Source organism: Condylura cristata, unplaced genomic scaffold (genome assembly GCF_000260355.1).
Source record: "Condylura cristata isolate star-nosed mole 26May11 unplaced genomic scaffold, ConCri1.0 scaffold00007, whole genome shotgun sequence".
Taxonomy (NCBI): Eukaryota; Metazoa; Chordata; class Mammalia; order Eulipotyphla; family Talpidae; genus Condylura; species Condylura cristata.
The window spans coordinates 44506901-44578989 of NW_004567108.1; the positions used below are offsets into that span (position 1 = coordinate 44506901).

Genomic DNA, 72089 nt, shown 5'->3' on the forward strand with positions numbered 1-72089 from the left:
GCACACAAATACACATCAAGCCTTATCATGACCAAACTGTTCAAAACCAAAGGGGAATAAAAGAACATTTAAAGGAAGCTAGAAAAAAAGACGACATAACCTGTAGATGGACAGAAAATAAGAATCACGATAGACTTCTTGTCAGAAATCACAGAAAACAAAACTTCATGGAGTGACAACAGCACTGAAAGGAAATAAAAATCAAAATACATGTCAACTCAGAATTCCACCCGTGGGGGCAAGAAAACCTTTTAAAAATGAAGGATAAATGGAGAATTTATCTGACAAACAAGAACATAGTTTTCATTGCCATCATTTCTATTGTGCAGAATATGCTTTTGAAAGGTCTCAAGGGAGAAGGAATATGATATACAAACATGTGGATCTATGCAAAAGTTAAGAACTATGATATAAATCCATATTCTAACTTTTAACTTCTCCTAGAGATAATAGAGCACCAATGGGAAAAAATTATTAGTTTTCAAATGAGTGCATTATTTTCTGAGAACATTCATTATTAAAACCTCTCCACAAACTTAGAAACTCTCCTGAAAAGGTAAAAGTTAATGAAATTCATTATGCAAATATACACACACACACATATACACACACATGTATATTAAGGTAATATATATTTATATGTATATATACACATACATATACGCATATATTACCTTGATTCAAACCTCACACATTTTATAAAACTTAAGGTAGATCACAGACTTACAGAGATAATGTAAATCTATAGTCCCAGCTACTAGAAAGTCAAAGAAGTCTATGCCAAATTATCCTTAGTAAATAATGGTTACATTATGTAATCTTTAAATTCCTCTCTTATTCTGGGGTTCTTAATATCTCTCAGCCCTCTCTGAATACCAACTCTGAGAATGAGAAGTCCAAGGGCAGATCCTGGCACATAGTAGGTCCCCAAAAGATACTGGTCCCCATAAGTGTTTGTCTAACAGATCCCTTCTATTGTCCAGCTTCTCCTCTAACTCTCTCTAGCACTACCTCGCTATAAAGTTTCATTCTACTCATTATGATGAAAAGGTATAAAATCATCTAAAAAAATTTTTTTTTCAGTTGGTCCTTGCTTCTATACAAAGTCCCCCTTTCTTTTCAGACACCTTTGTGTCAGTTTCTGGCTGATCAGTGTTCAGACCACATCTTGATTTAGTATAACCTGCAATTTTCATGAACACAGAGAGATTCATTCCCTCTTCCAATTTAATGATGAAGGCATTAAATAAGACCATTCCCAACAGCCATCTCTGTACCTTCCTACAATCCCATACTTTGCAATTTATCAATAACTTTCTTTGTGATCTTGTAGCTAATTTTGCAAATAAAATTTCCTGTGACATATCAAATTTTTACCAATGTAAGATATATTACATCTCTTGCATTTCTCCTTTATCTATTCATAACTCTGTCATAAAAAGCTCTTGTGCTGGTATGATTTGTTTCTTTGAAGTCTAAGCCACTTATTGTTCCTGATACCATCACTCTCCTGCTACTTATACACACACACACACACACACACACACACACACACACACAATTATTATGGCTAGAAGTGATGTTTACAGAACGATAATTGCTAGTATCTTTCTTTTCTTCTTTCTTGCTGTGAAGTCTAGGCTATGTTCATATTCACATAGGTCCATTCATCTTGTGATTTTCCTGATTCTACACCAAGTGCTCAGTCTGATTTTCACTGATTACTATGTGAACCTTATCAAGGGGCCCATCCTCTGGATCATGAACTACATCCTGGGTAATACAAGTCAGTGTCAAGGAGGACCCTCTCTTGCTACTATGTCAGAGAATACTTTTCAAAAAAGAAGAATAAAAATGCTAGCTTCTGTCATCACTGAAAATTTATTTTTTTATGGCATTCCAGTGGGGATACAGTGTTTTTAGAAAATAAGAATTACATAAAGCATTTAAGAATACAAGTCCTGTCTCATTTCCATGCGGCCTAAAATAAATAAGGAAACTTGGCCATCTTAATCTCCTAAATATTTAACTTCTTTTGGTGTCTGTCTTTTAAGAAAGGACACAGGTCCACTGACAGCCTGCAGTCAAAGCTCTCATTCCATGCACACAACCCTTAATAATCTATTTTGCTGTCTCTGCTTTACAGACAGCACTGTAGAGGCTGTGGTCACAAGGCTACAGTTTCGGCCACAGGGCAAAGAACAGGTCTGGGACTCATGCAGTTTGTGTAACTTCGGAGACCTGTTCCTTTGCACAATCCACAGTGTTCTTTATTTTGCAAAAAAAAATCACCTTGGGACAGTAGGTGTCTTCACTGCTCAGAGCCAGTGTCCTCACTGATGAGATAGAAAGGTTGGAAAAGCTCACTCTAATTTCTCTGCCTGGCCCAACACCCTCAGAAGCTTAAAGAATTTGACTCAGAATAAGAACTGAATCTATTTCTAATAGGGAAATATTTATTTTACAAAGAGGAAGATGTATATTCATGACATCAATGATAAAGATGCCCATGAGACTCGATCCCTAAGGCAAGGGAAATAAAAGCAAAACAAATCATTGGGATTGCCTCAGATTAAAGGGCTTTTTACATAACATAAGAAAATGTAAGTAGATTAAATGACATCTTCCTAATGGGAAGCCACGTCCACACATTACACAACAGACAAGGGATTAATACCCACAATACACTAAAAACTTACTCAGTTTAACAATAAAAAATCCAAACAACCCAATTAATAAATGGGAGACAGATCAGAACAGACAGCTCACCACAGAGGGTGTCCAGAAGGCCAAGAAATACATGAGTGTTCAACATCACTTTTTATAAGGGACATGTGGGTCAAAACCATCACAAGATCATTTCACACTTGTGAATGTGGCACACATTAAAAAGACACCCAACATATGTGCTCTGTGGGTGCAGGGAAATGGACCCCTAACACATTGCTAATCGAAATGTAACTGTTGCAGCTATTTTGGAAAGTGACCTGGATCTACCTTAAAAAACTAAAAATGGAAATCCATATGAACCAGCAACCAACCCCACTGTTGGGAATCTATATGAAGAACCTGAAGCCATCAACTCAGAAGATTATATGTACAAAAAGATTATTGTGGCATTCCCGATAATAGCTCGGCCATGGATACAACCTAAGTGCCCCTTGGAAGAGGATTAGGAAATGAGGGCTGTGCACACTTTGGAGTACTATTCAGCCATAAAGAAAGATGAAATGTTACCATTTATAGCAAAATTACAGGAGTCTGAGGGCATTAAATCAAAATGACTATGCCACATGTTAGATGATTGCATTACAGCTGCTGACAAACAGAATACTTAACAAAACTAGCAGACCCTGATAAAGTAAGGTTCTTGGGAGTATGAGGGAGGGAGAAAGGGTCAAAGGCCCCAAGGGATGGTGATGGGGAAAAAAAAGAACAAGAAAGAGCAATGAGAGATGGCAGGTATTGGCCTATATAAATGTGGCTAAGCTACATGCAGATTTTGAAAGTTTACCAATTAGACTAGAGACGTTTTTAAGGATATACGGAACTGAAATTCCCATGAAAGTTGCCTTGGACATCCTGACAAAAAAGATGGGAGACGCATATATTGAAAATCATATGACATCCAACCTGTTGACTCCTGCTCATGACTCAGTGTTTCACCAGGGAATTCAAAGGAAAAACTAGAGCGAGTCAGTACCGAGGACCAACCTTTGAAGATATTTATTTTGTTTACTGCTATATCCGAAAATCCTCACAGATCACTTGCAGAATTTAAATGGCTAGCATGGGCTCCTGCTTCAGATTTCCCCATAGCTCCCCTTCCTTTATATGACGTAGACCGGGTAACTTTTCATATAATTGAGCACTTTTGAAAGGGTCAAAAGTGACTGCAACTTGTAAGAGGTGCCATTACTCATATGATTAACTTTATCTTTACTGTTCTTGTCCCTCCCACGCTCCACCCTCCCTTTCTCTTTTTCTTTGGGTGGGGAGGGGGTTAGGGATTTGCTTATAGGAGTTACTGTCTTCCCAATTTGTGACTTCTGCAAACAGTATCGGGGACTTCACTGGACACACATTTACTTTAAAATCATTTGCATTTCCACAGAATGAAGTCAGCCTAATTCTTTGTAAGCCTTCTGATGGACCAAGTACTTTTATCACATGTTCCTTTCCTGGCAGCCTAAATATAATTAAATTGTCTAGAATAGAACCCCATATTTGGGGCTGCTAGGTGAGGAATGGAGAAATGTGGGCTAGCTGGTAAAAGCTCAAGTCCGAAGTACCCCTTCAATCATATTGTAAAAATATATGAGTTTAAAAAATTGAGACTCATGTAATTTTCTGACTTGATTGAACTAGAAACTCTCAGCAAGAGCTTGATTTCCAGCCCATTATCCAGACCAAAGAGGTTTGGATGAGCTTCTGTTAAGTATGCAATTCTTACACTCTGAATTCTGCTCATCAACAGTAAAGGCATGTTACAGAAGACAAGCACAGGAGCTTTTGTGCTCCCTAATTTCCACTGTCTGGGCCATCAAGGAGCAGTGGCGCGCATTCTAATACACTGGCTGTTCCCGCCTGGCTGCCTCCCTTCTTTCCTTTGTTTACTTCTCTCCTAGGATGACAGAAGCCACTGCAGGATATCATCAGAAACACCGAGTGGTGGTGAAGTTATGAAGCCACTGGGAGCCTCAGTTTTCCTATCTTTGAGATGGGGGTGGTACTCCTGATCAAGTATTAAAATAAAAAGAGCAGCCTATGCATGCAACGTGCTTAAAGAATATAGCCAAGTACTGGAGGCACGGGGGATCTTTGGCATTGCTTAATGAAGCCACAACTGCCTATAAAGGGCCAGACTCATGCCCATTCCATGTCAGGTAATGAGAGGATTGATGTGAGGATGCCTGTCCAGGTAGAACCTGCAGACACCTCTTCCCTAGTGTGCGCTCACTCAAGCAAATACGCCCAGAGCGACTCATCTTTGGCAAGCTCCTGGGCATCACTCATGCGCATGCGGGCCAGCTGCCCTTCTTCAGCCTCCGCACCAGGCCTTTGCCAAGAAAGTTTAAGAGGAACCCTATTTTTTTTTCTCCCCTGAACCTAGATGGTCCCCGAACTTAGATACTTGCTTCTTCCCCAGTGCATCAAAATGCATGTACTTCTTAGCTCTGTTCTTTATGAATATAGTATTCAAACTTCCAGTGCTGATGCCTTTTTTTTTCCTTAAAGAATGATTATTCATACAGAACTGGGATACAAGCCAGTGGGTATGGGAACGGTGAGAGAATTCACCAGAAACAGAGTGGGGAGCAGAACAGGCAGATTAACAAAGTACACTGCTGAGGAGAGCAGCCGGGTGGGTCAGGAGAGGTCTGTTGTGCCATGTTGGTCACCTCTGGGGCTGGGGATTGAACTAGCACTGAAACGGCTGCAGCCAGCTTGCAGTGCTGGGTCCTAACCCATTGCACCACCAGGGAGGGCCAGCATGATGCCTTTTTTTAATGGAAAGGTTCTGAGAAGCTGCAGCTGCAACTACTAACAGGCAACTGTCAAGCATGTATAGCATGTCTAGAGAGAGAGTTGTGAGAGAGAGTTGTGTATGTGACACTCTATGCATATTCTTAAGAAAATTGTAAAATTGAGGTATTCAAAAAGAAATTAAAAATGTAAGTGACCGAAATCCCACTATCCAGAGTCCATGTAATTGTCTAGTCTTCTAAACTCTTGGTTGTATACATATGCACATATAAATAAAAAATGTAGACATCCTCTTTCTCTCTCTCTCTCTCACACACACACACATCTATATGTATATATACCAAATAACTTCCCCCAAAATATAAATTCCATAATTTATTTAATCAATTTCTGATTATCTGACAATTTATTTTAATTTTTTCTTATCAGTGGACCTGACTATCTTGGGCTTTATTAACCAATGAGAATGAACATAGTCCCAGTTAACATTAATTCTCCCAATTTCATAACCTTAAGCCTCCAACTCCTATCATTTTGGGGTCTTCCTCTTTAATTATTTCCAAGAGATCCCAGGAATACTTACCTTGTCAGTGAATCACTCCTGGCTAGGGCTTGCCAAGCCAGAATGATACATCCCACACCTGGCAGGCCCACAGGAGGTCTTTTGGGCTGGAACTTTGTTCTGTTGTACCAGTTCATCACTCTGTCCAGAAAAATCTGTGATTCCAAATGTTAACATAACCCAGATAGTCTACTTCAGAACTAATCACCTTCATTGCAGTTGTCACCCCTTGTGAAGTAGGAGGGAAAGCACTTCTTTGCTGTTTTCAGCTGCCGTCTCATTGCCAAGTTGTTCAAAGTTCAATGTGTCCAGCACAAGTTACACTCTCATTCTTACCTAGCTTCTTTCTCTGAGCACCCACTCTGGGAAGAGGATAGGATGACAAAACATTCCAAGTTTTCAAGGATCTTCCTTGATTTAGCTTTGGAAATCCTACATCGCAGGAAAACTCAGTTTCAGCAAAAATGGTCATTAATTAGTCCAGGAACTGGTTCAAGCACTGGTATCAGCCATAGTGCTATGTTTAGAACCACGGCTTCCTTCCAGTAACTGGATCCTATTGCTGAGTCTGCTTGCTCCTCCTTTATCATAAAATCCATCTTAGGGTCCCACCCTTCTAGTTTTCACTCTGGTGAATGTGACTATACCTTTATATATCTCAACCTCAGAAAAAGATGGGATTTCAAATCCTCAAGAGGGTCTTTGACTGCTCACTTAACCTTGTGTTCAGCCTCCTAAATGAGTGAATGCAAATATCCATATGGAGGGAGATAGATCACTTGGCTCCACTGAGCACAAACTCTGGGATCTGTATTCATATGCACAACACTGTGATGGACATCTTGCACTTAGAGATCTAGGTATGAACTAATTTGTTTCTCCAGGATAAATCTCCGAAAGTCTTGACTTTTTTTTTTTTACATCATTTTGTACATTTTTTTTTCCATCTCAATTGTAATCCCCGCAGGTTTCCCATCACCAAGTCACCCATGTGCCATCACCATAATCCCGTGCATTTCCCTCCCCCCACCCCGTCGAAAGTCTTGACTTTTGATACATGTCTTGACTTGTGATACAATCGCTAGAGAAAGTCTATCACAATATACTCTCTTGGGTTTATTTTTCAAGCCATGTAAATTTATGTCCTGATTTAGAAAAACAACAACAACAACTCTGAACCTGTTTCTAGGATAACAAAATAAATACATTCCATGGTAGAAAGCCCTCGCCAGAGGAAGAGGACATGAGAGGACTGGGAGAAGCAGTTCCAGAGCTGTCTGAAAGGCTCTGACACTTTTGCAAACCCCTTCTGCTCAGGGCTTTGTGGTTATTGTGCTGCAGCATTTCCTATAATATCTTGCTGCTCCTCTAATAAATCTTTCCTCTTTCACTTGGGTCCAAATTCCTGCAGGCTGCACAGGCAGACCCCAGTCAGGGTATCTACACTTGGAAGGAAAATAGAGGCTGGGAAAATTCCACTTGGACTTGCCTCTTTTCTTGTTTGATCCCACAGAATCTATGGCTGTTGGCCTCCCACAAACAAAAATGATGAGAAACTCAGACCAAGGTCACCATTAGCAAAATGAAGCAGTTGCCTAGTTAGTTGGAGAGCAGCCCAAGGTAGAGTGGGGGATTCTGCCTTGCTTGAATTTCTGGAAACAATGTGGGAGACTGATCAGGGTAAATGACAAGGCTTTGTGTGTCATGCAACCCCTGGTTACCAGGCCTCCGGGCTGCCTGGACCCAGTTTGCAATGAACGATGTCTTGGTAGCTCCCAGAATCAGGCAGGGAAAACCTGGAAGCCTAGGGATTTTACCCCATAAGGTAAATTCAGCACAAACTCTGGGATAAAAAAGGCACTGGAAACATGTGCCAAGGGCATATCCACCTTTATCCTGTTTCAAATCCAAAGAAAATGCAAAGCATTCAAAATAAAGAGGATGCCAGGGTTGCATGAACAATTTGTAATTCTCCTCATGCAAAACTTACTGGCAATGATCTACTCCTCATGGGGCAGTGTGGAAAGCAAACCACTGCTATCATAAGATCTGATTTAAACACTGAGTGCTCGAAATAGACACACATTTATATAATTAACCATCTAAACTAACACAAATAAAAGACCCAATTCTCTAAAGCTCCCACAGAGTCCAGGGCAGGCAAATCACCCTAATCTTAGGCCTGCCTGACAAAGATCTTCACCAGAAGCAAGCTTCCAGGGAGTTTCTACCTTGCTCATCATCCAAGATGTTTATATATATATATATATATATATATATATCACTGCATTTAATTATTATGACCAAGAAATGCTTTTGGGTAGGCTTTTAACTCTACCATATGTCACAAGAAAAACAATTTCAGCAGCACGTACAAGAAACTTGGTCCCTAGTTTCAGTATTTTCTTTGTTTCGTTGTATAATCATAAGTTAGTTGCTTCTCCTTTCTAAACATCAGTTTTCTGGTCTTCAATATAGGAGTTTGAACTATGTTGCCTCCCAAGATTTTTATATTTCCAGTATTATCAGAAATGTAACCATCACCAATATTAACTTGAATATCTTTGGAGCTTTGGAGAAGTTGAATGTATTTTATTTTTGTATGTAGTCTATTCTTTAAATATGTATTGACAAACAGTCAAAATTTCATCCAGAAGGGAAAGTTCACTTTACAACAATCAGTTGAGATTGACAGTTCAGGGAAGATGGATTCAGGAGGTTTATCCTGAAGAAACAAATTAGTTCATACCTAGATCTCTAAGTACAAGATGTTCATCAGAGTGTTGTGCATATGAATACAGGTCCCAGAGTTTCTGCTGAGTGGAGCCAAGCAATGTGTCTCTCTCCTTATGGATATTTGCATTCATTCATTTAAGAGGCTGAACACAAGGTTAAGCAAGCAGTCAAAGACCCTCTTGAGGATTTGAAATCCCATCTTTTTCTGAGGTTGAGATATATAAAGGTATATATCTCACTGGGTCACATTCACCCCAGTGGAAACTAGAAAGGCAGAATCCTGTGACATGGGACACAGCTGGAGTGTCTTCCCATCACTGGGTCCAGTGCCGACTGTAATTCAATGCAGGGAAACACCAGTGTAAATTAGAGGGAGGCTTCTGATAGTAGAAATCACAGTTTATAGCCACAATCAGGAAGGGTGAAGCTACTTGTTCTAACCATGGGGGAATAGGCAGGAGAATGTGGAGAGCCAGGCAAACAGGGAGTCTGATGAGGAAGACAAAGTTCAGAACTACTTATCCCATCCATTTTGCCCAGGAGTGGGTGATGGACAGATATGGGGACCAAACTGATATAGAGAAGCCTCACAGGAAAGCCTCTGCGGTGCACCAAAAGTCCAGCCTGCTGTCTGCAGAGGCTCAGGCCTGAAATCCAGAGCAGAGAGCTGGCAGTAGTCACACAGGCATGTGCTGCGCCTATGCTCACCACTTCCACAGCAACAGATACCTCAAGGTTCTTCTGTCACCCAGAAAAGACCCAGCTACAGGGTTAGTGCTCCCTGATATACATTACCACCTCTGAAAAAGTGGAGGCTCTCTGTTCCCTTAATATCCAGAAAGCAAATAATAGGGAGACAAAAAAAAAAAAAAACATAAACAAAAAAACTAACTAACCTGAATCCACAGGGGAATACTACACCACAGAGACAGAACAGATCTCCAGAACCCAACCACAAAGAACAAAGGCCTGGAAGTTCTTTACTTCAGATACAGAGTTCAAAATTGCCATGATAATAAATGCAAAGAAATGGAAGAAAACACAGAAAAATGGATCAAAGGTATACCAGAAAACTCGGAAGAACAAGTAAATGTTCAGAGAAATAAAATGATCAGAAGCTTGAAATTGGAGCTTTAAATAAGAAAATATTGAAGATGTAGTATGTAAAAAAAAAATCAATAGAAAAGATAATTCTGGAGAAAGCTGTGGAAATAGAATAGACCAAAGGAGAAAAAAAGAAAACCTCAATTACAGACAGCCCTCTACCAAATGGCTATTGGGTTAATTAGGATATCAGAGAAGAAATTTAGAAAATACCTCAAGATTGATGATAATGACACATTTCAGAACTTATGGGACACAAACGAAACAGTACTAAGAGGGAAGTATACAGTATACCAGCCCTGCTCTCCTCAGAACCCCACCTCTGTTTCTTCCCTGGGCTTGTCTTTCTATCATCAGCTGGAAGGTTGCACAACCAAATAGTCAGTTTACAAAGCTTACACACAGGGGCTAAGTAATTTAACTTCCCTGAGTCTCAGACTGCTGGTCTCCAGAGGGGAATGATGGTGCCTATTTTGTGCACTTAATATGAATAGTAAATGCTACAGTGTGTACAAAACCAGTGTGTAGCACATGTTAAAAGTTGAAAAGATAGTTAGAAAGTTTAATCAGTTTGGTTGATACCGGCTGATGGCATAGCATGTGGTAGGAAAAGGTTCTTTTTTATGTACTTTCCAGGTTTCACATTTCATTGTAGCACCAATGTAATTTCAATGAAAGCAACAGGATGAGAGTATGCAAAGCCTTTCCTATGCCCTCTGCCAACCCTGGGATTTAGCAACAACCTATTTAGACAGTTTAAGGCTACATATTTGCAGATGGGATTTTAAGGGTGAAAGCCTATTTGTAACCCTAGGGTGTTTAAACAACCCTTGCAATTTCATCTCAAATTCCCCCAGCAGTATCTTAACTCCTCCAGACGCCTGTCTGCCAATCCAAGCCCTGCTTCCAGGACCACCTGTCAGTTGTTGTAATGGTTGGGGCTTTGTGAGACTCCCAGCTGTAACCTGATCTCCACAACTGTTCAATTGATGCTGCAGCTGCCACACAATTCAGAAGTTTGACCACGTTGTGCAGTGGCCGGGGTTCAATGGCATGTCTCTGGAAAGTTTCCATTCATTCACTCATTCACCGAAACATGTTGAGCCCTTATTAAGGGCCAGGTCCTGTGATTACTATGCCCTGGGACTAGCAATGGGGCCTCTGTCTTTTTAGGGGCTCACTGATTAGTAGCAGGCATAGACACTGATATATGAAAACACATCATCATGGTACATGAGCAGAAATGGACCCACACCTGAGGGAAAGTAAATAAACATTTGGGGAGTGCGGGGAGCTTAGGGATGAGTTTTCACAGGAGTGATATTTAAGTGACAATTAAATATTTCTCTTGGTTGACCTAAGAGATCCTTTCCCAGTTCCCACAATATGGTCAAACAAGCTCCCAGTTTCTTATTTACCTCATCTTTGTACCCAACTTTACCACCCCAACACACACCCAAAGACATTTTAAGTTCAACATTAAATCTTATCATTGCCTGTCTGCCTTCTCATTTCCACAGCTTTGGCCCAAACCATAATTGCCTCACACCCAGACTCTTGCCTTCCAATTAGCTCCCCTTCCGCGGGCCTGTGTGGGTCCCGTCTCATCTATTGGACACACATCATCAAGAATCATCTTCCTCCAGTGAGACTTAGATCACATCATTCTCCTCTTTGCGCGTCTATAAAGGTTCCCAGCTGCCTCCCAAATCATATTAAAACTCCTCTAATCTTGGGCTTCAAGTCCTGCTTCCAGTTAGCCCTGCTCTACCTAGCTCCTGACCACCCCTGCTCAGCTCAGGTCATGTGCTTTGGAGTAGCCAGTAGCAAAGCCCCTCCACCTGCTGCTTCCTGCCGCCTCTTCTAAGCATGAGGGTATCTGCGATCACTGTCTCTGTTTGCAGGGTCGGGGGGTGGGGTGGGGTGGAGGCGTGGAGGTGGCGTGGGGATGGGGAATTGCAGGGACGGAGGAAAAGAGAAGGGAAGTAAGCAATCACTTGCCGTTCTGTTTTAGGGGAGAACTATAAGCATGAGCACCAAGGTAGCGAAGAAAGAAAAACCTAGAGAGGACTGTGGGCAGGCTGTCCAAGGCACAAGGGGCTTCCAGGTTCCAGCTAGTGCTGTGTGGCTGCAGGCCAGTGAAAAGGGTGGGCGTGCAAGTCCATATCGTGTGCTTTTTTGCTAGTTATGTACCAGAGGTACCTCCATAAAAGTGGGAGGTGCCATGTTTCCCACCCCACTTATGAGTGGCACTAAGCGGTCAGGTCAAGCTATGTGATGTGGAAGGCAGGTGGACTCAGACAGGCAGGAGGAAAGACAGGTGGAGAAGGCCTTGATTGCTTCTTGGCTTTGGACCTGCACCAGGGGCTGACAGACACAGAAGAAGACCTCAGAGAGACATATGGAAACACTTGAAAGAGAGACATGGATGAGTGACTTAGGGTTGCTGACAATGGCAGCTATTATCTTGATTTATACTTCTTCACTCCTTCCTCCCAGTCTTGCTCCCCCCCCCCTTTCCTTTAGTTCCCCTCCAGATGGTGTGTTAGGCTTGTAGTTAGTTTTTGGGGCTCAGCATCCCCGCTTCAGGCCAACCCTGTTTGTCTGGACATTTACCTATGGAGGAACGGGTAACTTTGTGTATTTTATTAGGGAATTCTTATCCTTTCTTATCTATTCTCTCCATGCACACCGATCTATTAAAGCACTTTCACACTAAGAGTATGCTTTGTGTTTGTGCACACAGATGGCCAGACCCATTTAGAATGGGCAATTTGGGGGTCCTGGGGTACCCTTCTGTCTGCACACCAGCAGCTATATTGCACTGCTTATCTATTTTCCTTTCGTTGCCCTGCCTATTCCTGCTAGGCTGAACCGTCAAGTCTTTTCAACTTCTATATTGGATCATGTTCCTGTCCTTGGCGTGCCTGCTCAGCTTCCTCTCAGGATGGAGTCTGGCAGCAATCTTTACTCAGAAGGCCTGGTCTGACTCTGCCTCCTTCTCCACATCACCTCATACCACTTTCCTTTCCCCTCACTATGCTCTAAACATGTTGGTTGTTTTTCCCAGCTCAGGAATAGCCCAGGCTCTTCCTTTGTAGGAACTTTGCACATGCTGTTCCCTCTCCCTGACATCTTCTTGATCACATTCCCTGCCCAGGTGACCCTTTTCCATCATTCAGGTCACAGTTTCCCTGTTCCCTGCCTGGCCATCTCCATTATAATCTCCATGACAGTGCTCTGTCTTTTCCTTCTCAAGTACTAGTTAGTGTGTGCAAATTTGCATGTTTGTTTTCTTGTTTACTGTCCACTTCCATGACTAGGTTCCTTGGGGAGAGGAAGACAATCTTGTTCACCCACAAAATGCCGAGCACGAGTAGGAGCTGAGAACTTGCTCACCCTTCATCTGGAATTCTCCAAAGCACAGGCCCATCCAATTTCTGGCCAAGGGGGAACACTTGGTCTCCTAGAAAGCCCTCTAAAGTAGCTTGCTCACCCAATCCACAGGCTACTTTTTTTTTTTCAAAATCTCTTCATAAATCTTATACTTCCAAGGAATCTTTTCCAATCTAACCTTTCCTGTATCTGGCCCAGGAATTGCAAGTTGAAATGCCTTTAGAGACTGGGCAAGTAACTGAGAGACCAGCTTAAGTGTAAGGTGAGTGCTGGGGACCCTGACTAAGGCTAACTATGTCTTCCAGAAACTGGGAGTGCTCAGCTTCAGTAAAAGACAAGTAGCCCCTGTATTGTTAGATTTTTGTCAGTTTTTCAAAAAGCATTAACAAACCTGAATTTCCACATGAAACAAACACTCTGAGTTTTAAAATAAAGGAGAGGCCTGTGTATGCACTGTCAGCTCACCTTGTAGTCTCTCAAAGACACTGCTTGGGACTGTGTTAGAAATGGGGTGGCCACGCTTGCAGTCCGAGGGCCAGTGCCATGTTTGTGCCAGGCTCCTTCAAAGGGCAAAAACGATGCCTTTGCCTTCGCAGTCCCTCCTAGGCACCCAGTGAGCTTCAAACACCATTCTCTCTGTCAGCAGTGACTGACGAAGCCTTCCTGTGGAGGCAGCAGGCAGATGCTGTTTCAGGGAGCGAGCCTTGCCTGTTAACACTCAGGAGCACTCTGGCTCCCGGGTTTGGGCTTCATTCGTTAGGCCTTCGTCCCTCAGTCTGAGTGAGAGTTGCAGACTTCCTCCACATCGTCCATTTTCCTCTGCCTTAATGTCTTGTGGAAAACCATCCCTGTCCTTTGTTCTAAATTCCACTCTCTTTTGTGCTATGATGATAATGTTAACTTTGTAATTGTGCATAAGTCAGCAAACCAGAGTAATGCCTTATTCATCCAGCATCGTCAGGAAATGAGGTGTTCCACATAATTAAATTGTCCAGATAACTAGAGCTAACCAACGTTTTAAAGATCAACATTTTAAAAAGAGTAAGTGGAAACATCCCAAAATGTATTATATACCCTCTTGCCTTCTTTATTTTTAAATTATTTTTTATCTTTTTGTTTCCCAGAAGAGAAACGAGAGTAGAGAGTGATAATTAAGCCTTCCTCCACCCCCGCTGTCCCTGTCTCCACCCCCCAGCCCTAACAGATGTTTCATTACCACCATTACCAGGTTACGGGACAGCTCCTTGCTCAGACTATGCGGGCATAGGCAGATTTATTTTTTCACAACATGTGGCATGCTGTGGCATTCACTACGCTGCACCTTGCTTTTAAAATCTGCATGGTCCAGCTCTTTGTCGGTGCCTAAAGAGTTACCTCTTTCTGTCTAGTGGCCCCATTCTGTTTCATCGTGTGGGCACAGCATTATTTATTTCAGCAGTGCCCTATTGATGGACATCTACTCACTTCCCACCGCCTCCTATTATTAAAAAATGCCACAGTTGTAATCTCTGTATTTACTCTATTTTGCACATGTCCGATCATGTCGGCAAGTTGAAATCCCAGAAGAGGGTCACCGGGTCTAAGGCACGGGTGTGTCCATGGGTCATCCTGATAGTGATTGGGCCAAAACCTCAGTGAGTTGGCATCAGCTTTTTCCTCTTGTCATCCTTGTGTTCACAGACCTGCTTCACCAACACAATATACACCAAATTTCGCCCTTGCAGTTTTGTTGATTAGTGCGTAATGAATGTTAACTCATTTCTTGAAAATTTTATTGTGAAATGTGGCTTTATAAAATGTACTCTTTGTCTTTTCTATTATAGCTTGGCTTAACATTTACTTTGTTAGACTTTAGGGTTGCTGTATCTACCTTCTTGTGTCCATGTTTCTTATACATCTGTGTCTATCCCTTTTGTTTCCCCTTTAATGAAGTGATTATTTTGTAGACCAGTGTCAGTTTTACAGAAAGACTGGGCAAAAGTACTGAGTTTCTATATAACCCTTCATTACCCACCTCCACTCCACACCCAGTTTCTCCCATTCTTAGCTTCTTGCTTTAGTGAGGTACATTTGCTGTCACTGATAAACCAATGTGGATACATTACTATTAACCGAAATCCATAGTTTAGATTGGGCTCACTCCTTGGGTTTTAATAAATGCATCATGTCATGTGTCTGCCATTACAGTATCATATAGAATAATTTCACTGCCCTAAAAATCTCTGCTCTGCCTGTTTATCCCTCCTCCACCTCCAACTCCTGGTAACTCCTGATTTTGTTATCTTTTAGAGTGTCACACAGTTTGTAGCATTTCAGACTGGCTTCTCTCAACATGCAGCATGTGATTAAGTTTCTCCATGTTTTTTTTCATGGCAGGATCAGTCCTTTCTTTTTAGTGCTAAACAATAGTCCATTGTCTGGAAATTCCACTGTTTATTCATTTGCCCATTAAAAGACTTATTGCTTGTTTCCAGTTTGGAACATTTATGATTAAGGTAGCTATAAATATTCATGTGAAGGTTTTTACATAGACATAAGACTTCAAATCATACAAATAAATACCTGGGAGCATGTTTGATGCTTGTCATAAGATTGTGCTTGTCCACTTATTTTCAAGTGGCCACACCATTGTGTGTTCCCAATAGCACTAAAAGTGAGAATTCTTGTCACTGCATATCCTTGTCAACATTTGGTGTTGACAGAGTTTTGGGAGTTACGATTCCAATACATCTATAGAGAATAGACATCTCGTTTCAATTGCAATTCCCTAATGATATATAGGTAAAGAATATTGTTGTAAATTTATTTGCTGTCTGCAGATCTTCTTTGGTGAGATACTGGTTCAGATCTTTTGCCTACTTTTAAATTGTATTGTTCATTTTCTTATTGCTGAGGTCTATGTACATTGTGGATACAAATCCTTTATTTCTTTTGCAAAACAGAAAAGTCAGTGGCTTGGGTTTAAGTCATTCACTTTTAACTTGAAACTTTCTTATTCTGAACTAGTTTATTTTCTCATAGTTTAAGGACCACATGCATTCCTGTTTCTGTGAATTGTGTATAGTCTTTGATCATGTATTGTCAGTGACTTAGTAGACCTAACAAAATTTAGCCATGTTTGAGAAATGAATCATTAATGTGAACATTGATTGCTGCACTTTACTGCGATTGTCTAAACCTCTTTTCTCTCTTGAGCTCTTGTATCTGATATTTTTATAGTTTCTTCTTCTCCCCCCAGGTTTTAAGATATGTGCCATCACTTTTGTTTCCCTCAAGTATCTGTCTCTACAACCCTCTGCCCCTTCTTATAATTGCTTCCTCTAGTAGTAAGAATTTCTGATATTAAAACAATAAAATTGTGTTATAATACCCTGGAAAGCCTGATTCATGACTCAGGTGTACAGGCCACAGCACATACACCTCATACATCTGTTTTGGCCATTCAGGAATCTTTATCATCTCCTGGTTCTTGGCCTTTAGAATTTTCAGAATCATCTAACAAACAAATTCCTAGTTTGGGCCGCTAGTACATTTGATGGTAACTGATGGAAGAAAAGAAAGCCTGAGGGAGGTTTCCCAAGGTTGGAACCTGACTCATGCAGGGAGGTAGGTGAGGGCAGAAGGAACGAACATGGCCACTAACCCAGTCATAGAGACTCCTAGATCAGACTGCTGTAGGGAATATCGGAAGCACAGACCTGAGGGTAAAGATACAGAGATTGGGCCATTGTGAGATTCCACATAGTTATCCAAAATCAGCAGCAAACAGGCCACTCACAAAGGAATGAGCCCTCCCAAAGAGAAAAGGGCGGTATCAGGGTGATCTCTGCACAGGCTGGGGCAGCAGTCTTCTGCCCCCCTGTGCCTATACAGGTGCTTCTTCCCACTGGCTCGCTCCCTCTGCAGGGCAGCAGCCTCCTGCCTGCCTGTGACCTGTACCAAGCTGGAACTTCTCTGCACTGATTTCCCTCAGTGGAGGCAGCTCTCTTAAGGTCCCCTGCCTGCAACATGCATGCCTCTCTCTGCCTTTTGGGAGAGCTCTTCCTGCTGGCTTGCATCTATGCAAGTCTCCTCTGTCTGCCCCTGTTCCTAATAAACCAGCTCTGTAAATATAACTGAGTCTCTGTGTCCTGGAGAAACTCTTCTGGGGAACTCCCCACGTGCTGCTGAAAGGGGAGCTCTGGTGAAAGCTTTCCCAGAGTGAACCCAAGGACCCTGCACTCCAAAAGTAGTCATAGGTGAGAAGACCCAGTGGTGAGTGGTGCCCATATATTGTTATACAGAAGAGTATAGTTGTCTTAAATAAGGTAAAAGTTGCTTTTTTACTTCCTAAAACATCTGTATGAGTTTATATTTCTGGAAAACATTAAGTGAGTGACTTTTCACTAATACTTCATGTCCAGGCTCAGTGCTGTGGCCGCATTATCAGTGCCCGTGCGTTTCTGTGTCGCTTTGTAATGGAAGCTTCCCTTGAGTTACTGGGAAAGAGGATGGTGGCAGCCCAGATGCAGCCCATAGATGGCAGTAAACACATTTTTTAGCACTTTCTTCATCTTCGTTGGAATCAAGCTCCTTTAGGGAAAGAAAATGAATGCAGAAACTGTGGAGTAATAATTAGCAAACAGACTCTAGTCATTTGAAAAATTGGCAAGAAGCCTTATTAAAGGGAGGTAATAATAGTCATATTTTGCACTTCTAATAGGGCCTTTTATCTCTAGGCTTCCAAGAGCCTGTCTGAGTCATGTAAAAGGGGGATAAAAAAAAAACCCCAAGCTAGGTCAGAAGTCAGGAAACAAGGGCTCGTTTGACATTCCTTACAGCTCTCTCATTTCAAAGAGCAGGTAGAGTGTCTCTGATGCATTTAAATACCAGGAATTTATGTCAGTTAGAAAAGAAAAGGCAAGCAATGCATGTGAGGTAAACTCCACATTCCCGGGTTAATATGGAAAACCTGCTTCTCTTGAAGTTGTTTTTCTGTGAAAATAATAATAGAGCTTTAAATACCTTGCCTCCTATAAGCACACAGACAGCATTATTATTCACAGTGCACTTGACAAATTGAGAAAGCATTTTATATCCTTTTTCATGTATCAAGGTGTAATTATCAGCACATCCTTGTATTTATTCCTAGGAGGCTGGAATAAATACTTCTGCTGATGGATATCAGTCCCATGAACTCACTATCATTCATTCTTTATCTCTAGCAGTGGTGGTAGCAAGAGAAAATGACTCCTAACAAGTGTATATGCAGCAAATGCCTTAAGTCTACCAGCTATAGCTGTCCTTGCACCACAGTAAACTGGCATCTTCAGTTGTCCGCATAAAATCCAGATCTATTGAAAATCCTGGAGCATTAAAATTCTCCTTTGTTGTAAGGTTTAGTGACTTGACAACCAGAAGACAGAGTCCCTGACTATTTGAGGGAACATAGGTTTGGGAATAAGAAGAGCTGCTTTGCCTGGTACATTAAAATGTGCTTGGGGCTTGGTAGGGACAATATGTTTTATAATAACATTTTTTTGGCTGTGTCATTGTGGGCAAGCTAATTGACCTGAGTTATCAATTTCTTCACTGTAATAATGCCTGTCTCATGGAAGCTGGATTAAATAGCAAATGAAGTAATGAATGCACTTAGCTTAGCACCTACTACTCAGCAAATATTAAATAGCAATTGGCAATTAAGGAAATTCACACATGCTCATGTAAATATACATATGAGGGAAAGAGAGAGGTGTTACTCTCCCTGATCAGACTCAACCCACTAGTCTTTCTTTTTTTAATGTATATATATTTGGCATCATTGTTCATTTTTGAACAATGTTTGCTTGCTTTTCTCAGGTGTAGTCCCCACAGAATTTCCTCTCCTGTTCAACAATGCATCATCACCACAGTTTCCTGTGTACCTCCCTTCCTCCTTCTGACCCCTGTCTCACCTTCCCCCTGCAGGGTGGGCTCTGGTTTATAATTGTCTGCTTGTTGTTGTTGTTTTTTTAAGATTTATTTATTTATGCACACAAAACTGGGGTACAGGCCAGAGGTGCTAGCGCTGTGAAAGGATTCACCAGGTAAGGTGGGGAGCAGAACAGGAAGATCAGATCGATGAATTATACTGCTGAGGGGAGCAGTAGGCGGGTCAGGAGAGGTCTGGCATGCCATGTGGGTCACCTCCAGGGTGGGGATTGAACTCAGGCTGCAGTGGCTTTAGCTTCTTAGTGCTGTGCTTTAACCTGCTGTGCCACCTGTTTTGTTTTGTTTATGTGTGTTTTGTATTGTTATTATATTTTTCCCCTGATGTCTTATTTGGTTTCCCACTATTTCTTCTATAAGTGAAACCATTGATACTTTTTGTTGTTCCTTCTGACCCATTAGTCTTTCTTACAAATGCCACACATTCACGACCTTGCCTCCACTTGATTTCTTCCAGTTCTTCTAACTCCAAGAGTCTTTGGTTAATTTAATGTCCAGCAAGTAATACAGATAATAATAGTTTTTTAGTCATATTTTTAACACATGAAAAAAATCCCATCTTTGCCCCTGAGGATTGTGAATCTAGTAGGTTGTACAGATTCACATTTGAGAAAAGATCTGATCTTGCACCTCTCAACTGTCACTATGATAGCTGCCCCCCCCCCACTGTCTTCCACATCATGGAAAACATCTGTGTACCCCATCCCTGGGAGGGGTAACCCAGCCTTTCCCCCACTCCAATCACGTTTCAGGTGTAGAAGAGCTCAATCTAATAACATGGATTGTTTCAGCCTCCCTAGAATTTTGGAGAACATAATTTATTCCCTCATTACCTATAATTCTTAACTCACTATATAACTCATTAGTCAGCACTCTCAGAGATGATGTTGTTTTCTTTATTCTATGGAACAATCTATTTTATGTTTATATGTAAGGGCGCATATAATAAGTAACTCCAGTACCATTACCTGTTTCATACCTGAAGGACATTTCTACATCACAAGCTATTCTTTTAAGGATTACTAGGTTTGGGATTTTTTTTTTTTTAGGTGTTCAATGTTTGTTTTATATATGAAGTTTCCCCGCTCATTGTATTCATTCTCGTCTGAGTATTTTTCACTCAAAACACAAGTGTGTCTTTCCATGGTGTTCCAGAGTCAGCAGAATGTATAGATGCGATGTGCCCTGTCCTCTGGCATATTAATTGGCCAGCCAGGGCCATTTTTCCCCTCACTAAGTGACCCGAGAGTCTCGTAAATTTAGAGTAATTGGTCCAGTTGTTGGGATCCCCCCCCCTCACATTTTTTTTTTTATCTCCGTATCTGTCTTTTTGGGGTTACCAATGTACACTGTCTCTAGAAGTGACCTTCCCCACCCCGGCCTGTAATCTCCTTTTACAGCTTCCATTTACTGATTGATAAAAATAAAATAAATGTTAGAAGTGGTTTTAAAGTCAGAACCACTGGCATAGAGTTGCTTATGAGAACAGTCCCACAAGCAGGGCCTTGCAGCTCTAATGTACAGCCCTTCCTCTGGACACGTTAAGTGACTCAGATAGCTTTTTGCTGAGCTCTCCTGGTTCTTGGCCAGGTTTTAGATTATTTAAATCCTAGAAGAATGATCTGAAAAGAGTGCTATGTGGCTATGTTATTTTCCCACTGGTCTCATTTTAAACTACAGATCAATGGTACTGAGGGCTCAGATTTTGGTTGCTTCTCATGGTCACCTTTCAAGGAGCATCTTCTCCCCCTGGGACACCTTGGCCAAACTGTTTGTAAGCAAATTTCAAATGTCACCCTGGGACCTACCGCTCCCAGACTTAAGGAAGGCTGTATGCAATGAAAAAATTTCCTGTAAAGGCAAAAATAACCACTTCACAAAAGGGAATCAATAAGGCCAGACAATTTTAAGTGATCAGCTCATACGCACATTGCCATGCTCCTAGCCCTGTCTCCAGCCCTCTCCTGTCTGTCCCCCCCACCCCCGTTCCTCTCCCCTTTCTTTATATACAAACCAGTGACTCTCTTTTTTACTGAGAGTGGGGATCAGGGAATGGAGGATACCAAAACCCTTTGCATTTAGGTTGAGACTAAGCAAACTATTAATAAATGCCAGTACAAAGAACTTGTCCCTTCCTAACTTTGTAACTATGCTAATTTAAAAAAAAAAAGGCTTAATATCTTGCAGGATTTTCACAGTATGAACATGTCTCCCCTGAGTTGCACATTATTAACACTTGGAAATTAAGCCCTTCCTATAGTTCAGGAATCACTTAGGATTCCTCTCTCGCAGTATGTGTGATTCCCTGGGCCAGGATGGCTGCAAAGAGAATCATGCATGACTGTCATTCTGATGTTCTCTGCTGTTGAGTGGGTGCAGGCGACACAGCCAGATGGGGTGCTCTGAATCCATGGCAGGTGTGTATCATTCCTGAAAAGATTCTCCCTTGCAAGTCACATGTGCACACTCTGCATGCTTTTCTTTTAGGCATATAGTGCCATAGAGCTTTATAAGTAAGAGCTGGACTGCCAGAGTTGAAAATCTGACCTTGGACAAGTCACTTAATCTCGCCGTGCCTCTTTTTCCTCTGAAAAGTAGAAAACAATAGTGTTGACATCATAGAGTTGTTTTAAAATTAGTGGAATGAGTATAAGTAAAGTCCTTAGAACAAATGCTGAAACACAATATTACTACAGCAGTGTATGATATTATTGTGTTCAGAACGTGACCCAAGGTCCTTTACAACAAGACACTTTAGCTGTTGTGAGAATTTTAAGAGTTTGAGTTCTGGAGTCATCCCAGGTGGTTCTTGGCACTTGCTCTCTCAGGTCTTGGTTAGATAACCTTGAACAGGTCCCTTGACCACTCTAAGCTTCAGGTTTTTATTACCTTAGAGAGGGGTTCTTATATTTTCTTCATAGGGCTGCTATGTGGATAACATGCACAGAAAGAACCCATCAGGCTCTTCTATATATAGAAAGTATAGACCACTTTCTATACATGTCAGCTGTGCAGATGTGGAGGAGGTTAATGGCATGATGACCATCTATGGAAAAATTTTAAGGCAATTTCCATATTTCCCTTTGGAAAATAAGGGAACCAGCTATAGCAGTCCTTTGAGACCTGAGGACCATTGTTAATGTAGCTCTTTCTTTGACTGTTGGAGCCAGAGAGGAGAGCACTTGGAAACAAAATAAAACTTGGGGGCTCCTACCAAGTATTTCAGGTACTTGAGTTCAGACACCCCTGGAAGCTCACCTCCTGAGCTTTAGTTTCCAGCCACCCCCCACCCCATCAGGTATCAAAGCTCCTAAAGCAGGGAGATAAATGAATAGCCCCATGGGGTACAGGGCACAGCAGACGAGACCCTAGAAGAAATTAGTTTTTTCCCAAAGATTTATTTATTTATTTATTTATGCACACAGAACTGGGGTACAGGCCAGAGGTGCAGGGGCAGTGAGAGGACTCACCAGAGACAGAGTGGGGAACAGAACAGGCAGATCGAGGAAGTACACTGCTGAGAGGAGCAGTGGGCAGGTCAGGAGAGGTCTACTGCGCCATGTGGTCACCTCCAGGGCAGGGGTCAAACTCATGCTGAAGTGGCTTTAGCTTCGTAGTGCTGTGCTTTAATCTGCTATGCCACTAGGGAGGGCCCGAAAAATATTAAAAACTAGGTTTTTAATATTACAGTATTTCCTTCAATACTCAAAGCTTCCTGCCTCCAAAGGGCAGGGAAGATGACTAGGACAGCCCCATGTGTGTTCCACTCATTTACCTGGACTCTTCCTTTCCAGACTCTTTTCCTTTCCTTCTTGTATGACTCCTACCTTTTATTCAAGACAAGGTTAAAGTGACATTCAGAGGGCCAGTCCTCTTTAGCTATACATGTAAGTTGGAGGTAAGAGGGGGTGGGCAGGGACCAGGACATTTTGGAAACAGCTACAGATGGATGGGATTTCTCTTGGCTGCGAGTCACTTATGAGAATGTTGTCCATTTTGTGAGCTGTAGAATGGGAAGACATTAAATAGAAAATTACAAGTTCTGGAATAATTTGAAGGTCGGTCTCAAGCAATGAAACTTTTCTTGTGCCCAGTGTTGACTGTAAAAGTCTGGCAGCAAAATAGCTGCTTCTTTTAGGGACCGTGACTTGTTCATCTTTAACTCTTGCCAGTGGTGTGTGCCTGCCACAGTCTGACACAAAAGCTACCCAACAGGGCAGTGGGGAGGAAGCTTCCTGGCACCCTGAGTCCCAACTGATGTCCATCACCACCACCACCCCCATCTTCCAGGGGCAGCTCTGAGAGACCAGTAAATCAAATCTACAACTGCAATACTGTTCCTCTGAGACAGACCCTCACCTTCATTTCCTCAGAAATGCCTCCATATCTTTGGCCCTTTCTCACTCCTCCTTTGTTGTCCTTTATTCCTCTTTCTTCTGGTAGCACCTCCAGACCCACTCGTTTTAAAGTGCCACCCACGGAATCGAACCCCTTCTCCCCTCCTCAGGCCTGCTGCCTTTCTACCTCTGGCCTCTTCGTTAATGGAACTACCTGTCATTTACACGGGCCACTTCAGGCTTCTTAACTGAGCCTCCTCCATCATCTCTCCCATCCACCTCCCGTCAGGCACTAAGTCCTATTGATTGTTACAACTAAATATTGAACAACTATAGTAGGTATTCAGATAGTATATGGCAGAGGAATATAAATGAATAAAATTCACCACTTTATATTCATTCCTACTACTTCTGTCTTGAATGAGTGTTGTTTTAGTTTGCTTTTATTTTTTTTTAAAAAATCAAATGTATAGAAAAGTTGAAGGAAATTGTGATGAACACACATACACTCTTCCCCTGCATTCATTATCAGTGGTTAACATTTTGCTTCACTTGCCTTTTCTTCTCTTACTCTCGCCCCCGCAAACACACACACACACACACACACACCTCTTAAATTTGTTGTTAAGCCACTTGAAAGTAAGCTGTAGGAATTATGACATATCACCTTTAAATACTGTAGCACCCATCTCCTAAGAAGTATAAAGTTCTCCCTAGAGAACAAATTATTTTCCACAAATGCCTTTAGAGTGAAAACTTATAAACTCGGGTTTGCAGGTAGACTTCATGATGTCCACAATCACATGCAAAATTTTGAACAGTTGAGCTGTTTCTTGGTGGAGAAGTTCACACATTTCGCCAGAAGCTCACACCCCAGCCTCACACCTCAGACTAGTAGTGGGAACCACCACTTGTCTCTCCCTTTTCAATCCAAATAAGGTCGCCACATGCTCAGTCCTTGGCTTCCAGTTACCTCGGGCTAGTGGTGACTCAGAAGCTACCTAAAATGTGGCGAGCGGCTTAGCTTCTGGCTGCGGGAGAAAATCATTATTTTCAGAGGAGCTCTCCCATATGCTTCCGAGTACTTTCACAGCACTACCCTCCGCAAAGGGAGCTGGCCAGACATCCTGGAGATGGTCGTATCTCCATTCCACCACCCCTCTCATACCCCTTCCCCTACTGTGCAAATTTCTACTTTCCTTTTAAGATAAGTTGCCACTGCCTCTGGGAAGCTCTCCCTGAAATTTTCCCCAGTTCTTGTGCCCCAAATTCATATGCTTATTTGTTTACCTAGCTTTATTCTTAGTAATTTAAAAAAAATATTTATTTATTTATGCATACAGAACTGGGGTACAGCCAGAGGTGCAGGGGCAGTGAGAGGATTCACCAGAGACAGAGTGGGAAGCAGAACAGGGAGATGGATGAAGTACACTGCTGAGGGGAGCAGCGGGCGGGTCAGGAGAGGTCCGTCGCACCATGTGGGTCACCTCCGGGGTGGGGATCCAACTCGCACTGAGGCAGCTGCAGCCAGCTTACAGTGCTGCATTCCAAACCTTCACGCCATAGGGAGGACCCTATTCTCAGTAATTTTATGAAACATCCAATATACAAATAAGTTTACAAGATGAAAGGATCATACAGCCCTTGGGAGTCCCATTGACCCTCCTGTCCTCTGTTCTTGAGCCATGTTCTTAGCCCAGCTCCAAGGGCTGCGCTGGTCACAGGCCTGGTTCACCTTCCCCACATGCATCTGCGTCCCCCTCACGCTCTCAAGGACTCTAATTTTGCACATTACCTCATATCCACAGCCTTACTTTCTCTTGGCTGTCCAAATTCAACGACTTGAAAAGACAACCCTTCTTCTACGTGTGCTAAAGATTCCACAAAATGCTGTGGGGGGCAGACAACAGGAAATGGATGTCTGTCCAGGCACAGGGACATGAGTAAAGCATAAGCGGAAATGAATTCCAAGGTCTTGCAAGGTCAGCCATACTGCAGGTTGTGGCTGCGTGGACTAGAATGCGATGCTGTGGCAGGCTGGACTATAAAAGCAGACAGTGGGAGAGGGCACAGTGCCCTAGCCGCGCCCGTGCAAAGGAGGACGGAGCACAAGCTTGGGGCTGTTTCTTTGATTTTTTCCAGGGTGACTACATTGTGCCTTTCTAACACCGGTACTAACTCTTCTCATCTAGAAAGCAGATCCTGACTTGCAAGATGGCAAGCAGCTGGCCTTTTGGCTGGGGTCCAGGTCTGCAGCACAGGTAAGAGACCTGCACTGTATTACTCCAAGGCAGAATGCGCTAAAGTGAAATACAGCAACGCTGGTGTGAAAGGGGTGGCTGTTCTGTTGTGGGTCCATTTGCTTGCAGGAGGGGTTGCCAAAGAGCATTCCCAGGAGGGGTTGAGGATTCAGAGGAGAAGGGTTGGACATCCTGCTGAGCCTCCAGGTCCCCCAAGGAGTAACCCCCCAGCAGCCACAGGCCTGTGCCGAGAAGCTTAAAGCCTGCTAAGCTGTCTGCTGATGTCAAAACTGACCTCAGCTGCCAGCGCCCTCCTCCTGCTGCTTCCCTGGTGGTTTGGCCCCTCTGGGATGTTAGCCCATCTGCTTTCAGAAACGTGGCTACCCCAGTCTGCCTCCCCCTATGGCCATCTTCCTCTCCCTTAGCAGGAATGCCCGGGGCATGGTGAGCGATGTTTCTGAACAGATTCAATCCCCTGTGCTCCAATCGGAATGCATTACCAGGCAGGGCGCGTCAGCCTGGCGATTTGGCTTCGACGATAAATCTCCTTGCTTTCATGAGTTTAAATCAGACTTTAAAACATCGCCCTTAATGTTCTTTTAATGCAGTTTTCCTCTGAATGAGTTCCCTTTAGGTCCAGTCCTTGTCATTAATACACTCTCTTGGCAAACGAAGGAGGGCTTCTTTGAGGAAAACCCTGCCAGTTTAGGAAACCAGTTGAATTGCCTTGGTGATGCCAGGAGCCTCTTTTGCATTTTACAAGGACACTTGAGAAAACAAAACTCTCTGACTGTAAATTTAATTTTCTCTTGACAGCCTTGGTGTCTCTGCAGCCTCAGAAGTTATCCATTACTTCTTTCTTCTGTAATTAAAAATCAAGGGGGGGAAATGTACAGGATTAACAAGTTCTAATTTTCATTGATGAGCTCTAAGAGCTTATCAATAATGGGATCAGAAAAGCTGCTTCAGCTAAGCTCTATTTTCCTAGGACGTCTGGTTTTGATGGAGAATCTCTCTCAGGATGGGAAATGCTGGCTTCCCAAGCAGTCCCGTTGCCAGAGTGAAGACGAAGGGGCAGAGCAGGCCAAGGAGTCTCTAGCAGGAGTGAGCAAAGGGCATCCCGGGGCTTGCAACTTTCACAGACTCAGCATTCAGGCTCGGGGGAGCTGATTACAGGGGAAGATTAAACAGCCTGTCTTTCACACACATGTTCTTTTTCTATGGATGCTTCTGCAGGAAAGAAGCTTGCAAAGATCTGCTTAAGAGGAAGAAAGATATTTCCAATTAAAAGGATATTGGTGGTAGTTCCTTTTGAGTTATACATTTGTAGATATAAATACTTTATCAGTGGATAGGGGCATCCGTCCTGCTTCTCAGCCACAGAGCTGTAGCCAAGCCTGGGTTTCTCCAAGAGACGCTGAGCTGATCGATAGCATCTGGGCTGCGTCTTTCAGAAGCAGTGACACACAGGCTCCTTGTGAATGTGACAGGCCTGTGACAGGAATGAGCTGCTTAATTGACATGCACAGGTTCCACAAAACTCCCAAACAAGCAGGTACAGAAATGACTCAAGCTAGGATTTGTTTTCTAAAGAGGGCATGCAAAGCAGAGATGCCATGGAGCAGGCGCTGAGCACCTGGTCTTATCTTACATGCCTGTTGATAAACAGGCGTCTGCTCTGTGCAGCAGGGTTGGGATTAAGAGTTTCAGGCAGAAATTTGGTGGTTTGGTTCCAGAGCTTTATTGCTCAGCGTTGGAAAGTTCAGGCCATCTCAGGAGACCCAACAAATGCATAGGGTAGCCAAAAAGGCGGGTAGGTGGTATCCAGTGATACCAGCCTGCCTGATGCCACAAAGAATTCCCTACATTAAAACGACAGAATCACAGATTACTGTGTTGTCCACTTCTAGGAGAGCACCTTTTTTAGGTATCTGGCCGACCTTCCCAGCATCATCCTTTCAACAGTGATGATAGGTTGCACTGCAGCAAAGTCTGGGTACTGGGGACAGTCTCACCTGTAGGATGCTGGAGGAAATTAAAATTAAGTAGTGATGTGATAGCATGTGGGAGAGTTTCAGCAGAGGGTCTATTATCATTAGCTGTGTGATCCAGGACATATTACCTAACCGCTCTGCACCTCCATGTAAAATAAAAATGATTGCAGTCCCATCTCACAGGGTTGTTATGGAGGCTAAGTGAGTGAATACTTGTGAGCACAGAGATCAGTGCCAGCACATGGTGGATTCTCAATCAAGTGTTAATAACTCTAATCTTATACATGTAAGCAGTAATCTTGCCAAAAAAGAATGACTGATTCTGCAGAACCCTTTCTAGCTCTGTGACTTTAAATGGCCAGAAGGACTAGCTCACTGTTTTGAAAAGGTGGGATAATTGTGGTGGTACGCAAGGTGATCTGTGGAGGTGTGGGTACATGGGTGGATGCTTTTTTTTTTTTTAAATAATATAATAGTTTATTTTTACATCATTTTGTGCCTTTTTCCATCTCAGTTGTAATCCCATGAGCTTCCCATCACCAAATCACCTGTGTGCCATGGGTGGATGCTTTTTCAGTTTCAATAACTTTGCACTTTATCATGAACTAATAATAATAATAATAATAATAATAATAATACCACCAAGTGCATTTCCCCCTGAATATTATCAGCTGACTGAAAATGCAACTTTTAAAAAGTGAAATATATCAGAACTTGTACTATGGAATATCAGCAAAATTATAATGATACCTGATTTGAATCTTAAAGGATGAGTAAAAATGATAGAGGGACTCCCGGCAGTGGGACTGCATGTGCAGAGGTCCAGGGAATGATGCTGCACAACAGGAAAAGCTACTAGGCTACAGAGGGAGCAGCCAGGACATGGAGGACCTTATGTGCATGATCACAAATTTGGGCTTTGTTCCAGAGGAGATGGGAAATACTGGTGAATGGAGTCAAATGGCGCCTGAAACAGGAAGCTGTTGAGCACATTGCCAATTAAGAAGTGAAGTGAACATGTATAGGACCAGTAGTTATGGGCAGAGTGAGAGAAGCAGGTGAACTCAGGACATTTTTTGGAAGGCAAGAGAAGATGCCCAGAAATCTTTCTGAGCATCTAAATTGATGCTGTATTGACGACTAAGTTGAAGAGTGTTAAGGATATGAGGACAGGGAAGTAACCATTGCAGTGTGGGTGAGAGTTTGAGGTCCTTGGGGGAGACTATAGCAGACAGAACTGGGCTGGAGTTGGCTCAAAGGCAGTGAGCAGTGGAGATGGAGGGTTCCAGCTACCCCTTCAAGAATCGTGGATGAAGTGGGTAGAAGAGAGTCTCAGGGCAGCTCTGACTTAAGGATTGGAGAACCGTAGGCATGGTTTATTGGCTGAAGATGATAAGCCCATAGAGAGCAGGAGGTGAAGTCCAGCAATATCTTTGAGTCCCTGGACTAGCTCATTGGTGTCCCCAGTGAGATCCTATGTGGCCACATATACACGTGATTGTCCCTCCCTGCCCACTCCTGTCCATCCTTTACTGCCCACAGACCAGTCAAAGCAGACAGTCATGGAACATCTACTCTATCGAAAGGAGGGAATCAATAAAACAAAAATAAAGTATAAAATCTGTAAGATGGTGGTAAATACTCTTGACCAAAATAAAGCAGGACAAAAAGATAGTGTCTTGTTGGGTGATTGGTGAGTAACACTGGTGATGTAGTGAAATTGGAGAAAACATTGCTGAGAAGGTGATATTTAAGTAAAGATCTGAAGAAGGTGAGGGGAGGGGTGATGAAACTATCAGGAGGAAATAGGTTCTCAGTAGAGAGGCCAGGGAGAACAAATGCCCTGAGTTAAGAGAAGGCCACAGTATCCCAGGGAACAGCACACCTGGAAAATATCCAGGATGACATTTATGAATCAGTGCACATGTCATCAAATCTTCCAGTAGTAAGGGAAAGGGTAGAATTTCCCAATCCTAAATTTGGAAATCATTCTGAAACTCTGGTCTTGCCCTATAGAAGTCAGGCAAGGAACATATACTGGTGGATTTGAGATCAAATATTCACAAAATCAATCCAAGATGGCTTTGGAATATGATGTTAGGACAGCGTGTTAGGGTAGTTATATGAGAAGCCTGAAGTTCAGGGTCAGGTAAGGCAATTATCAGAGCACCTGAGACTCAGCAAGGACTTGTCTGTAGCCTAATTGAGTCAGGTCTAAATCTGCAATGAACCAGGGAGTTATTGACTTGAGAGACTTCCATCCCCTTCTCAGGGACAAGACTGGTTCCAGAGTCTCTCTGGCTGGGACCAACTCTAATGATGGGATCAAATGGCTCCAGCTTTGAAAATATGGGGTGACCACAACCCAAAATCCAGCCAACCCTTAAGAACATTGAACTATTAAATATAGGCTCCATTTATCTGTCAGTTCCTGTAACTACACTCTTGCCATAGATTCCTCACAGGAGAATTCTTTGCAGCCTCTTGACTTTGGACCTGGTCATGCAGCTTGGCTTTAGTCAACAATAAATGGGTAAAAGAAATAGTGAGTGTGTTCCAAACCAAGACCTTCAGAGCCTTTGCACATTTTCATCTGCTCTCTTGAGCTTATCATCAACATGAGAACAGACATTGGTCCTAGAAGGAAAATGGGTCACAAGAAATAGAGCTGCCTCAGCACTGCAGCCTGAAGCAAAGCCACCAGCAGCCCAGTCTAGACCATCCAGGTCCCAGGTGGCCAGTGTACCCAGAGGCAACACTGAATGTTTAAGACACAAAGACAGGGCAAATAACTTTTGCCCTATCTCAAGGTGCCTAGAGTTGTGCTCTGCCCCCCCCCAAAAAAAAATACCTCAACATCAACTTGATGGTTTCAATGGAGTGGCCACTGAAGTGGGAGCTTTGGTTCTCCATGCCAAGGGAAAAATCTCATCACTCCCCTGCAGGTAAGAGTAAAAAGCCACAGGATAGTTTCATAGACACCAGAGGCAGTGACCAAGTTGCTGTCCTGTGCCTGCGACTTGTACAGTCTCAGTATCTGCAGAGGAGCACTGAAGGTCTGCAGGAGTTTGGGACTCACAAAAAATAATTCATTATGCATAATGGTGATGTTGGCAGTGCATGCCAAATGGTTAAATCTAATGTAGCATACAGTTTCATTAAGGCACAACAAAATTAATCTATCCCTTCCCACCAGGAGGTTTAAACAAAAGCAATGGGGAAGGAGCTGCATGTAAAAAGCAGCAATTCATTAATGAAATGAAGACATGTAAAATAATTAGGCTTATAACAAGAGATTAGAGAACTAAATTAACCCTTCTGTTTACTTTGCATAGAATGCAATGGAGAACTTTGGCAAATGTTAAGTTATTATGGAAATGTCACCCCCGAAAGATTAGCCTGATGCCCTCTCCTAAATGGAGTGACCTGTGTCAGTCCCCAGTCTAATAACTTTGCTTTATGATAGTTGAAACCGTGTCTGTGAGCCATTTCTGTTTTGGTCCTGGAGGCAAGAAAGAAAACAGGTGCAGCCCTGAAGCTGCAAGTGAAACAGTTAATTCAAAAACTTAAAGGTTTGATGTTGACATGCTGTATGCTAACTTGGGTAATTAATAATATTGAAACGGAGGGGCTAATCTAAATCAATGGTGGACTGAAGCTTTCCTCTGCCTGGTTAGTAATGATGAGCCAAAGGGGGACAATTGAGCTTCCTTTCTTAATAACTCTCAAGTCCTCACCTGCATGGGGGAATAGTAGAAGCAAAATCCTGTCCATGTGTGGGGCAAAATATACCTCAGAGAGCAAGTTCCCCAAAGCCTGTTAACAGCCGCCGCTCAAAGATCTTGTCCAATGTAAGTGTAGAGTACAAGGGCTCAAGAACTGTTGGGGGACAGTAAGGTGAGAATGTGGTTAGATATACATAGGGCTCCTAGAAAAAACCTTCATGACTGGTTTCTTGTAGAGTAGTGTAAGTGAACAGAAAGCATATTTCTTTTAAAAAGTGGGGCAATTGATTCACTGTAAAGTGTAAGTGAGGAATGATAAGAAATATCTGAAATTCTGGAATTTCCATAGACATGAACTCTCCTACTTGAGTGAGCCATTTGGGAAGCAGCACATCCTCTCTCTGTCCTGCAGCTTCATCCAGAAGAGCCCCTCTGTAGCACTGGGTCTTTCCATCCATGACCCTCCTATCTCACCTTGGACTGAGTCAGAGAGAAAAGAAACTTGCAGTTGAACTCCTTTCTGTTTTTCATGTTCAGCCTAATTCTCCAGCTTCTTCATGAGCTCTTTTAGGATTCATTCATTTGTTCATTCATTTGTTCATTCATTCATTTGATTCATTCATTTGTTCATGCTTACCAGGGTGCCTACCACAGGCCAGACTATGTGCCTTGAGTCCTTCCCCAGTGATTTCTTCACAATAACCTGCAAGAAGGCAGTTACCCTTGGTTTATAAACAAGCAAAGTGGGGCACCAGAAACCTGAGTGATTTCCCCATGTGTCCAGCTCAGAAGTGTTGGGGAATGTCTGTGAGGCTAGAGCTCTGCAGACCCCTTCAGTCCATCATACTGTCTGTCCTGCCTAATATTTGCACTCATCATTTTTTTTTTTTGCTAGAAATCTATTATCATTTCCCAGAGAGAAGGCATCTTCTCCATTATCCATATATTCAGATTGAGGTCATAGGGTCATTCTGGAATAAATGAGAATTTAGAACTCCCTTAGACTACTGTAGTCTTTAGTAATCTCCTGTGCCTGTTGAACCACTGCAATTTCCAGGGCTAAGAAGAGGACCCCCACCCTCAGAGGGGTTGTGTGCTCAATGGTACTTCAAAGAAAACAAACTATAAAACTTTGCCCATCTGTGAAATGGTGCTGTCCAGCACCTAATGCTGTGTCCTGGGCATATTAAACACTTTAATAAAGAGTTGATTCGAATGAATGAGTGAAAGAATGAACAAGTGAGTGAGTGACTGAAAGGTTCCCAAGGTGTCCCTGATCTCAGGTCATTGCTGAGGACGTAGACTTGTGTGGGAGAGGAGTGTAGACAGCAGGCTGGGCGTGTCTGCACCCCCTGCTCTAAGGTAGCTTACACTAGAGGGCACAGCACACTGTTGTTGTTCTTATTGTTTTTTCTTGTGGAAATGCTTCTTTATATTGGTGCTGAGAATTTGTCTGAGATTTTCACAAAGAATGGTGGAATTTGTTTTTAGGATTATCTGGCATACATTAAAAGCAACTGACCTCAGAGCCAATAAGATGGAGTTACTTTGTTCATCGTTTTTGATTTAATCAGGATCAAAAAGAAAATTGGGTGTGAATGTATCACTTTTAAAAGAAATTTTGATTTACTTATTGAGGGTGGAGAAAGATCTATTCCATGGCCCACTTGTTGACTAATTGTATTGGATAAAGCCAGGAGGAATTATGGGGCTAGTGACCTCCAGAGGTCAAACTCTGGAGAAAACATGACATGTATGAGATTTCCATTTGATTTCTGTTGCATTTTTCTCCTCTAAACTACCTCCTCTCCCCATCTCCCATGTCTTTCACTGATCTGCTGGGTCTTAAGCTGCTGGAACCAAAAGTAAGTACAGTCAACCACATCCAGAGGGCACTTTTCATTGACTTCGTGGTGTACATTGCACTCTGAGTCATAAGGACTTTTTGAGCAATTTGTTGCTGTCTCTGCAAGTCTGTCTCTCTCTTGCAGTACTTTTGATTTTGCTTTGAATTTAAACTACACCCAGTGTAGTGTCACAGATGCTTGAGAAACTACTGAATTAACCAAGACACACTGGTACGTCCTGATGTCTCTAAGTAACTCTGGGTAAAATCCCTCCAGTCCTGAGCCTTAGCTTCCACTGAAGTTCTCATCTGGGCCTGGGAGGAGTTCCAGCTAGAAAAGCAGTTGTCTTCACACTTGAGGAGAGGAGGGAAGTGGTGTGTTTGAAGAGGGGCAGGAAAGTCCCTGGAGAGAAGACATACTACTGTGCCCCAGGTGAAATCTTTCTTCCAGGTTACCCTTATAAATTTCGGATACTTTTGGTGGAGACATACTAAGTTTGGGGTTAAATGGTTTTGCCATCCAGCTTCCAGCTAAGATCCTGAATAAGTCTGACAAAGAAAAGTGATTCTGAAAGAAATCTCAAAAAGTGAGTTTTTGAAAAGAGTTTTGACTGTTGAAAACATCACTTACATGGAAACTTCAGGGTGACTATTTTAAACAGATAATGCTTACTTGATGTAGAAATTTTGAAATGTTTCTAAATTAAGTTTTTGTGTCCTTGATACAATTTTTCATGTTGTGTTACTTTCATTTTAAAAATGAATGCTTTGTTTATACTTTCAAAAACATTTGAGTTTTAAATTTAATTTTAAAATATTTTAAAATTAAGCAAATTTTAATATTTTCTTGGAAGGGGAACTTTGATTAATTTTTGGACTGATTTACAAATTAATCATTAAATCCCTGTAAGCATTTTTAAACTGAGTATATAAACCTAATATATTCAGTTTTCTTTCTAAATACATCTTTTGCCCATCTAGCAAACATATTTTTCTTAAAATTATAACTACTCATTTTTAATTGGTGTTATAATACTGGCTCAGAATTATAATGGGCTAAATTCTGTTAATATTTACAAGTTCCCTAAAATGCACATGTGACTATAACACCCAAATATTAGTATTGTAAGACTTTAAGGGTGTGATATGCTAACATACATCTGAAGGGATGTGATCTTGTACCTATGAATTGCATACAGTGTGGTAAATCAGTTACTGTAATTGAAAAAAATTTCTGATTTTTTCTGAGGGAGATGCATACCCATTGAAGAAAAATAATGCCATTCCAAACAATTTTACAGTGACATCACAAACAGTTGTTAGGATTGCAATTTCAGATGAATGAGATTTCTTAGTGATAAAGGGACCAGAGGCCAGGAAACCAACTGGATTTGTCCTGTGACCATAATGGGGCTCATGGAGTCCCTCCCAAGTTGATCAACACTTAGTCAATGCTCACCAGATGTTTAACTCATATCATTTCCTCAGATCTGAGTCTGACTTTTAGAATCTCTCATCTACATTTTGCTTTACCACCCACTTGGATTCAGCTTCTCTTTCTACTGATTCATTATATGTGTATTTTCAAATTCTTCATTTGGAGCCACAAGTCAAAGAGTTTGTCATTGAATGACAAATGTTGAATCTTACTGTTTTATCTAGTTCTGTTGCCACTGTCTTCATAAGGTTATGCTAATGATAAAAACCAATCACAGTGTTTGTTATTCCTTATCAATGTAAATGAGTGGAGACCATTCAAGCCTCATTCTGAGAAATTCCAAAGAAGCCACTGAGTGGTCCCACCCCCCATACTTCCCCTGACACATTCATTGGCCCACAGGGGAGCTTTGCTTCCTTACAGCATAGCTATCATCGTCAAATGGAATTCAGAAAGTCTTTTCCATGGAACATTGCTAGGCAAGTTGCTTGGTTCCCATGTGAATGTAGCTCAGTGCCCCACTAAGCCTGGAGTATGACTCTAGCATGGTCATAGAGGACAATGGGCCTTCACAGCCTGCCTGACTCACATACTGTTGGGCAATTCTAGGCAAAATCTGGAGGCAAGTGAACAATTCTGTTTTCTAAAATTCTCTTTATTTCTAGTATTCTTTTTTTACCTGGTTCTCCTCTGTCTTCCAGAAAGAAACTTTCTGTCCACAACTACCTTCAATCTGCTGAGAAGGAAGGATAATGTGATTACTTAAACTGGAATTCTGGTTGATGGCTAACATTTGATGGTCGGGGACCAGGAGTGTGCCCCCTAGTAGCAGCAGAGAACTGCTCGGTGCATGGGCAGAGGTCATGGGGTGGGGCATTAAAGAGGACAGTCAGGAAAGACTCTGTTGTTCTAGCCAATAGATATGGAAGAAAGTCAGGCTAAACAGTGATTCACAATCAACTCCTTTCTTTTCCCCACAACTTAGGCTTTGGATTAGTCTGGGGTCCTTGATTTTCTCTCCTTTAAACTGATCTTCTAGGGAGTTCTTCTGCCCTTCAGTGACACATCTCTACCCAGCCAAGTGACCAAACTGCTCTATGGGCCAAGTGTGGACCCTCTCTGTAAGATTCCCCCACAGTTCCACTTTGCTTCCAGCCCAAAGACAAGTCAAGATGAAGTGGGCTTGTGGAGAGCTCATGGTTCCCTTTATCATTTTAGGAGGTATTCAAACAATATCCTAGTGATATTTGGTGGGGATCAAGCAGAAAATTCACTTGCAGAAATGGGAGTGATGACTTTGGTTGACTCTTTTCATGCTCAAAGGCCTCTTCCCACATCATATCAAATGTACTCAAATATGCTTGCATTTCATCCCAAAGATATTATTTTTGTTGTTTAAAAAAAAAAAAACTTGAGGCCTTCTCTGGTGGCGCAGTGGGTTAAAGCACAGCACTAAGTAGCTTAAGCCACTTCCGCATGAGTTCGATCCCCGCCTGCCCTGGAGGAGATCCACATGGCGTGGCAGACCTCTCCTGACCCGCCCGCTGCTCCCCTCAGCAGTGTACTCCATCGATCTGCCTGTTCTGCTCTCCACTTTGTCTCTGGTGAATCCTCTCACCCTCCGCATCTCTGGTCTGTACCTCAGTTCTGTGTGAATAAATAAATAAATCTTTTTAAAAAATAAAATAAAAATAAAAATAAATAAATAAATAAAAACTTGAGAGCTGTCCCTGGTGGCACAGTGGGTTAAAGCATAACAATATGTAGCTAGTCACAGACGCTTCAGGACGAGGTTGATCCCTGGCCAGGGAGGTGATACACAAAGCTCAGCAGACTTCTCCTGACCTGCCCTCTGCTCGCCTCAGCAGTGTACTTCGTCAGTCAGCCTGTTCTGCTCCCAACTCTGTCTCTGGTGAATCCTCTCACCGCCCCTGCACCTCTGGCCTGAACCTCAGTTCTGTACACATAAATAAGTAGCTAGAAACAAAACAAAACAAAAAAACCTTGAAGGGTATTTTATAATGCTGTTTTGAAATTATTTATTATAAAATATTTATAATAATTTATAACTCATGGCCATATCCAGTTGTCCCAATGCCCAGTTTGCCCCCTTTGTGTGGGATCATAATACCACCTTTGTCAAATACAGGTTCACATACACAAGAGTCTATTTTTCTTCTACAGTGTTTATCTGCTTAACTATCCCTGTGAGAATACCATCACCCCACCTGTCACCACAGCCTTTCCTTTGTAAAATTTTCTTACTCTTATTTTTATTCCATAAGAATTTTAGGATCAGTTTGCAACCAACCTCTGTATTGCAATCAAAATTGCGTTTAACCTATTGATATGTTCTGTATCTTCCAATCAACTTTTCTCATTATCTCTACAAAGATCTTGTAGGTCTTTTGTTAGGTTTGTTCCCAATGACTTTTGTTGCAGTTTATTTATGTTGGCATCTATTTAGATAAACATTTTTTAAATTGCTTGTTACAAGTATGTAAGAAAACTATTGATTTGGGCATGTTAATCTTGTTGAACTGTTATTAATTCAGTAGTTTACATGGGTAAGACATTACCAGGTCTTCCTGAATATACAAAATAAGCTCATATTTCCCAAGAACCAATGTGTGTTGTGACCAATGTGTGCCCAGTGATGTGGGATTGGGAGTACTGTGGGTTACTTGTAGGCGAAAGCTGGGAAAAACTCCCATGTGATTATTTTCTCATCTTCATCTTCTGCTGAAACAGATGGGTGATGCTGGAGTTGAGATGGCAAAGCCTGGACTGATGAATGACCACGAGGTGGAGAGACACTCGGAACCTCAACAGAGATAGAAATAATTGCTGTCATGGTAAGCCACTGATGTTTCAAGATTGTTACCACAGCATATTCCAGCCTCTGTTGACTGTTAGACCTCCTCTGTAGAGTCCCCTGGATGCTTTATGCGACCATTATAGCAGCTGTGAATAATGAGTTTTGTTTCTTCCTCTCTAATTCTTAGGTGATTAAATTTTCATGAATACCAAACTTAACAATTAATGAAGTTGACACAATGTTACATTTTGTAGATCTTTAATTAAACATTTATTAATTTTGATTTGCAGTTTTTTCTTTGTGTTCTTCCAGTGCTCAGATATTTGCTAGACACTTAAAAAGCTGACAGACCCCAAGCCCTGTATTAAGAGGCCTAACGGCTAACGAGGACCTGGTTAGGCTGATTGTCATTTTGTGAGCATAGCTGTCTAGGAGCTTATAATTCCAGAATGAAATAATAGAGCAAGCACAGGGTTCCTGACAGAGGGGGTATTCAGTTGGGCTTAGATTAGAAGTGACAACAGCACCTTGGGTGTCCTAGCAAACCCCACCAGAGCATCCCTTTGTTCCGGTTCATTCTTTCCTTTGGGTGGAGAATCTAAGTTGGTTTTCACTCTTTCCTTTTCTCACTTCTAGAATTTCATGACAGCTCTGAATATCTTACTATTGCCATTTTAACACTGTAGGTATGCTCTACTTCAAAAGGCCCACAATAATAAAACCTGACCTTATCAAAGAATATATGAATAGGAGGATGGTAATTTACTTTACAAAGGGTTCCCTGCCCCACAGAATGAATTCAACTTTGGTGTCCCTAAAATAGCCAGTTCCCTTGGTGCATGTTAAATATAATTCAATTTACAAAAATTTGATTTGCATATAACCTTTTCAGTAGCACATCCATTGTGCAAAGCAATGTACACTTGTAATTGGCTGCAAATTGCCAGGAGACCACCCTTGCACGTCTTGTTCCTCGATGTGCAATTCTTTTCTTACTCTCCACGGGTTAGTAGTGTCAAGGGGCGAAAGTTCTAGTTGTTTATCTGATGCTATCGACAATGCTGAGAAAGGCCATTTCTCAGTAATTTGGGGGCTGTGTGTGCTACCCACAAGTGAATGTTGTGCACTTAGAAGCAGGAGGTGAAGAAAGGTGGGGTGAGGTGAATAGGGTGCCAAGTGGGGTTCATGATCTGGCCTTATAGTATTGGCAGTGCTCTCTCTATCATGGCCTGACAGGCATCAGGGGCAAGTGAAATGCAACCAGGATCAAATTATGGTAAGGGTTTGGGGATTCTGTTTTCCCCACGAGGTAGTGGATCTCCTAAGGAAAACAGCACTAAGTGCAGTGGCCTGACATTAAGGGGGATAAGGGGCGTCAGAGTTGTCCCAGCAGCTGCAGCTGCCCCACCCCAGGGTTCTCCGTGTAGTATGTTCTGGGCACAGGAGTGCAGCAAGGGAGCAAGGCAGGCATGGCATTTTCTCATGCGTTATGTAAAAACCAAAAGTGGCATCTTTTTATGGCAAATTGAATTCAAGTAGATTATTGCCAGTGATGCCAAGTCACATCTAAAACTCTTTTCAACCTGAATATTAAAAACGCTGTCTGGCACATCACACTGTCTTTTCAGAAACAATCCCTTCCTCTCACATCCCCACCACCTCCCTTTCCCCGTGTCTGATGCCAGGGCCCTTCTCTTCTGATTAGGAAGTTCCCTAGGGGATTCATCCAGGACAGCTAACTGTTCTCCTTCCCTAGGCTTGCTTCAGGGGGTGTCACACATGTGGCAAGCCTCAGCCCTCCCTCCTGGAAAGTGTGGCATCCTCTGCCAGCTTGGGGAAGGTGTACTGAAAGGAACGAAGAGGCCCATCCATCTAGTGAGAGTATGTTGCGTGCTTATTTTTGTTTTTGCTGGAGGGAACACCTCCTTCTTCCCCATGCAGCAGAACGGTATCTCACACATCTCAAGTTCAACTCCCAAAAGGCACGGCTGGGTTCCTTCAGAATCTGATGCAGGTGTTCTAACTTGACTGCCCTAAACTTCTGGTGCCACACTAAACACAACTTGAAAACAAAGTTTCTGCTAAACCAAATACAAATACTATGATATTTCTTAGAAGCCCGAATTTTGGGGAGCCGATGAAACATTCTATGTCAGCCCACCTCCAGCAAAGACTTCACCATTTGACTAAATTTTATCTTTTGCTGCAGCAGGAGTCAGGCCTGGCACCCAGGGCATCTAGATTGGGTCTGGTGTGACTCCGGGCTGTGCTGTTAGCATTGCTGAACTTGCTAGTCTGAGCATCCAGCATTAGTCCCCAGTTAGGAAGTTGATAACATGAAGAATTGTGCCCTGTGGTGCTGGCCCTGGGAGGAGCAAAGCTGAGCAAGCTCTATCCAGGCGGCCCAAGTTCAGGAAAGAGGACACCTGGTGTAAGACCATCGTGCGTTCACATCCTTGCTTGGTCGCGTACAGCTCCTGCAAACCTGGAAAATGGGAAGGCCTGTGTGAGACACTGCCCGCAGGAAGAATGTGATGTCTCCCCTTGGGACAGTGCGGGCACTGATATGAGGCAGGCCTGGGTGGCTCCTATTATCCTTGGTAGTGGCATCAAACACGAGTCCCTGGTTGTGTTGACCCATTTTTAAAATATTTAAATCAGGCCCTCCCTGGTGGCGCAGCAGGTTAAAGCACTGCACTAAGAAGCTAAAGCCACTTCCACATGAGTTTGATTCCCGCCTGCCCCGGAGACGACCACATGGCGTGGCAGACCTCTCCTGGCCCCCCCGCTGCTCCCCTCAGCAGTGTACTTTGTAGATCTACCTGTTCTGCTCCCCACTCTGTCTCTGGTGAAGCCTTTCACCGCCCCTGAGCCTCTGGCCTATACCCCAGTTCTGTATACACAAATAAATAAATCTTTAAAAAAAATTTAAATCGATTGTGAATGTCTTCAATTTTGCATTAAGAACTTGATTTCCAGCTTCACTTAAAACAGTAGAAGATATGGCTCCCATGGCCACCTGGGCTGCAGCCCTCCTCTGCATAGTCGCATGCTCACTAGTTCAGCACAGTCTAGCGTCTCCACTCCCTAGTGTCATGCCCGCAACATTCTGTCACCGTGCCTGCTTGCATTTGTGGGCTTCTGAATTAGCAACCACTGGCCCACCAGGAATTAACTTGAGAATGTTGCTCAATGTGCTCAATAAATCCACTGCCCTCCCACCACTACCATATTTCCTTCCTCAGGCAGATTCGCCTTTTCTGAAACCAGGGAAGAGAAAAATCCAGGGCTAAGGGGAATGGTATGTGCAGCACTTCTCCATAAGACACCAAATAAAGCTTGTTTAAGGAGGCCCAGTCTTCAACGGTTGTGCCAACAGGACTAGATTGCATTTTCACCAAGCATCATCTACTCAAGCATTAACAGCCATGTCTTCACTAGCTATGGCTGTGTAATCAAATGCAGCAAGACTTAGTGACTAAAGGAATGTATTATTTGTCTGACAGTTCTGTAGCTTAACAAGACTCTCATCTGGGCTCTTAGGCCATCTGGTAGTTGTGGGGGGTTAAAGTCATTTGAACACTCCGTTGGGCCGAATGTCCAAGGTGGTTCATTCACAAGGTTGACAGTTGATGTTGGATTGGAAGCTCTGTTGGGCCTGTCCACTGAAGCAGGGTGTGTCCTCTCTGTGAGGTTTGGGTGGCTTAGTAAGTGGCATCTCGTTCTGGGGGGGGTAAAGTGGGGGCAGATGTCCCAAGAACAAGCATTCCAACAGGCCCAAGATTGAAGGCTTCTTTGTAAGTCACATAGTGCCACTTCACAAGGCTTGTGAAGACACAAGCTTTATAAGTCACATAGTGCTACTCTGCTGAATTTCACTGGTCAGAAACAAGTCATAGAATCTGCTAGATTTGGAAAAACAGGAGCATACACAGGTATGAATAATGGGAGGTGTGATTCACTGAGGGATCCATCTTTGGAAACTAACCACCACAGGCAGCATTGGTGAAGCTGGCCTTTATTTCATGACTGCTTTCACGTGTATGTGTTTCTTTTTTAGAACAACTCATCTCTCCCTTCAGCTTTCCCCAAGGTAAGATATTAATGAGATCATATTTGCACTCCCTGACAAAGTAATGCCTCCATATACAGCATACTGTTACTCTCAGTCTGACTGATCACTCCCACCTGGAGTCTGCACAAGATAGGCGGAGGGATGGCATTGCATATATTTCAACAACAAACAAAACTTCATTAAATCCATTGAAATAACACAGACATTCAGATTTAGTACAGATCAAATCCTATTACCAACAAATTGCATCGAATTGCCTCCAAAAATCTGTAGAACCAGATGTTTTCCAAGCCCTACTTCCTTTAGGCAAATACCCAATGTAAGCAACATGAAGGACTACCAGAGAATTAGAACATCCCCTGAGATTTGTTAGGATGGGAGTTGACTCATTTTCCTTTAGTCATAGGTTCAGAGATCTTAAAATCAGAAAGAACAAACCTTGCAGGATTCTTGAATATGAGCTGGCTGAGAAATGGGTCTCATTTAAATTGTAGAAAATGCCTCATTACGCTACTCTCAGACTCCCTTGCAGGCCCTGGGGAGATCCTGCTTGTTTCTGTGGTCAGCATCTGGGGAGCTTACAGTGTGAGAACACATCTGACAGGGAGGCACCTCACTCCCAAACCAGAGCCTTTTCCTAGGAGACTTCAGGCCACTGAACTTGTGGGCAGCACCAGAGTTGCTGTCATTGTACCACATTCACGCGTTTCCCCAAGCTAAGCCCCTGCTATCTGCTTTTTCTGGAGACACAAATTTCTTAGTAGCTTCCTGCTTTTTTCTGCTTGAAAGGCCCTGAAGGGTCCATTAGGTCAGGCCAGGTATACAGGTCACCCAGAAATGCTCCAGCTCCTGCAACCCTTCTCCTGGTGCAAATGTTCCCTGAGGTGCCACCACCCACTGAGCCTCTTTCAGAGACAGCCTGTTCTTACCTTAGGCAGCATCTTTCCTTCCTCTTAGGCGTCAGCACATCCCAGCCTTGCACCCCGCACAGACGCCTAACTGCTTTCCTTTCCTTTGAAAAATTTACACATGGGCGAGGGAGCTGTGTACACACAGTCACTCAGGAACTGGTCAGAAGATGATCTGCCTTCTCACAGCTTCCAGAACAGCTTACGTCAAATCAGAGAGTACATCAACTCATACCCACCCGACCATTTACACTGGGTGTCCACGGGACCATTTACACTGGGTGTCCACGGTGGCAGAGTCTGTGCTGGCTGGTACAGAAACAAAAAGCCTCATTTGTACTCTTAGCCAGGGCATTTGTTCCAGCCACCATTCTGTTCTCTTCCCTTCCAAATGTATCCATTTCCATCCTATGCCTTTTTTCTGCTAAAGAATGCTGTCGCCTACCTCCCTCGGTCAGCTGCCAAATTAACCTTGCTTACGCGACCAGCAGCCACCCAACCGACTCCTTTGTTTTAGCTCACACTAGACCCCAGGTGCACTGCATTATTGATGTTTGGTTTCCTCTGATTTTGTCTTTAATACAAGCTTAGGCTCGGGATGTGCTGAAGTGCTGGTCTGGGACAGAGAAATGGCTATCAGACAAGATGAGGCAGCGTTAGGGGCAGTGCTTGCCCAGCTGGGCATGGCCTTGGTGTGTTTGTCCAGCCCATTCCATAGACTAACCCACACTTAAGAGACAAAAATGAGGCTTTTTGTTTCCGTTTGTACCAGCCAGGTCATGGCTCTGCCAACTGTGGATGTTACAGGGTACCCCAATGTGAACTGGGCTGCCTGTCTGTGGGTCCTCACCCACGCACTTAGAATTCAATTGCACTGCAGGCACACACAAAAAGGGTCAATAATGGGCTTATTTACAAAGGGGAAGGGAAAAGGTACAACCCAGGGAAAGAGAGAGAGAGAGATACAAGTTAACTAGAACATCCTACCAGCTCCGCTGACTTGGAACCCCAATACACTGATAGCTAAGCAGGAGCCAAACAACCAGCCACCAGCCACTCAGTCCAGATAGCCACGTGGTCCAGAGAGAGAGAGAGCTCGTCTCACATGGCTCCCTTGTATCTCTCCCCAAAGCCCCAGAATGCCTGAGTAGTTCTGCCCTTGGGTCCTCACAGTTCTCTCCGTGGTATTGCTGGGAGTTGTAGTTTCAATAACTGGAGTAGGGGGTGGAGTTCAGAAAACTGGAGTAGGGGGTAGAGTCCACAGAGCTCTGCAGAGTTTCTTCAGGACATCATTTCCCCCTAACCTGGACACTCAGTGTAAATGATGGGGTGGGTGCCAGTTGATGGCTCGGGCTGCAGCTTCAGATCAGCTGTCCTCTGCTTTCTGCACCACTCAAAGTGCTGGGTGTAGACTAAGAAACCCCTGAGGAGCTATCTAGGGAAAGAGGTCCTTAACTTCCACGGGGGTGCAAACTCTTTGGAAGTCTATGTTAAGAAATGGGTTTCTCATAACTTAAGTGCTTTCTTTCAGGATAAATCTTTTAACACATTGGGCAGATTCAAGATTTCCTCTGTGAACACCCTTTCTCTTGCTCACACTGGAATATTCTCTCTTGAACGGTGTTGGTAGGGGCATCCGTGAGCTGTGGTAGAGAGCCGCTGCCATCTTACTTAGCCAGTAACAGAGCTTCATAGTGTGGAGCTTTAACACACTGTGCCACCAGGGAGGGCTCTGAGTGCAGAGTTTTTAATGTGTTTGGGAAAGAAAGGTTGAGAACCATGTCTTTCAGGTGACCTCTTGCCCAAGATAGCCTCACAATGGTTGAGAGCACTTGCTGAAGGTGCCCCAATTCCTTAGTTAAGGGGGTGGAAGCCTGGCAAGTCTGAGCACTTGCCTAAGGAATTTCTTGCCTTTCCCCAAAGCGACAGCTACTAGGTGTACTAGCCTCAGGGTGTGGGGGAAGCTTGTCTTTTTAAATTGTCATTTTATTGATCATGATATATGCCAGCAATTGCATCTTCAGCTTTATATATTTTAATTACTTGTCTTTGAGTCTCTCTGGGTGCTCAGCTCACCAAGGAGGCGACTTCAAATATTCCTAATAAAGAAATATATCTACTGTGATGTTGGCAAGTTGACCCTCTTTATTAGAAATCACACTTAAGAGATGATGTTGGTGGAAGCAACGCTCACAGCTTCCTTCGCTGGGCTTCGGGGGTTCGAGCAGGAATTGCTTGAGCATGCACACTCTGAACCGAGCGAGGCAGGCTACAGGAGCTGTGGGCTGGGTTGCTCGCTTATGTGTCTGCATTTGTGCATGCACCGTCTGGCACGCTTCTCCCAGAATCAGGAGCAAGGAGGCTGCCTGCCTTTATCTGGGACTACAGGGCACATTCCTGGGTAGAAAGTGAATTCAAGACAAAGAACTTTGTATTCAGAAGGAGTTGCTGTATTTTTCAGAGCACTTTTCTTCCTTCCTTAACCTTCTTTCTCAATTCCCTGTATCTTCTTGATAATCTATAAGGGGCCAGTGGAGAAATGCAGGGATGTGTCCCCACTGAAACTGCCCGGGTCTCACTTGATCTGACCTTCCCTCCACCACCTGTCCACAGTCCAGGTCCGAGTCTCCAGGACTGAGTCTAGTGTATGAGGTAAAGACAGGTCAGGTGGTGTAGACAAAGGATGCAGGAGATACATGTACCTCAAAGGCTGGTTAGGGCAAAAGAAAACTGTACTAACATAAGATTTCTAATTTGAAAGTTACATTTCTTTTTCATTTGGATCTCATGCTGTGAGAGGTTGTTTTTTTAGGGTCAATTCCAAAACCTGGCCAATTCTGAAAAATGTCCTTTTTGCATAATTAAATAGAACAAACTTACACGTATTTCTCTTTTAAAGATGTTGTATGCATTACCTCAGTAACTCTTTAAGGCATGTACATATATTTTTTAATTTAACAGTTGAAGAGACCAAGACTCAGAGTAGTTAAGTGATTCTCCTGAAGTCACACAGCAGTTACGTAGGGCAAAGCCAGGTCCTGGAGCTTTCTCTTCTGACTTTATGGTCAATTCTTTCCAAAACGAGATGTTACCAAGTGATATAGCATCACACTAATGTTATAATGTTAAGGGGAAAGATGTCTTAAAGGAACTTTACAGAGTTTTGTGGAATCCACCCCTACTCCAGCTTTCTGGATTCCACTCCCTACTCCAGTGACTGGAAACTACAACTCCCAGCAGCACCAAGGAGAGAACTGCGAGGCCCCGAGGGTGGAGCTAAGCAGGCATTCTGGGACTTTGGGGGATAAATAGAGAACAATTTTCAGCTGTCGCTCTGGAGAGGTAAAGGCTCTTTCTCTTTGGAGCAACAGCTCTCAGACTGTGTGACTGGAGGCTATCAGTTAGTTGGGACTAGAGTTCAAAGTCAGCGAGCTGGTAAGATATTCTAGCTACCTTGTAACTCTTTCTCTTTCCCTGGGTTGTTCCTTTTCCTTTCACCTTTTGTAAATAAACCCATTACCGTTTTTTTTGTGTGCCTACAGAACAATTTAACTTTAAGCCCGGGTGAGGATCCACAGACAGGTAGCCCAGTTCATTCTGGGCTACCCTGTAACAATACTATTACTTTTCTCTCCTTTAGATGCTTCTTCAGAGACTGATTTTCTAGGATAGTTTTGGGGAAGTCATCTCATTACAAGATGGTTCCAATACATATGTCCATCACACTCCCTCTGAGTATTTGACTGCTGAGCCTGGAAGAGCAGTTGAAGCGACCTGGGCGTGACAGGGCTCTCTCCTGAGCCAGGAATAGTCCAGGGCTCTGTCTCGCTGGCCCAGCTTCTCAGGCTCAGGGCTTGCTGTGGCATTTTAGAAAATGTGTTTTTTTTCTGCTAAAATAGCTTTGTACTTAGTACATACCAGATTCTGTGCTCGATACTCTCAACCCATATTCTCTGTCATCTTCTCAAGCACCCTGTAGCATGTGAATGATAATGATGGTGATAATTATCCCCAGTTTACAGATCATGAAACTGAGGTTCAAAGTTTAAGCCATCGTCTTCACAGAACTAGTTTATTTTGAATGTAAAGCCCATACTCTTTCCTTTGTGATATTTTTTTCCTTGTGTTTTTGTATTAATTGCTTGGAGAGCAGAAGGATTCTTGCTACTTTAGTGGCTTTAAACAAGGGACATCAGTATCAACACTCTTGGGCTCACCGCAAGAAGATGAAGTTTGAAGCTGGAGGCATGAGAGCAGTAAACCCTAAAGGACTTAGGTACCAGGAGCCCCAGATCCTGCCAATGCTCTAGCTGAGTATGAACCACCTGTGTGACCTTAGGCAAGTTGCTTTGCCTCTCTGGACTGCCATTTCCTCACCTGTATAATTAAGTGTTTAGAGGACAGTCAGAGGGCTCTCTGAAGTCCCATCTTGTTCTAAATCTCCCACAGCACACGTATTGGGACATGTTCTTTTTCAGAACAATTCCGCCACCCAGAATCTTATGAAGCAATAAGACTCAATTCCCCATAACCACAACATTCAGCATTCCCACTTCCCCAAAGCATATGGCGCTGTGGATGCCTGCCAGGAGGCACTGCGAACGGGGGTGTGGAATGGATGAGCATCAATAGCCACATGTTGGCTTTGTCCTTGTCCTTCCGCCTGCTCATCTACAGTGGGCACAGACATGGCCCATTATGCCAGGTATTTCAAGGCCTGGTTCTCTGCCTTCCTGTAGTGATTACTGCAGATCCGTTCCTTCCCCTTACAACCCAGTGATGCTGTGGGCCCCAGTCTCCCTTTCAACATTTGCTATTTCTCAGCATCTTTCTGTATTTAGTGTACTATGACTGGTAGTACTACTACAAATAATAGACAAGATTCAACAAGGCCTGTTGTCACATATTGACTCTGTTATCCAGAGATGTGTAGAACGCAAATCTTTTTTTAATGTGCAAGCGATGTGTCAGGTAAAATGAAGAGGAAAAGATAGGAAGATATTTATATTTTAATTTGCTTCCCATTCTTTCTGGATCCCCTCCAACTCCACCCCAATTTTGTCTTTGTGTGTGTGTGTGTGTGTGTGTGTGTGTGTGTGTGTGTGTGTGTGTAAAATTCAAGTCCCTAATGAAGAAGGGGAGGAAGAGGTATAGGTATGGAGAGAGTGGGAAATAGAATTAAATATCTTTTCTGAGCTTGACACAGAATCCATTGGAATATCAGTTCTCAAGACTAAATTCAGTCTGTAAAAGTACTTTCTTTTTTTTTTTAAAGATTTATTTATTTATTCATACAGAACTGGGGTACAGGCCAGAGATGCAGAGAGTGAGAGGATTCACCAGAGACAGAGTGGGGTACAGAACAGGCAGATTGACAAAGTAGTACACTGCTGAGGGGAGCAGCGAGCCGTTCAGGAGAGGTCTGCCACGCCATGTGGATCTCCTCCAGGGCAGGCAGGTATCGAACTCATGCGGAAGTGGCTTAAGCTTCTTAGTGCAGTGCTTTAACCCGCTGTGCCACCAGGGAGGGCCAGTACTTTCATTTTTAATAAAACTTATTTATTTATACATAGAAGAGGTATCCCACATAGAAATGTGGGAGATAAGAGGATTCACCAGAGACATAGTGGGACGCAGAACAGGTGGATTGACTGAAACACACTGCTGAGGGGAGCAGTGGGTGAGACAGGAGAGGTGTGATGGGCCAACAGTGGGTGACCTCCCTGGGAGGGATCGAATTGTTGCTTCAGTGGCTGCAGATAGCTTCAAAGCGCTGAGACTCAACCCCTTGCACCACCAAAGAGGCCCTACTCTTAAGGCACCTTCATTTTTTTTTAAAAAAGGGGGAGAGTATTGTTTTGTTTTGTTTATATTTTGCCATGTGCAAGATCGTGAATTCTTTAATGTTATTTTTTTCCTCTTTAGATCATAAAAATCCTATCTGCCCCTCAAAGGTTGCTGACAGTCAAGATCCATAGCCGGATGTGGGCACCCCGCTTAAGGAAGCTCACCCGGCATTATCACCCCATCTACCTCAGACCTTTCTGCCCTTCCCCACTGCCTCCACTCTGGAGCTAGCTAGCATCAGAGGGGCTGTGAAAGGAAGGGCAGGTGCCTTTCAGGTTTGCCTGAATTGTGAAAGCTCTGGCAGTGGGAGCCTGCCCTGCAGACATTCCTTCGCAGAGCTTGCTGGGAGACAGGATGACTGGGAGGGGCCGTGTAAGGGGGGCAGACAAAAAGACAAAAAGTTGATCTGTGATGACAACCTGGAGAGGCGTGAAAAGGGTTTTTTTTTTATTATTATTATTATTTTTATTAATGATGCAAGGTGCAGACAGTCCTACCAGCTACTAGCAAGGGTCTTCAAGGGTCGGAATGGCCCAGTGTGAGGTGGGGAGGGATCTGGTGTTGATGCAGAGGAGCACAAAGCTGGTGTGTTTAGGTTACTGGGGACCCTGTGTTCCTCCCCCACTCCCCACCCCCAGTAGTTTACTGGGAGGTGGGTGTGAGCTGATTTGAAGCCGATGAAGCTGTTTATGACAGTGGGGGAGCGGGCACAAACACAGATCTCCATTCCCTTCAAGTGAGAGCTGGAAAGTAAGCACCAGCCCCAAGCCAATACAACAACAGTGTGAGATCCTAGGACACGGGAACACTGTGGCTGTATATGTGTGTGTGTGTGTGTGTGTGTGTGTGTGTGTGTGTGTGTACACACACATGGAATCGTCTGGGAACTTTATCTTAATGAGAAAAAAATAGATCTACTTTCATTTCATTTTCTTAACTGGTGTTTGATTACTGAGTTAGTGAATCCCGTCTCTGTTCCTGTTCAGTTTCTGTAATATGTAAATGTTTGGAGGAGAATCCTAAGGTCTAGGTCTGTTTAGATAATTGTTTGTATTTGAATATGGAGACAGAACAGTAAGAAGGACACTAAAGTAACAAGAAAGAGGGCAAGGTAAGAATCATTGAGGGTGTTGACTTAAGAGACCAGCACAACATCACAACTGTATCAAAGAGAAAATTCGAGATTAGTGATTTCTGCAAAACAATTCATCTCCATAGCCCAGGTATCTTACAAAAATATTTTGAAGTTCTTGTGACTTATATACAATACGTAATAAATGCAGACTTTTAATATTACTAAGCACCATTTTAAGTTGAAAAAGGTTTATGGAGATTTAATAAGATATTCGCTTTTGAGTAGGTGGGGAAGAGGAACGTGATAAAGATAATGATTTACCTGAGATCTAAGAAACACCCCTGGGATAGATACTTCACTAGTGTGCAGGATTAATCACCCTCTAAACTCTCAGCTTCATTTACATACATTTCTGAGAGACATTGAACCACATTCTTTTCCTCAAAAGCTCTATTTGTTCAGTTTGCTGACACCAGACTTATAAGGCTATTGTGTTGGTACTTGAAGCCTGTCCTGGTTGGGCAGAACATCCTTTGAAATTTTCTAATCCCTCCCTTTTCTCCGAACAACGTGTACAATGAGGAAAATTCATTTCCTTCCTGTTGAGAAAAGTTAATGATCATTTTCCATTATATTAAAATATTACCCATTGTTATGACTTCAGCTTAATGTGCCTGCAGAAATCACTATGTGTTGCAGAGTTTAGATATGCCAAGGCCAGGGAATCATGTGTTATTTCAGAATTTCTTTTAAAAAATGGCTTTTTCAAATGAGTTATGACAGAAAAAAAGGCAAATCACACCATTTTGGAAGAATTAATAGGTAATTATATATTTTTAAAATCACTTTTAGCATGAAAACCCAAATTTTTAACATTGTTGTCTACAGAATGTAATTATAAATGCCACGGTAAGTCTCTGAACGAGAAATAAGAGCTTTGTGTTAAAATATAATAAATGCTTTAAGTATCGGGACAGTGTTTCTCTTTTAGGAGACATGAAAAGTAGAATTACAGGCTACTACTATATTGTAATTCCTCGAGTAGTTTTTGTATTATTGTCCCTTCATATTTCCATTCTTCCTGAGGTTCAGTGTGTCTGGAGTGGTTGAAGACAAGTCAGGAAGTGATAAGATAGACAAACCAGAGTGGCCTAGAGGATTCCCAGTTTTCTCAAGTTAAGTGATGGATTTTCTCCCTGTGATCCTCAGGACTAGAATTTTAGCAAGATGATAGAGACTGTAGCAAGAACAAAGAAAGGAAGGGGAGAGAGAAGGTAGGCTCTTTAAATGGAACGAGATGCTTGTGGGGAGGAGGGCAGACCCTGAAATTCATTCAAGCCGGCCAATCTATCCAAGTCCTTACTATACCTTATGTATTAGTTTGCGCAGGCTGCTGTAACAAGATGACTGAGAAACTTCATGAAAGATGTTATTTTCTCATCGTTCTGGAGGCTGGAAGTCCAAAATCAAGGTACTCGCAGGTTTAATGTCCTCCCAGGCCCTTCTCAGCTTGCAGACGGTCTCCTGTGCACTCCTGCTCCAGCAGTCTCTCCCTCCAGTGAGGACACCAGTGATACAGGATTAGAACCCCGTCTTCATGGCCTCAGTTTAACTGAATCACACCTCTGAAAGCCCAGCATCCAAGCATCTTCCCATGGGCCCACCTATGACCTCATTTATACCCATGACCCTAGAGTATATTTACTATCTCCAAATAATGTCACATGAATTTTGGAGAGACACACAGTTTAGCCCATAGCACTTTCAAACCACCACTCCCCCTCCCCCCTTTTTTTTAAATGTAGGGTGTGTCTGTCTCCTAAATATTAAGAAGAATTGGAAGGGAAGGTTTACTCCTTTGAGATATATTGTAAGGGTCCAGTTTCATTTGGTGAACTGTTTTTTCTATTTTCTAAGGAAAAGTTCAGGTATTTATAACACTAAGACAATAGTATAATAACGTATTTTGCCCATCCCTTAGATTCAGTAATTGTCATATTTTGATCTTCATGCTTCACCTGTTTCTTCTTTTTTTCTCTCACTGAAGTAATTTAGGCAAATCCCAAGTATTGTGTCATTTCCCTCCTGCATCTCTCAAATATGGTTATTTAAGTATGCAAGTATGCTTTTCTAAAACATAAACACATTCTCACATAAATGCTATAATGCCATTTTCATGCCTAACAAAATTGACAATAATTTCTTGCTATCTCTTTATCCCCAGTTCAGATTTCCCTGGTTGTCTCAAAAAAAATTTTTTTTCACAATTGATTATATAAAATGGGACTTAAAAAGATCATTATTACCTTGGGTTGTTACTGGCCCATTTATTTTGAGAAACTGTTATTTCTTTTCAGAAATGACATCATTTAGGACATCCTATAAGGTTGTTTACTATGAATTGGAAAGAGGCCTAATACCAGAAATAAACATCCGCCTCTGATGGAGTGAGCCTGGGTGGAATTACATAGCCAGTTATGCCGTGGTGGGTATTTACCTGGAAAGTGGTCAGTCTTGCTAAATGGAAACTTACATCTGTTTTTTATTTAAATAACATCTTTTTTGTGAGTAGTTGTTAGGTTAGATATTATATTTCCTTTTCAATTGCATGTCTCATGCAAACATACTAGTAACAGGCATCTCTAGATGTTTGCCTTGATTTATCCAATTGAAACCTGGATGTTAGCTATTTAGGAGAACAAGATTAACTATTAAAAGAAAACTTCCACAATCTATTTTTTTTAAGATTTATTTATTTATTTAAATAAATAAATCTTAAAAAAAATAAGAACTGAGGTGCAGGCCAGAGGCGGAGGGACAGTGAGAGGATTCACCAGAATCAGAGTGGGGAGCAGAATAGAAGATTGATGAAATACACTGTTGAGGGGAGCAGTGGGGGTCAGGAGAGGTCTGCCAGCCATGTGGGTCACCTCCGAGGCTGGGATAGAAATCGCACTGAAGGGGCTGCGGTTGACTTGCAGTGCTGTGCTTTAACCTATTGCACCACCAGGGAGGACCCCAAAACTTCCACAGTCTATTAATGTTCGAAGTTCTTGTGATTCTGGGATCAGCCCATCCAAGACTCCTCTCCTCAGGTGCTGACAATCCCAGATGCTACTCCTGGTTCACCCACCTCAACTAGAGGCAAGAAACTCAGCTCTTTCAGGGATCTTCCACTCACATCCATTTCGTGAACTTCATCACTTTATGTAAGATGGACACTACCTTGTACTTCCTGTCTACCTCACTCACTCCCATCCACCCAACCACTCCTCCACATTTTATTTTGTTTTCTCTTCTCTCTAATGTTTATGACAAATCCTGTCCATATCATATGCAAAGCCATATAAAAATAACTTTTCTAGTTTGAATATACTCTTGAGTCTCACCCTCCAGCCCAAATGGCTTGCTAAAATATTTCATCATCTAAATATATCCTGGGCTCTTTTTAAGAGAAATTCTAGTGAATATCACTTTTTCTACCTCACTAGAAGTGCTTAAATCAGCTCCTATTTTGATCCAGCTGCCATGTTCATCCCACACAGCCATAATAGTGCGCTGGGGCCATCTCTCTGAATCCCTTCTTCTGGTGAAGAAAGACACCAGGAAAAATGCTTGCCTGGTGCAACCACAGCTGTCCACCAAATGACAACGGGGGGGATACAAAGCATGCTACCCACACTAGGAGTCATTTTTATTTCACTGAAATGCAACCTCCCTGGTGCAAGAGCTCAGAAGCTTCCCCATATGCAACTCTCATCACCCACCAGGCGGACCTAAGACTGCAGGCACGCTGTCTAATCCTACCTCTTCAGATTTCCAAGTTTCCTCTGATTCACAATCAGTACGCTTGCAGCCAAAAAATTCTTTTTTTGCCACAGAGAAAAAAAAAATCCTCTGAATATTTGTATCTCACCCGATTCAGCAGATCACAAAGGATAAATGGACACACTCTCTTTGAACTTGGCTTTAGAAGTATGTCCATCAATCCCGGCTATCCAGGCTGCCAGCAGCTGCAGAATTCATCAACCTGGGACCCAATTCTGCTTGGGTATCTTGAATCTGCTTACAATTCTTTTTTTCTCCTCACTTGAGAAGATATGGACAAAGTTCTTAATGTTTTCCTTCCTTCATGTCCCTTCTGTCACTTTCCTTAGTCCCCAACCCTCTTAAACTTGCACACTCTGCCTAGGACTCAAATACCAGATGGTATCTCATTATTTGACAAAAACTCTCCAAAGTAGAGTGGGGATATTGACGCTGAGAGTGAGGGTACTCGAGTTATGCAATATTTTCAACTCATCCAAGCTGCCTACACTTGAAATACTCTTCATAGAACAGATATGAGCATGCAGTTATTCCTGCAAGATGTCACTGTCCTCATCACAAGACGCAAAGTCATGAGCTCCTGACACTCCAGACCTTAAAGTAAAAGAAGCATAACATCTTACTTTTTTCTTTTCTGAGCTACTGAGCCAACAATTTTTCAAGTACTTATCAGAACTTCTTGTCAAGAAAATACGTCTGCTCTCTGATCATGTGTTCCCCTGGGTCTATTTGCAAAAGGATATTCTAATGGGTATAGTATTTGAATACTATCGCATTCCCATTATACCTGCCTCATTATCTTACATGAATCTCTCTGTCCTTTGTTTGGGAGTGTGCTGATTGTGATGGCTGGTAAATCTCTGGCTGAAAGCCATAGATTTATGAGCTGTCCTCCGGTTCCTCTCCGCTCTCTCCTAAAGTCACAACCCCAAAGATCAGTCACTGAAACAAGTTTTGGTGTCAATGCTGAAATTCTGCTTTTTAAGAACATATCATAATGAAAGCTTGGAAATAGCACAACGGTTTCACTCCTGCCTTACCCCAGAAGGTCACATGCTCTAATTCAGCTTAAAGGGACACTAATCATATTCAGTGTGTGAGTAGAGAGGCTTACAGTTGGAGATGACACCATCATTTGCATAGGATGTAAAAATGAAGGACCATTAATTTTATAGCATTAATTGAAGAGCAGAAGTGTTAGCCCTCTATAATTATCTTCAGTGAATACATTTCAAAGACATCTTCACAAATGAGACTTGCATGTGTGACTGTGCCAGGGTAGCCAGGATGTGGAAACCAAAAGCAAAGGCAAGAATCCAGTTGTCCCCTTCAAGATGCACAGATTAGTGTATCCTGAAGTTAAAAGCTAAACTTCTCTCTGAATGGCTTCCACTGTGTTGAAACAAAATGTGTTTGGATTATAGGCTCCTGGGAGTATGTTCTGCCCAGACAGGGTTGTCCAGAACCACATGCTCCACTAAGAGAACAGGAAGGACGCCCTATAGTCCTGGGATATAGGCAGTGTCCCCAGATGGCCTCCCAACACCCGGTGCTACCATCTGTATAGATAGCACCCCCACAACCAGAACCCAACTCCCCCTTTTGCTCCTGATCTTTTCCTCATGTCCTTACCCTCATTCCTATGTATTATGCCTATCCACTAAACTTTCAGCCAAATGACTGTGAACACCCAAAACACTAACCTCTGCTACATTAGCCACTTTCCAAGTCTGCAGTCCCCAGTCAGCTTGCAAAAAGAATTTTGAAGGACTTAAGCAAGCGTTTATAAAGAATTGTTTGAGTGACTAATTAGCCTTCACATCAAAATAGCATAGTAGAATAAGGAGTTTGGATAATAAGGAAGGAGGAGAATGGGCATGAAACAACTGGAAAGTAATTTCAGCTTCATTACCATAGGCATCGTGACACCAAGTTCAAAAGCAGATGTCCATTCGTGACAGTCCCTTTATTTCCATCATCTGAGTAGGTGAAGTCTAGACTAGGTCGTTGGCAATAGAAGGACTAGGCAAAGAGTAGGTGTGGTCAAAGGTTTAAGAATATTGGGAGTCCTGGTAATTACTCTGAGACACAAGACTCATCACTTTAAAAAATACGAGTTACTTTTGAACCTCAGAGTCACAGAATTTCCCTGGTGTCTAATTTAGGGTTCCTGGGAGGAAAGGTTGGGAGCCACCAGTGTAAATAAAATGAGGCATTAGCTAATGAGATAACGTGATGGGTACACTCAGTTTAAGTGCCCGTCTCCAGGGATGCTGAAGGAGGTGACAACACTGGTGGGAATTTCAGGTACTGCTGCACTCAGGAGGAGGAAGTTGGGGCATATAAGCCCTTTCAGATATTTCATTCTCAGGACCATTGTCTAGCTTTGTGATAAGCGCCTCTGAATAGAAGCGTTCCACCGCATCCCTGTACACCTCACAGTTCAATTTCCTCTTCATTCATGCTTTATTTATTTAGTTTGATATTATCCTCTTTATTATCTTCTTGAGGTAAATTTACATACAACAAACTTTCCATATTTAAGGTATACGACTTGATCTGTTCATGAATTCAAGATGCCCAATATTTCTATTACTTCCAAATTTGTTTGTACTCTTTGGCCATCCCTCCCTCTTCCCTTGTCTGTTTCCTGTCACTGTAATTTAGGGTGAATTTTCGAGAATTTTATATAAATGAAATCACTTTGTGCTGACCGTTTTTGTCAGGGCTCTTTCATTTAGCTGTGCTGCATTCCTGGACACCCCATTAGAGATATTTTCCTTCCCACACCAGAAACAGCTACATGCACCAAGATGCTTATGGTATGATCAGATATATGAGCTGCAGACAAAGTAAACATTGGGTTTTATATATAACATTTTCCTGAAATGCTTGAGGAGTCATTTATCAGGAGACCCGTCCACCTAACTGGTAAACAAGAGTGGGGTTTTCTTTCAGAAGATGCACTAATCCGTATGGTTTGTTTTCTGTGACTGAAATTCCAAGGACTTAGGAAACTTCCAAAACAGTCCAAGCACCTGGGTATGGAACAGTGACTTTATTTTATCACTCCAGTAAAGAGGTGCATCAACTTTGTGTGTAGAATGTAGGCGGAGTTGTTGCACCTGTGAGTAAGAATGATTCACCTCACTTTTCTCTAACAGCCCATAGGATACCTATAAACACCAAGTGTGTGGGTGGGGGGAGAATGGGCCAAGTGGTCTGTGAGGCCCTCTATTGCTCTTAACTCCTAGAGGCTCAATGCCTCGCCCACAGGTGACCACAGAAGCCATGCAAATGTACAAATTTGCTTAAATATTTCAGGTAAGACTCCTTTAGTTGCAAGTGTCAGAAACTTAAGAAAAAGTGATGAGTCAAAAACCAAAACAAGAGATGCAGTGATACAGAGTTAAAATTCTTGGCATGGGCTGAATTGGGTCCAGGGGCTTAACCACACCATCAGCACCTAGCCTCTTTCTTCTTCATGTTGAATTTATTTTCAAGCAGGTCTTTCTGCAGGGTGACTCCTAACAGCTCCAGACACACATCCTGTTGCTTCAAGCATAGGAGAAAACTTGTCACCAGTATCGTAACTGAATTTTAGCATATTTACATGGATCATGTATCAGCCCCCAAGAGGGGAGTATTGGATTAGGGGTCATACTGATTGGACTGGGCTATTTTATGTATTAACCCAACACTAAGGGAGGGTGGAGGGATGGTCAGTCTACCACATGGACTAATATTTAGGGGAGGAGAATTCCCCCAGTAGACACTATTACTCTACCTCCTGACATGCCGCTCTGTGGGCAAAATGCACATGATAAGACCACGGTTGGAGTTGGGGGATGGTGGTATTAAAGCCACCCTCATCCACATGGCCACTTACAGAAACAATGACAACAGTAGCCATTCATTGCTGTTCCTCTCCCTGTGTCTAGACCGACTAGCCTTTCTTTTATCCCTTCTTCTGTCTTCCTTCCATTTCTTATGGAGTGACACTAGGGGGCAACTTTACATTTGTCTCTAGGTCTCAGAGCACTGGAGCAGGGTTATGACCGCTCTGGAGAAGGCAAGCACCCCCTGGTGACCTGAGCTTAGAGCTTGAATCGGAAACTGACAACACTTTACCTGATCACCCTTTTGAGGAGAGCATGAGTACCTCTTCCAGTTATACAGGGAATAATTGCACAATATTAGGCAGAAGCATTTGTTATTGTAATTATAATTGTTTAGAAGTTTAGTATAAAAGAAAGTTTATAGGACTTTTGGATGGTCAAAGGGTAGCTGTAGTAGACCTGTTTTATATTAATGGGCTCCCATTTACCTTTTGAACATCTGTTCAGTATTTGGAAAGTGTATCACCTTCCCAAGGTAGAGATCAGAAACTTGATGTCTCAGTTTGCTTTATAGCTAGAGACAAGTTCCCACAAATGTGTCCTAGCTTCTCTCCTGCTGAGTGAGAATTTTTTTGGAAAGAGAATGTCATGGAGAAGATAATACCACACAGAGAACATTCTGGTGAAGGAGGCAGAGACTGTTCCAGCTCCTGGAGACACCACAGCCAGAGATCCTGGTCACACTGTTCAAGGGAGCTACGACATCAGCTGCCTGGAGAAGCTGGCAGTGAAGCCGAGGCCAACTCTCCGCACTTGACTCTCTGGCCTCCTAGAAATTTCTTGAGCCACCACAGATCCTTTACCAGTGTCTCAGTGCTGCTTCCTCTAGCTGGAATGGTTTGTTGTTTGCAGCTAAAGACCCTCACTGAGAGCCAGAGAAGCTTTTTCTGCCTGTCACAGTCAATCTTACAGAGCACAAAGGAGGGAATCTTCCTTTTCTGCAGATGTTGGCATGTCCCAGTTGTCCCTGGCTCAAAACTCTGAACACATATCAGGTAGAGGGAAGTGGTTCAACTTAAGCACTCCTTTTCACAAAGGGACATTAGCACAGCTGCGGTTTGCCTAGAAAACTTAAGAGTGGCCCATAAAGGGAAAGCCCATCTGTTTGGGGACTCTAAATCTGCTTATAGTCCACAGGATATCACGCACCCAAAGCAGGGACTCTGACTGTGAAGCTTAATTCTATAGACACATCGTGTTTGTCCTTATGGCGACCTAGTGGGATGCACCGTGGGTCCAGCGGGCTGTGCATTGGATTAGTTGATGGCTGTTATAGGTTAACAGGTTTGCAATGTCGTTTACTAAATCTACATCTCATGCTAGTGTTGAAGAAAATTCTCAAGCAGCTTGTCCCAAAAGAACATAGAATGTATTTTTAATTTTAAAACTCAAGGCAAACCCTTTAAAGGGACCTCCAGTCAAGAATATTTAATAAGCCAGAATTCTAAGCTTGCGCAATTAAGTGGTTACCTATGGATATTTATGATAATTGTGATTTATTATAACATGTTAAAATAAGGACTAGCTGGATCATAGAGAAGCAGTCCAGTCCAAAACTCATGTCATCCTGGGTTACTGAACTAAAAATGACGAGAATTATCAAAAGGAGAGTTTGCTCCCTGACTATTCACACATACCAACTATCTTTCCTTTATAGCCCATTTTAATTTGAGTGCCCAATATCCCCCTGCGTTTGCTGATACCATATGGTGTTGATGTAAGTTTATTTAGGTTCTGTGTTATCTAGGGAACTGAAAATTGACTGGGGAGTTAGACGAGCTCTTAGCTCCTGCTGGCTTCTTTGCTTGCTTATACTGCACTTTAAATAAATCACTCAACCTCTCAGCCTCCATTTTCCCATTTAGAGAATGGGATCAATGATGTCTGCTTTGCAGGCTCCTGGGAAGCCGGGAGACTGGTGAGGATCTGCAGTTTCCTCAAGGGAGGAACTGTGCGATGCAAACACAATATTGGTGCTGGTGAGAAGGTCACAGCTGCCTGCCAGAGAAAGAGATGGGCTTTCCCTAGACTCATTATTCAGAGAGCTCAAATGCAAGTGCCCCCCAACAGGATTTCCTGTTATTTTTCCAGTATTAATTGATAGTGAGCACCCACATTCTGAGTTCTCAAAGGGAGGAAGTGCTCCCTACTTGGACACTGCTCATTTTCTGTTTTATTTGTTTTGTTTACTTGTTTCCACAGGGGAGTAAACAGAGGGAACCTGGCTTTTTGGGTTAATTGGTGGATTAGTGGGTGTGTGCCTGCACCAATAGGCTGAGCTCTACCTATTTGCTTTGTTTTCAGAGCTTCCCTTGGGCCAGAGATGGGGAACTCATTCCCAGGTCTGGTTCTTCGTCCTGACAGTTGCCTCAGGGCATGGTGGCACATTATTGGTTGAGGTAAAGGCTAAATATCTGTAAGAAAGAGGTCTAACTATGCCTTGATCTACCAAGAATGTTCTTTCACAAGTAAAAATCCTAATGGGACCAGGTCAACTCGTTGGATGGCTCTTCTGTCATTCTGAGACCTGGTTCTATCTTGGTATCTATAAACAGCTCGGGGTGCCGGGGGGGCCTCCCTGGTGGCCTAGGCATTAAGTCTCAGTGCTATCACAGCTGCTTCCTGAGTTCATGCCCCACCAAGGAGGTGACCCACATGGAGCAGCAGACCTCTTCTCTCTCACCTTCTGCTCCCCTCAGCAGTGTATTTAGGTAGATCCATCTGTTCTGCTCTTTTCACTCAGTGAATCCTCTTACCCCACCCCACCCCATTCTGGCGTACACCCCAGTTCTTCTATGCAACAAATGAACAAACAAAATAGCACTAAGCCTCCTGTTGTCCAGTTTCAAGGAGATTATGTTGCAAAAACACTCAGCAGTGATAGGTCAATGGCAGTAGGAAAAGTTCGTGACTTCTCTTTGAGACATCTATTGTGGTGGGGCCATAACAATTTGCATGGATATTTGCCACCCTTATAGAGTAAGATCTGGGGCAGCCATCCTCCAGGCCTACCTCTGCCCACCAGCGTCTCCTAAGTGAACCAACTCCCTGAAGGCCTGAAAATGAGAGCATGCACCCTGCTGGGAGGAGCGCTGGCTCTGGAAGGGCACAGATGAGAGAGGACTGAACAGGGACATACCACTGGTGCCCTCAGCAGGAGTCGAGTGGGGAGTTATGAGCACACAGAGGTGGGCACTGCCTCAGCCAGCAGCAAGTGGCCAGGTTTCCCAAGAAGAAGGGAGGTCTCGCCCAACTACAGGCAGCCAGGTAAAGACTTGCAGGGAGGAGGGGGTGCAGGTGGGAAAGGTGTTCTCAGGAGAGAGTAACTTTCAGATAGCGTGAAAGGAAGCACAGCATATCCTGACTCAGAATGACTAAAATAAAGAAGACAAGGGGGAGTTGTGAGATGGCGAAAATGAGGCTAGAGAAATAAAGACCAGTCTCCAATGAGCCCTCATTAGCTGTCTACAGAGTTTACATGTAATCCTAATGGCAATGGGAAGACATCAAAGAAATTCTTAAGAGTAGGTAATGAACTTATTTGTGTTTTTAAAAGACCACAGAATGCCAAGAGACAGGGATGTGTCTAAATATGTGGTCTCAGATCTATCAGTGTGACATTCAACTGGGGGCCAGTTAAAACTGTGGAAGCCTACCTACAGGTACTGAGTCAGAATCCCTGGGCAAAGCTCACGAGCCTCCATGCAATCAGAGGATATTCCCCAAGGAGTCTGTCTATCTGGTGACTGGTACATGTTAACTGTTGGTGATGGCGATCCTTTGAGATTCAAGGCCCAGATTCCACACAGGCATCCTAGGGACCTAAAAGGAGTCCAATGTGGTGGCCATTTCTGATGAAGAAGGCAGGGAAGCTCTAATCCCTGGCTTAGGGAACTAGGGATCTGACACTTTGAGAGGACTTGGGCTCTAAGAAATGATTGCTGGGACTTCTTCCCCACAGCAGCAAACACAGAAAGGCCTGGTAGAAGAAGAATGAACTCTCCTTCCTCTTGGTGGACAACAGATACTCAAGGAACCTATTCACAGACGGTGGAAATGTTGGGCATAAGCCCTGTAAGAAGAGATGATATTCCAGGTGAGGAAATTTTACATCTTAGAAACATTGACTGGTGGGTTTCAACAAGAGTGCTGTGCTTTCTGGCATTTTAAAAACTTGTTTGTCTTTTGAATAAGTAAACTCAATATTCATCCCATGGCTTAGAAAGCTGATACTGACAAGGACAGAGATATTTTGATTGGTGCATCTGCAGTCAGCCTGCACCAAAGAAAGGTCAAAATGCTCCTTTTGGCTGGCCAGACTTGCAATCAGCAAGCAGCATCTGTGGGTGGGAGGCGTCATATGCTAGAACGGTGAAGGCTGTTGAGACAGCATGGCTGCAGCCGCAGCGTTCTCTTATGGCAGCAATCGCCATCACCTGCGTTTCTGCTGGGGTGATTGTTTTACTTTTGGTTTTTCCCCTTAGGTGGGTTGTTTTAGCTTCTATACTGTCGTTTTCCTTGGCTGAGACCCAAAGCCAGTGGGGGACAGACCAGGAGTAGAAGCTAACCTTCTCACCCTCAGCCTACTACTCACAAACTGTGCCCAACTGTCTCATACCACCGGACCCCCATTTAAAAAAAAAAAGAAGAGGCCAGGAACAACAGGGAGGCTTTCCAGAGTGGGAAATATTCTGTGTGCATAATAGTCATCACTTTCAGACTCTGCTTTGAACTGAGACTATTCTACTGGGTCATGTATGAGTTAAGACAATGGTTTTGTGGGAATAAAAGAAATCCCCAAAATGCTGTGATTTGACAGGAGCAAAGCTACCTTTTTCCTCATGTACTAGTCCAGTGTAAAGTTTTCTGGGGTGGTAATTAATGGGGTGTGAGATGGGCTCAGTTTGATGCACTCATTTAAGGACTTGAGCTCATACAGCTTTACTTATCTCAACTACTCGTATCCACGGTAATGTGGGTATTGCCTAGCCAACTGAAGGGGATACCTGGAGGATAGAAGAGGGACATTTTGAAGTCTAGGTCTAGAAATGACAACATCCCTTCTACTGTAGCCCATTGTTCAGTGACCAACAGACAGAGACACATCGGAAGGAAGGTTAGAAAACACAGGTATGGTAAATCAGTAAGAAATGCCTAGTAATCTGTGATACAAGAGAGGGGAGCTTCCAGGAACAGTGGCAAAAACCAGGGAACTCTAGTGAGGATCTTTCTTTATTACCTTCTTTTCTAATTCACCCATTTGTGCTCTGTTCCATAAACATCTAGTATAAAAAGTCATTTTCACATTATGAAATGTGTATGAATATGGTAATGTGCTAAATGCTTTGAAGGGATTTGAGGCATGAAAGACTCCACCTATTCCCTCAAAGGTTTAACAGAATCGTGGAAGAAATGAGAACAATGGAGGAGAGTATGGTCAGTGGCATTGGTACAATAGGGAAGTACATGAAGGGTTACATGAGCATGCAGAGGACAGTCACCTGTGGAGGCCTTCAGAGATGACCACACCACTTTCTAGAACAAAAAGGGAGGTAAGGGCAATTTCAAAGAGGTAATAGCATTGGCAAAGTCATAGATTTATGAAAGAGCAAGGCATTTGGTGTACATAATAGGTAAAGTGTAGAATCAGGAGCGAGGGAGGTGCAAGGAAGGAAGATAGGTTAGTTGTACACCATAAAGGGCATGGTAAGCCTGCAAAATATTTTTGATTTTTACCTCTTTTACCTGACTATGTACTGTTTCATCCCCAGGAAACAAAATTTAGTTCCATAGACATGTAGTGTCCTATCACTGAGAATTCAAAAATAAAGGTGCAAATACAGCTAGATTTAGAGCTCAAATTGTATCATTGTGACTCGGTTTCTATCTCTAGAATGTAACCTCTACTGCACTTACTAAGCTCTGTCTCAGGCTTGTATGGGAACAGAGTGACACCTGTGTTCTCTCAGGTTCACATTCACCAGAAAGGTCGGCAATGTTCTCTTGGTGACATTGGCTCACAGGGCCCTGTGTGCTCATTCCCAAGCAATTTTCTTCAGTTTGTAGCTATTTGTTGTTTTTATTCTTCTGTGAGGGTGGGGAGGGCAACAAGCGTTGAAGCCTCCTGTTCTCCATCTTGCTGACTTCTTGAAGAAAGATTTTAGCCCAGGTAGTATAATTATCTTAGTGCAAACCTCAAAATCATGCTTCCCTACTGGGCTTGGAGTAGTAGTAGGTTTCTGCCCAAAAAGAAACCAAGACATAGTTATGAAAAAACTTAAGCAAGAAAAAACCCACTACTCAGAATTCCTCTGGACAGACTGCAGCCAAATTGGCTATCTTCCAGGACCCAAAATATGCCTCGAGCTTTCTAACATTTCTACCTCTTAATAAGCCGTTTCCGCTTTTGGAACCTTCCCAGTTTCCTCAGATGGTCCAATTCCTCTCTATCTTGAAAAATTAAGGGAAAAAAGCTAAATCCACTTCCTTTATGAAACCTGAAGTGTTCACTGCTTCCTACAAACAGTTACAGCTCTTCTTGTCTCTACAACTCTTCAGGAAACATGTTCTCCACTTCCTGCTGCTTGCTAAATTTTAATTTTTTCTGTCCAATTTGACTCTAAGCTATTTTAGGAAAATTACTTTTCAGATCTTTATCTCCCCTTGATGCCTAAATATGTTTTACTTGATTTGCATATATATGTGTGTATATATATATATATGTGTGTGTGTGGAAACATATAAACAAGGGAATATATATGTGTGTATATATATGTATATGTGTGTATACATATATATATGTATATATATTCCCTTGTTTTAAAAATGAGCTTAAGATAGCTTACAGAAACGTATAGGTCACAAAGTAGAATGAAAACAAGCAAGTGACTTTCTTTGGGAAATCCAGTTACTAACAAAGAAGTTTGACGGCTATACGCATGCCATGCTATGAGGAAGCTCAGGCTAATTGTATGGAGAGTGAGCTGCCATTCCTTCCCTACCTGTTCCAATCATCCTTGCTTAGGCAACAAAAAACGTCATTTCATTACAGTCCAGGCAAGAGAGGCATCTCACCAAGGAGACTGTAGTGACTCCATATAGGACCACAACTAAGTTGTTCAGACATGTACAATAATCTGAGCGATCCTGCCAAGGCCCCCAATTTTGTGGAGTAGACATGAGTTACTCAATGTACCCTGACTGACTGTCTGACTCACAACCTTCCACAAATCACTCAGCAAATGTGAGATAAATCTAGAAAGCACTGCAAATGTGGTGAAATCAAAACTGACGTTGAAAACACAGCCCATGGAAGACTGATTGGCCTATGCTACCTCACTTTCATAGAGTACAAGAACCGGAAATCTGAAGGAATGAGAAAGTTAAGGTTTACATCTAGCTGCCCATTCTTGATAGAATGAAGTAACCACACTCCACCCCATCTCTCTGTTATAATCCTAGGTAGAATGCATCAAAGACTCTGAAAACCAAATATTAGTAGGCCTGTTGGAAATGAATACCAGCATTTGAAACAGAATTCCCCCCGCCTCCCCTTGTTATTTCTCTGACTGAATTCAATAGTCTGACATTAAAAATGGTACGCACAGACAGAGCTCCAGTAGATTCAACATTCTGTCTCAAGGAGCAGGGAAGTGTCTTCCTAATACTCAGGTGGAAGGATAGCTCTCCTCTCTCTCCCTCCCCCCCACACTCTCTATTCTCTTCTACTGCAGCCCACTAAACAAAGGGTGGCTCACAGTGGCAGCAATACAAGGCCACAAAGGAGCCTAAAAATTGGAAGGAGGGTTATGTTCCTACCTGTCACTTCCTATCTGTTATTTGCAACACCATGAAGCTAGACAAACTACTGTTGTTTTTCTCCCTTATCTGTCTGCCAGCCACTTGGCTCTTCGGGCATAGTTACATGAAGCACATAGGAAAACAGGGTAAAATAGCCTCCGTCTTCTTCACTAGAGAACCAAAAAGGGAAGCTACAGATAAATGGAAAGTAACAGGGAAACAGAAGAGTGTGAAGCTAAGAAAATGATGTCACAAAATTGTTCATAAACTCCCAGGCTCCCTCTTGAACTATGTGAATCTAATCCACACAGGGTACCATCTATTGGGAGAAACCAATGCAGAAATATACCACCCCCGGTTGCTGATTGAACACTGGATAGCACACATGTGGGATAAATCTAGAAAGCATTGCAAAGGTGGCGAAATCAAAACTGACTTTGAAAACACAGCCCATGGAAGACTGATTGGACCATGTTATCTGAGCCCAACCAAGACAGTTGCTTACTAAACAAAATATAAACTTTTGCACAGGATTTAAAGAAGATATAATATTTCATTACAATATACTTAAAATATCCGAATACATCCCAGAATTACTCAACATGCAAACAGTGGGGAAAAAAACTCATTTCACAAGGAAAAATATATTCAGCAGTTATCAGTGAGTAGTGATAAAAGCTTTAAGCCAGTATCATATTAATACTACAATGGAGAAGGAAGAAAACACTCAAAATACATGGAAACATAAATAGTCTTACAAAGGGAGGAGAAATACAAAGAGAAACCAAAAGAAATGTTTTATAATTAAAAATAAATAAATGAAATCTAAAACACCAACTCAGTGGGCTTAAGAGCAGAATGGAAATGAAGTTCACTCCATGAACTAGAAGGTAAATAGACCAATAGAAAGTATTCAGTCTGAGAAATCAGTGACAAAAATATATTGAACATAAAATAAACATAGCCTCAAGAAACTGATATAATATCAAAAGCTATTAATATAACATTCTTGTCATCCAAATCTCTGAAGGAAAAAAAGGAGAATGCAGTGAAGGAAAAATATTGATAAAAATGATTGAAAACTTCATAACTTTGGTGAAATATCTAAACTTACAGATTGAAGTATTTCAGCCAACACCCCCCCCAAAAAAAGTTTAAAAAACCAAGCGTGCTCAACCACATCATAAAGTCAGTGAAAACAAAAGACAAAATACTTCCACAGCAGCCCGAGAAATTACTATTTATTGCCTATCAAAAATTAGGTAGCAGAAGGAAGTAATACATTTCAAGTGCTGAAAGAAATAATCTGTAATCCAAGAATTTTATATCTAGAAAAAATATGCATCAGCAATGAAGATGAAATAAAGGTGTTTCAGATGAAGAAAACTAAGAGAATTCACTGCCAGGAAGCATGCTGTAAAATAATTGCTAAAGGACTTCTTTGGACAGAAGGAAAATGCCATCATACAAAATGTATAAACATCAGTGATACCTGAAGAACAGCAATATGGTATATAACCTGGTAAATATTAATAAACTATTCATCTCATCTTAATGTTTTTGCTGTATATAGATGTAATGCACACACAGTTGCAAAATAAAGGGGTGAAGGTAAAGGAGTCCCCGCAGTGCTGAGGTTTCTATATAACACTGTTAGTATTGAATATTGTTCACCTAATTATTGATAAATGAAATAGATGAGCAGGCTTTCAAAGGTCAATTGTATGTGGAACAACTACTAAAAAATCCACACAGAAAAATATAGCAAAAATGTAAAAGATAACTTAAAATGGAAAGCTGATATATGTTCAAATGACACAAATCAGAGTAGAAGGGGGGGGCTGTGTAATAAAGTACAAGTAATAAAAATAAATTCAAGTAAAATATATAAATAGGAACATTAAGTGTAAGTGCTCTAAAAAATGCCAAATAAAAGGCAGAAATTATCAAAATGGTTTTAAAAACATGAGCAAGCCTATGCTGTTTACAAGAAATTCACCTCATTGCCAATGACAATGGCATATTAGAAGTAAAAACAAAAAGAAGCATCATCAAAAAACTATTCAAGAGAATATTGGAAGGGCTATGTTAAGTATCAGGAAAAGGAAACATTTTAGTAGAGCAAAAAAATAAATAAATAAATAACAAGAAAGAAAAAGGAAATTATATAGTTACAATAGGAACAACTTACCAAGAAGGATTCATATCTAACTATAAATGTATATTCATCTAAAAAGAATTTCAAAATAAATTGAGCAAAAAGCTGAAAAACTGAAAAGAGAAATAGACAAATCTAATAGTTTAGATGGAGATTTCAGCATTTCTTTTTCAGTATCAACAGAAATAACAGACATTTAATCAGCAAGGACACAGGAGAAGTGAGCATCACCATTCACAGAATCTAATTGACATTTACAAACACTTCACCAAAAAATAGCAAGTACACATTCTTCCCATGTGCACAGGGAACATTCACCATGATAGATCATATCCTAGGTCATAAAACAAACATTACCAAAATTTAGTGAATTGAAATCATATGTTCTCTGATGTTAAAGGTATTAGACTCAACATCAATAACAAAGCAAGAGTAGAAAATTGTACAAACATAACTTACACAACCCATTTCAAAATAATTCATGATTCAAAGAGAAAATCTCAAGATTAAAGTGAAAGAAATAAAACCCTTCTTAATACTGATGATGTGATTACTCATGAAGAACATTCCAGAGCACCTAGAAAAAATCCTAGAACTAATAAGTGAGAGTGGCAAGGTCAGGGGATACAAGGCTAACACACACAAATCAGTCAGATTTACATGCAGTCAGTGAACAATTGTAGATCAATGTTTCAGAAGCATTATCATTAATAATATCCCAGACTGGGTAAAATAGTTAAGTCTAATGAAACATTTGCAGAATCTCTGTGCATTAAACTACAACATTCAGATGCAAGAAAACAAAAAAAAGTTTAGATAATTAAAAGGCTATCCCATGTTCATGATTTGAAAGAGTCATAATAGTTATCAATAAAGTTATCAGTTCTCCCCAAATGCATTATTCCATGCAGTTTCAATCAGAATCCCAACAGGATTTTTGTGGACAGAGATAAGCTAATACTAAAGTTTTTATGTAAAGGCAATGGAGCTAGATGAAAGAAATATAATGCCTGTTTTTAAAACTTGCTATAAAACTACACTCATCTAGAGAGTCTGAAATCCATGAAAGAACAGACACAAAAGTCAATGGAACAGGACAGAGAATCCAGCTCCCAATCCACATAAATGTGACCAATTGATTTTTGACAAATACAAAGATTATTCAATGGAGGATAATCATTTAAACAAATAGTATTGGACTACAGAGAAATCTCACATACAGAGAAAAATAAAAATAAAAGAGAACTTCTAAAGAAACCTTATATCCTCACATGTTATTCAAGTATTAACTCAAAATGAATCATCAATGTAAATGTGAAAAAAAAAAGGAAAAATTTTAGAAGAAGGTATAAGAGAAAGCTTTCACAAGCTTTCACCTGGGGGTTCTGAACAATACATGGTTATATCTGCTAATAGTAACAATTCTACTAGTGCTTTCAACAGAAATAACTTAGGGAGCACAGAGTGCATTGTTTCCTTTGTATCTTCCTTTTCACGCTATTGATAAATATTGCCTGGTCAAACACCACACCCACTTTGCTTTCTTTCCAGATACAAAAATACTAGGTCACATGTCGCAGCTCCCCTTCCTCTCCTGTGTGGCTATGTGAGCATTCTGCAACCTAAGCAGCAGTGACACCCTTGTAGGCCTTGACCACAAGACCTCCTGTATGTTTCTTTTTGTTCTCTCTTTACCCATGAATCTACTCTGTGCAGGATGGGAGCACTAGAGGTCTAGAGGTTGATAGATCAATAAGGTGAAAAGGATCATGAGTCCCCAAATTACCACACAGAAGGCCACCTGCCAAATACCTCAATTCAACAATTATATGAACAAGAAATACATTTTATTATGTGAAAAAAATGTTAGCTGGAGTTATCAAGAGTGAGTAAACTGAGTGTAGGGGAAAATAGAATGGGGTAAAGAATGAGCCCAGTGACGCACACTCATGTGCAAGCACCTGTGGATTCAAGTGTCAAGATCCAGGGTGGGTGCTTGTTAGTAATGAGGCACAACATGGTGGTCTGAGCTTTCCAGTAGCCAAAGCAGAAAGGAAACATAACCAGTGGCATGTTTCAGAGAGACCGTGAGATTAAAATAAATAGAAGTCACTTAGTAGTGTGATAACTTCCAATACTGGAACTAAACAAAATTTCCCAAGTCCTCATAAAGAAAGACAGTCAACCCACAAGTTTCATAACTCCGTTACTCAAGTCTTTCAAAGCAGAATAAAAGAAGTGATTAAATGCCAGAGTGAAATTCAGAAAGACCAATTCCATGAGGTAGGGAGTGGGAGCAAACATTCTGTAGTCAAATTACTTCCCCGATTGTACTTAAAACAAATGTGAAGGTACAACAAAAAAACAAAACCCAACACTCATGAATTGTTAATCTCTTCCATAGTCTCTCCTCAACTCCTGGTAGATTGTTGATCCATATATTTTGATTAGCTGATTCCCTGACAGTTATACATACTAGCCCAATGTGCTAGTTTCTGACCCTGGTTACCCACCAAATTGTCTCTGGCTGCTTGTGGTGGGCAGGGTGCTTCCCCAGCTCATGTGTTTTGCTGTATTTTTTTTCCCCAGTGTATTTTCCTGGGGCAATGTAATTAAGAACACTGACTAGAGAATAAGAAAGGAAGAATAATAGAGTATAAGTGCAACCCTAAAAAGGCATTATGATATGCTTTCAAAGCCAGTAATTACCAGTCTTGCTTCTCATGTAAATCACTATTAGTTTTTTATTTGAACTACAACTGGATGCTTGTTATTTGACACAAAATGCTTTTGAGAAAGACCTAACATCTGCCCACAATTGGATTCCTTTCCAAGCATTCTGGGGAGGAGGAGGAAAGGGATATGTCAGGAGGGTAATTTAATGCTTATAGTTAAAACCTTGAAAAGACCTATTGTAAGGAGAAAAGCAGAGGGCTGAATTAATCAACATGCAAAATAACTTGTGGTTGGCCTTGTAAGGCAACCCGGAGAGTTGTCTTGAAAACAAGAAGCTTCAAGATTGGCCTTTTGTAAAATAAAAAGGGTTTATACCATGTTGGGAAATCAAGACTCTTGAAGAACAGGCCTAATTTGGGAGTAGTTGACTGGAGAAGTGAGAATGGAAGGAATGTGGAGCTGTTGGCGAGAGCTCTTGGGCTGAGGAAACTGGGAGTCTGACTTAGTAACTGTGGTCAGTGAATACTGCCAGTAATTTCAGTGAGAATCTAACTAGAGGAAAACTGATCTCTAGGGGGTGGTGGGGTTTTCTCCATCAGTACCCTGACTGTAGTTTGGTAAGTCTTTGGATATGGGATGTGGCAGAAGGACGATATTTGGAATTAAATGCATTTAAAATATGAGTTGCACACCATGTGTAGTGATAGTCATTTAGATTCCCCTAGAGTCAGGCAAACTAGCTGTGAATCTGACAACAAGATGGATAAATTATTATCCTGACAACTCAAAATCTGGCAAGAGCTGGAGAACTATTCCAGCGGTAATGACAGAAACAGGTCAGGCTCCAGTTGAGCCAGAGCTAAGTAACAAATATTTCTAGTATTTTATGCAAAACACTCCTCAACCACTCTTCTTTCAGTTCAATGAAGCTTAGGAACAATAAGAAACAATATTTATCTGACTTTGGAGGAATTCAAGGAAGCTATGAGGATGCCTGAAATTGGGAGAATCAATGGATGAAGATGGATTCGTGTGAGTATTCTGTGAAGTGTGGCTGTAGGCTCAGACCTCTTCAATGGCATAGACCTAATAACCTTGCCCAGCCTTGGAAACACTTCTCTCCAGTCTCTAAGGTGAGCTTTCCGCTTCACTCTCCTGAACTACTTTGAACCACTCCTAAAACAATACAAATACTACCTTGTTCTGTGGGTACAGTAGATGCCTTGGTGGCCTATTCAAATTCATGTCACCCTTTTATCCTGTAAACAAAACCCCACATTTGTTTGGCAAAACATCTTCAACCTGGCCATGATCTCATGGGACAAATCATGGTAATCCCAGCCTCCTACCAATCCTCACTTCAGGAATAAACATGTGACACCTTTTCTAGACACTAAGATGTGAATGGGGGAGGCTACTGGGATAATTCTAGCAAAGGGTTTCTAGCTTTTAAAAAAGAGGTGCAAGGGAGAAAATAGCCATTCTGCTGCTGAACTGGGTCATGGCTATGCGTGCTTGAACTGAGATGACACTCTGCAAAGTGTTTTAGTCAAGAAAAAGTCAGCTAAGTAAAAGACAGCAGAGTAGAAAGATGAAAAAAAATCTAACATCATTGTCAACTGGGTCAGTGAATCAGCCAAGCTGGAACTTCCCATTGAAGGACTTACGAATGCTTTCATTGTTTAAGCAATTTTGACTTGAGTTTTCTAGTTTTCTATTACTTGAAGCTGAAAGTATGATAACTGGTAAAGCAGATATTACATATTTATATTCCTTATAGGCTTCAGAATAAACATCTTTGTTATGACCCTCAATACCTGCTGGATACCAGGTGTCAACAAATGTTGGTTCCCTGAAGAGGTACATGCATGATGGATAGATTATATGTCATATCTTGCTACTAACAGCATTCCCTAGCTAAGTAAACTGCAGAGCTAGCCAGGTGCATAAACCAAAAGCCTATTCTACATATTTTCTTATTCCTCTCTCTCTATAGGCAATCCATTTCCAGTTTGTTTCACTTTTGCATTCTAGATTTATGTTAAGTCCATTTACTTCTTTTCATCTCCACAACTCTTCTAACCTGTCCTAACTAACTAGGTTCCTAAAATTTCTCTAATCTCTTTTTCAACATTGTATAGCCAAAAAGGATCTTTTCAAAATGCTGAATCTC

General features: G+C 42.2%; 1 long non-coding RNA gene across 1 annotated transcript; it reads left to right on the forward strand.

Annotated features, from left to right (window-relative positions):
- Nucleotides 1–25708: 25708 nt before the first annotated feature.
- Nucleotides 25709–51009, forward strand: LOC105853354. Its single transcript, XR_001145190.1, has 3 exons — nucleotides 25709–25850; nucleotides 37584–37687; nucleotides 50936–51009. It is a non-coding gene; the product is annotated as an uncharacterized LOC105853354 (long non-coding RNA).
- Nucleotides 51010–72089: the final 21080 nt, after the last annotated feature.